This window comes from Alosa alosa, chromosome 6, assembly GCF_017589495.1.
Source record: "Alosa alosa isolate M-15738 ecotype Scorff River chromosome 6, AALO_Geno_1.1, whole genome shotgun sequence".
Classification (NCBI taxonomy): domain Eukaryota; kingdom Metazoa; phylum Chordata; class Actinopteri; order Clupeiformes; family Clupeidae; genus Alosa; species Alosa alosa.
Window position 1 is genome coordinate 11,292,730 of NC_063194.1, and position 70,470 is coordinate 11,363,199.

Genomic DNA, 70,470 nt, shown 5'->3' on the forward strand with positions numbered 1-70,470 from the left:
GACTTAAGGAGCTGTGGTTGGAGCTACCTGCCCAGGTAAACTATTAAAAAAAACATGCCACACCCCTTTCTTATCTATAACCTGTCTTTGTGTCTACATCTGTTCATCCATCTCTGTGCTTTGTAGTGCTGTAAACACTGTACAGTTCAACGTTCATTCACTGCCCTGTTAACAGGAAATGACAAGTGGGTCATGGCCTTTAATGGCCCCCAACCATAAAATAGCACAGATGAAGCTCACCACTTTGCATTGAAATTATTGCTTTTGCCAGTACCTGCTCACCTGTACGCATATGCACACACATAAGCATTATGCATTCACCAGGCCTACCCATCTACCTTCCTAGTTTGCACAATGACATCAAAAGTCAGGGCAACTTTGAGCTCCAACCACAGCTCCTTAAGTCCAGTGTTTCTAGTTACCAGAGAAGGCCAGTCCAGCAGTACTTGGCAATAAGGGGCAGTGTGGGAAATGAGCATGGGTATGTGGGGCAGGGGTGAAGATTGGGCTGGGGGTGAGGACGGTGTGTGTGTGTGTGTGGGGGGGGGGCACCCTATTCCCTTTGTGTGTGTGTGTGTGTGTGTGTGGGGGTCTATTCCCTATAGGCTCCTTCTCCTCACTCACGTAGTCCCTGTATTTCCCTGATTGGGCTTCCCTGATTGGGTTTCAAAGCCGTTTCTATCAGACTATCTCTGGTATCATAGCAGTACAGGAACACTGTTGTGCTGGGGATTGAGTCAGGGCCAGCATGGCCCTTTGAGGTTGGCTGCTAGCCATGATTCTCAATCGGGCAGAGTGGCTAGAGGTGAAAGACCACACTGGTGGATGGGTGCAGCTCAGAAAGCTGCCAATTGATCTCCAGATGCTGGGCCGATCGGTTACTGAGAAACAGGTCTCGGATTCAGGCCTCTTTGATTCCAGTCTGGGCCTCCTGGCCCCGAAATTGTCAGAGTTGTAAGGACAGGACCCAAGAGATTTCAAGCCTCTTTCAGGCAGAAGTGCAAGTGAAAGCAAACTCGCTTTATTGCGACCACAAACTCACAAACTCACTCTGACCTGACAAAAAACTGACAAAGGACAGAGGAACAGAGGGGTGTAGATATACACAGATGACTGGACGAGACCAAGAAGACAATAAATGGGGAACAGGTGAGAGCAGAAACAGAAGGAAATTAGCAAGGCAGGGAGTACAGAGACTTTCTAATGAGGAGACACAGCACTCAAAAAATCCTGCATAGAACTGCATGGGGTTAGTTTGTAACGCCAGTTGTCTACACATATCCCGCCCCTTCCATGGCAAAAATGTTGACATGTAAATACATTGTGCCAATCATGTGGTGTGTTGTGAATACATCATGCGCATTTCTGCCTAAAAAAATCCCCGATAAGTGCCCAAAAAGCATTACAATATGGCTTGACTAAAAGGACTTTGGTACAGACCAAATAAGGGGAGGGGCAGAGACAGTCACATGACAACAGACAGGTAAACAGAGAGCGCATGGGAAACGGCAACAAGCACATGAACACAGAACATTATACAAAATGGCCACCAGGATGGCACAAAGGCAGTCAGTCCAGGCAGGATCCTGACAGAAATGGACACAGAGTTCTGGACAACCCCTTGCTGTTGTTGTGGTGTTGTTATTTTCCAGCCTCCATTTTGACTGATTTAGAGTTTAGGCCCTACAAAAAAAAAGCTAATTACTAAACTACATTGTGCATATGTGGACCAACCTGAGAGAATCCTTTTCACAACAGCATAGGTTGATCCTTCATTGACTAAGCTGCAAACCAATTTAGAAAAATAAAGAATATTGATACAGGCAGTCAAATCATTCCCTAAATTCCAAAGGCACACTGCATAATCTGACTGCCTGCTCAGTCACTCACTATTCAGTGACTGTTAAGGACTGTTCAGTCTTTGTGTAGATGTTCCTAAGCAAGTACTCATACTGGTCATAATTGTCCAAAAAGTATTTGGGAGCATACATGTGTTCTTTGGGGTCTGTGGGTGGGTAGTGTCCCACTGACCCATCGAACCAGCCTCCAGTTCTTATCAACCTGCGGATGTAGCTGAGCTTGCGTTTATCCTCGAAGTCGCCCCACCGCGGGAAGTCACCATTTTGCGCTGAGACAAGCTTGTAGTAGATGCCCTCAGGCTTGAAGCACCAGGAGCAGTGCCAGCCAGCATAGTGAATCGGACTCCCGATCGACCAGGGTACCAAAATACGGCCTGTGTTGTTTTCGTAAGTGCGGAAACCGGGCATGGAGTAGTAATCACGCCGTCGTAAATAGATTCCGTTGCCTTTATAAACATCAAAGAGCATCCTGACAGTGCAGCCGGACAACACATCCAAGGTGCCCAGCTGCTTCCAAAAGAACCCGTAGATGGACTTACGCAGGTGCAGCCCGAACGGTTCCGTCCAGCCATCGAAGAGCTTAAGGAAGACAATGCCTTCCCACACTGGGATCTCGTCTGCGTCGTTGATGATGAAGACGTCGTCCGGCCGCGCGCCGCGCATGCGGGACAGGCCATTTTTCGAGAGAAACGTGCGCAGGTAATCATCGGCGATCCAGCCGTTTTGCTTGCCACCCTTGGGGAAATGGTCCAGGAAGATGTAGAGTATCTTGTGCCGCACGTAGTCAAAGGTTCCGTTCATCAGTTGCTCGAAGAACAGCAGCTTCCGGGGAGTGCCGTATGCAGTGAAGTTGGACTCACAGACCATGAAGAGGTCCACCACATCAACCAGCTCATGGAAGCGGGCGTGGAGCAGATCAGTCTCGTGGTTGATGTTGATGGCGTTGATGATTCGACGGGGCACTTCCCGCGGCACCAGTCTGCTCTTGGTGGGCAGGTTCGAATGCTGAACTACAGTTGGGATTCCACAGTGGTCGCCATGCCAACCTTGAAGACATCTGCACTTCACTAACCTCTTAACAGCAGATGAATTCTGTGCCGGGCCGGAGCTCATATTTTTTGATTCGACGCTGAGAAGTGCTCGCTGGTTTGTATTGATTTCCTTGGGTTGGTTCTCAACTAAACTTTCCTTGGTGGATAGTTTTGTTCCTCTCCGAAAGCACTTTCCCCCAGATCTGGTCCTCACAAAGTAACTTGTGGTGTCATCTTGGAGTTGGAAAATGTGAAGGTGAAGCTCACCCATGGGCCCTGGTGGTTTTGGAGGAAATGGTTTATACATCCCCACATCCTGTTAAAAGTAAGAGAGATAAGAGTTAATTCACATGTAACCATTTTCAGCTAAACACAGCAATATGTTTTGAAGCCTTGTACCATGTTTTTTTTACTTGATATGCAATTAACCATGATTAATAAAACATACACTGGACTTAGTATCAGAAATATTGTGATCCTTATATTTGTTTGCAACATGTTGTTCTTGCTTCAGGCCTGGAGTCTATGAGGGCATATATCCTGAAAAGGATTATACAGTATATTATGTATATGATGGTAAGACTGTGCAACTATGCAAGCTACAGTAGATGGGGCAAGACAACATCGGCTCCTTTCCCAGTTACCAATGTGGTTAGACAAGGTGAAATATTGTCATCTGTTCTTTTTCATTTGTACATGGACTTAAACTATCCACCTATTTAACTGTTCAGTTATTCCAACTATATTAAACCTCATCTACCTAGTTCAGTCATTCCAACTACATTAAACCTCATCTACCTAGCAAATAATTTAACCTTTTAAACCATCCACTTATTTAACTGTTCAGTCATTCCAACTTTATTAAACCTCATCTACCTAGTTCAGTCATTCCAACTATATTAAACCTCTTCACGTTGGTTGCCAATTAGCACATCATCTGTTTTAACAATATATTTCACACCATATGTTTTGCATTTTCATGCACTAGTAATTCCCTGGAATTGCGTTTTCTAGTTATAAACTATACACTAGGCTACTAAGTAACGTCAAGAGTATTTAATTTGCTGTTATGAATTAATTGTATACTGTTTGTTGTCTTTCTTAATGGGGTTTTGTAATGTCGGGACAATTTATCTTAGGATAGCTAATGTTTAAACCATAAATTATATACGTTGGAGAGAGATGCCGTTGGAGACGCGGCGCGCGCTGAGAACCCAATTTAAAAGTGAAAAATACTTAGCGAACAGCTTATTGCCTATCTACCAACATTATATGGGGGAACCGGAATTCATTGTTTTTCTTATTGTAGGGCTTGATCTGACTTTATCACGCACATTTGCAGTGGCAGTCAAGCGAGCAGGTGTGTCAACGACAACGGTAAGTTACCAGGGCTGTCTGCCAATGCATACCCCATTAAAGGCCAAAGTAAAACATTTTGATATTGAATTTTACTGACAGAGCTTTCAATTCGGCAGCTGTGGCCTACTGGTTAGCGTTTCGGACTTGTAACCGGAGGGTTGCCGATTCGAACCCCGACCCCTCGTTGCTACCCAAGCGCTGCTGTTGTTGCAGGCAGCTCACTGCGCCGGGATTAGTGTGTGCTTCACCTCACTGTGTGCTGAGTGTTTCACTAATTCACGGATTGGGATAAATGCAGAGATTAAAATATACTTATACTTACAATTAACCACATTATAATCAATAAGCCAAAATCATAATTGTGTATCTGTGCCGAATTTCGTAATTCAAGTCCAGTGTAGAACTGAATAAGAAAATCATAAGGCTGTATATCTTGAACTTCCAGTATGTGAGAAACTTGGCTTGCCTTAATATCTCCAACCTCAAGTATGCAGCTAATAAGGAAATATAATTGTTATTTAATTAAACAAGGTGAACTTCTCCCCACTGTGCAATGCAGAAAAGGATGCTACAAGGAAGGGAATTCAAACACACTCAACACCTTACCATCTAATTGATGTCATTGTGGTTCATTGAGATATCTGACATTTTTTCTGTTAATTGGCTTGGATACAAAAGGACATTGTCGCCTTTGTCGGTGTCCTTATGTGAACTTGCACAGGTAACCTTGCTCATCTTTACTTGCGCACGACTTCAGTGCTTCAGGGCAGCCGTGGCCTACTGGTTAGCGCTTCGGACTTGTGACTGGAGGGTTGCCGGTTCAAACCCCGATCAGTAGGCACGGCTGAAGTGAAGTGAAGTTCCCTTGAGCAAGGCACCTCACCCCTCACTGCTCCCTGAGCGCCGCTGTTGTTGCAGGCACCTCACCCCTCACTGCTCCCTGAGCGCCGCTGTTGTTGCAGGCAGCTCACTGCGCCGTGATTAGTGGGTACCTCACTGTGTGTTCACTGTGTGCTTCACTAATTCACAGATTGGGATAAATGCAGAGACCAAATTTCCCTCACGGGATCAAAAGAGTATTTATACTTATACTTCAGATCAGAGCTGATGCTTCAGCAAAGGCCGTCACTGAAAAGCTGTGAATGTCGTTGAACACAGCTGTTCTCACATTAGCCATCTCACATTAACCATTGTTGCCTAATTACCAATTATTCATCAAGTAGTATCTACTTTTTTTTTAGTGTTTTTCACATAGTATTTTGCAGTATTTTTAAAATACAAAAATACACACCAATAAAGTATTTTGATACAAAATACAGAGCCATTTCCTTAAACCCAATAAAATAAAAATTACAAAATACTATTTTGTATTTGAAATACATATTACATGTTTCAGAAATCTTGACATGTCTAAGTTTTGGGTTGCAATATACAGGTAGTGGGCTCTCTGTTAATTTTAATGAGTAGGCCTAAGCCTAAAGTTACAGCATTTCTATCACAATTGACCAGACTTTGACCTTTGGTCTGCTTTTAACAAAATTCTGGCTATGATTGTTCCTTGTATTGCATCATGAGCCATCACTGTGCCTATTGCATTCTACTGTTGTTAGCCTTAAGCCTAGCTCAGTCATTATGTTATACCACAACAACATAACAATCAAATTCTATGATTGCCACTGATGTGAATGATCTCACAAATCACACAAACCAAATCAAGTTTTAAAAAAATCGCAAAAGTATCGAAATTGAGATTCTTCAACTTCACTTAGTATTGGTATTGAAACACTAATGTTGGTATTGTGACAACAGGAGTTGGGGATGTGTCCCCACCAAAGCTTAGACCAAACCTACGCCCTTGTAAGAGTTGGCTTCACCCACAGATGTGTGGGCTTGTTACTTTGACATTTCATGTGTGTAACATGCTCCCGGCGTCGTGAATAAAGCTGCAGTCTCACACCAGTTGTCTTGGATTAATTTTGACCACAAAATCTTTTAGCAAACATCAATAAACGGCACAAACACGTTTGAACTGAGAGTTATCGGTGTGTCAACGAGGTTAAGGGTAACATTAAGTTCCCTCATTTTGCTAATTCCAGTTAAACGGCCAAAACTGTCTCGAGTGTACTCATTGTAGAACTGCTTTCAATAGCCGGATTGTGTAGCTCGGTTTAGCAAGCTAAGCCTTTTGCCGTAACACCACATACTCATAAGTTGCATCTTAATTTATTCTCACATGAATGCACATTCCCTACAATGTCTGTGGGAATAGTTTTAACAAGTAATGTGTACCAGTTGGTTATGTTACACTGACGATACAGTTAGCAACCTAATGATGCTACCTATGTTACACTGACGATTAGCCAGTTAGCAACCTAATGATGCTACCATTGTATATAGCTTCCAGAGAAATTTGTCGTCAACATTGGGCAATCAAGGGTGAATTAGGTTGTTAGCATACACTGGGCAGTTAAGTAAACACAATTCATTTAAATTATTGTGTTCAGAAACAAGCAGAACTCCACCTGAATGTAAAACGAATGTATAAAGTCTAAATGCTAGTGAGTTCGCCCATTGACTTCCATCGTGTGATGTTAGCATGCTTTCCCCCTCATGGGGGGCGGTAACCTTTCCGAACGTCTTAACCGACGGTATGTATCGGGAAAGAAGGAACATTGGAGAACGCCACATGAAAATACATCTTTGGTAAGTATTTATCATATGGGTATTGTTGGATTTACAACACGGTTACAATGTCTACTTAACTTTAATGCGTTGAAACTAAGACCAGCATTATTAACCTTTCCCGATTCTCACCGACACTAGTAAATGACGCTAAGCATTGTGGATTTCAGCAGCCAATGAGAATTGGACTTCAGCCCCTGAATTTTCTGATTGGTTGATGAATTGTGGAACAAGCGTAACGTTGTTGACAGTTTTGAGCGAGCACACAGACGAAGTTAAGCGAGCGCGACAGAGATCTCCTGAGGAGGAATAGTGTACTGTATGTGAGCACGTACAGTGAAACTGAAAGAAAGGGGGCTGATGTTGCACATACATACTGTATTGATATTAGCAAACAGGCAAAGACATTTGTGGAGCACAACATAGATTCCTGTTTGCTCAAGTACAAGTTTTTTTGTGCTCGAGTTTAATTTTTCCTCAAAATATAATTTGTGTGCTCGCTCAAAATATTTTTCTGCGCTCAAATTGTGCTATTGCTTGCTCATAAAAGTGGAACAAATGTAACTCCATAGGCAAGCACACTTTCGCAGTTCCCGCCGGAAATGCAGTCTAGTTATTGTTATATCTTGACTTGATATTTGCAGATACTGGTAAATTGAATACCTACAGTACTCCTACAATACAGACTTAAAAACACAAGCATAATGTGAACAGTTGTAGTTATGTTTTAATTGCAGTTGCTTAAGTAAACACACTTCTCTTATGTCCTAATGCCAATATAGTAGACACTAGCTGCTAGCTTGTTGACATAATTATTCAACAATATTGCCAATTTGGGCACATTCTGGCTTTGTGTTACATCAGCCTTCAATGCAGTAGCATAGTCTTTTACATACACATTAATGCACTGAAGCAGTTACTCTTGGTTTAGAATTCACCAAGGTCAGAAAATCCACAGCCTACAAAGGCCTTCTTTTTGATATGACTGGCTGTTTTGCTGAAATAACAACAACTTTTTACCAGAATCACATACCGTTCCTCAACACTGACTGAGACAGTTTTACCCATAGTGGCACATAAACATGTGTATCAAGGCTTCTAGCAAAAATCTGTGAGAACAAAACTCCAAGAACTCCAAAGAGAGTGTCTCAAATAAGAAATCTTAAATGATTGAAAAGGGCATGACCCCAAATCTTGGACAAGTCAGTCACACCTTTTTGGGTCTTAAAAAGAGGACATATCTGGGGGAAAAACAGGATATCTGGTCATCCTGACTTCAAGGTCACTGATGGGCTCTCTGTGTGTGTTAATGCCGGCCATTGAGTATGGCAGCAGATTGTATCAGTTGTGTCCACAACTGGACTGTATTTGGTTATCAATCTCAAAACGTTGTGTGCAAGCAGATTGCGGCATGGTACTTTTGGTATTGTTTTCACTGCCTTCTGTTTTGTGTTCTTATTCTTTAATGTTTGTTCATTAGCATAACAATACACCACACATTATAGAAACACTTTCTGGAACTAATGATGAACCATTCTCATCGACACCACTGGTTGGTACATTTATTCAATTAAATTACTGTCCCAAATTCAAGACATTCCCCACCTTTACTTGTTGCGTCCTACAAGCCAATTGTGATAGTTGAAGCACACCAACTCAGTGAGGGGTGTAGATATTTTGCACAGTTTTATCAAGTGGAGTGGAAGAAAGCACTGCATTTCAGTTAAGCAGCTATGTTTTCCAAACGAAAACAGCCTTAACACCACAAAAAATACTGTGAGATATTCAAGTTCTTATGAGGTATGGGTCACTTTGGACAAATCCCCACAAAACTCTTAAAATAAGGATGGCCTCACGTTAACAGTATTTTGATTTGAAATGGTGGTAAAACCAACTATTTATGGTATTCTTGGGATTTCAATATAATTTTTTAACGTATATGAATACTTTTTTGCATGCATATATTTTCTATGAACTACGGGCTGCTGCAGGAGATCAAATAGCATCAGTGCTTGAACTATTGGTTTCTGACTAGCATCAGCCTAGAAAATCGCCATGTTTCATTTTCTGTTAGTCTTATTACACTTTCTAACTTGAGAGGAGACAAGTTTTAAATAGGAAAATTACCGGAAATCACTTTTAAGCGTGATGCTAGCAGGCGATGATAATCCGATTCAATGATCTATGCTAGGCTGGAGCTAAAAGTGGTATCGTCTGACTCAGAGAACGGCTGGATGAACTGGAGAAAGGTAAAAATCAATTGTTCAGGGTATCTGCACATTTTCCAAGTGCAAATTTAAAGACTTTTAAGACCTTTTCAAGACATCTTAATGGAAAATTAAGACTATACCACGGCAAAAAGATACATACGACAACTTAAAATGGTTTTATGGAACAGTTTTTTTTTTCTACTAATTTTAACCCCCACCCAATTTTGGATGTCTACAGAAGTTACGAAATATATTTTGGCGAAAGAAAAATAATTGTGTGAATTACCTTCACAGCTATAAATGCCCAATTTTAGGGTCTGGGCTGCTTGCTTTTGAAGCTGGCTGTACATATCTGGTTGTGCTTACTGGCTGAGACTGAATGTGCTTCACCTGTATCTGTAATAGCCTATATTACTTGCCAAAGACATGTCCCATATACAGCACAGCAAATTAAAGTTAATCCACTACTTTACATTTTGCATACCAGTTGTATCTAAACAAACCAAAGCTTGACCGAAACATTGTAAAACCATTGTTTTGTTTTAAATTAATTAAGAGAGAGGTCCTCCTCCGGAGCACGTATTATGAACGCACGTTTTTTTTATGTAGCCAGTCGCCAACAATCAAAAAAAATATGCGGTTATATTTCACAACTTTTGCGAAGTAGGCCTACTGGGAAAGGCTGACAAGCAAGCTGCTGACAGATATTACAGGTATTATAACCAGAGACTTTCTAATGTGGAGACACAGCACTCAAAAAATACTCTATAGAAATGCATGGGGCTAGTTTGTCACGCCAATATGGCCGTTGTCTACACATATCCCACCCCTTCCTCGGCAAAACGTCGACATGTGAATACATTGAGCCAAAGGTGGAAAAAGTACGAAAATATTGTACTCAAGTAAAAGTACCAATACCTTGATGAAACATTACTCAAGTACAAGTTAAAATACCGATCTGAAAATGTACTTAAGTAAAAGTAAAAAGTAGTTCATTTAAAATGTACTTTAAGTAAAAGTTACTTAGTTACTTTTTTTTTTTTTTTTGGGGGGGGGGGTTAGGGTTAAAACCCAGTCTCTGGTAAAACAACCAGTTTCTAATGAGGAGATACAGCACTCAAAAAATCCTCCATAGTAATGCATGGGGTTAGTCAGTTGTCTACAAATATCACAACCCTTCCGCGGCAAAACATTGACATGTGAATACATTGAGCCAATCATGTGGTGTGCTGTGAAGACATCGTGCCAATCATCTGTTGTGATCTCGCTGCTGGAGCAAGATTGGTGTCGCGGAAGCCTTACGCTACACGCATTTCTGCGAAATAGATGCACGATAAGTGCCCAAAAAGCAATGCAATATGGCCGCCGAGTGGAGGTACTTGCCTGAAAAGGACTTTGGTCCTAGCTCGAGTTGCTGCAGCCAGCAGCTAAGGCAGCCATGTTCATGCTCCCAGTGTGTAGCGCTGTAGCTGCAGCAACTCGAGCTAGGTAAAACCGATTGTTTCAGTTTTGTTCATACCGACAGTACTCGGTGACGTTGAGAAATGGAGATCTATGTGAAAAATCACCGGAGTTCTCCTTTAAGTTTGAGCAGTAGTTGATTTTCAAAGTTAGTTGCACTCATCCTTGTGTCGCTTTGCAGTGAACAGTAATCCAACTGAAAAGCCCCTCACAGGCAGCTGAGGCAGGCAGGCCAATGTTGAGTTGTTTTTTATATTTGGAAACAAGCAGAAGGTTCAGCAGATTAAAGGGCGTCGAACTGGGGAGGGGAAGTATAGGGCCCCAATGAAGGAGAGGGCCCATGAAAAGTGGAATAATGGGGTACAACATTTTCACCAGGCATTAGTAATAACTCAGGTAATCCACACATAAAAAATCCAAACAACTCCATAAGTAGAGTCATGTGTAATGAAGTGGAATAACACAGGGAAAAAGTATTGAACAAGCTAAGAAAAAGCACTAAGGCAAGGAAAGGGAAGGAACGAGCTGGAATCTGTAAGTAGTTAGAGTAGTTATCCTTTCTATCTGTGCAAATTAATATAAGCTTGGTTAGTATATTGATGGGCTATAAAAAGGTTTTTCATTACCAAGGTGTCACACAAGAAACATTTCATGATGGATAAAAGCAAAAGCTCTCCCCAAGACCTTTGCAACCTTATTGTTGCAAAACATATCAATGAAACTGGTTACAGATGCATTTCAAAACTTCAGAATCTTCAGTAAGCAGCATGGGAGCCATTATCTGCAAGTGGAAGAAACATCACTGCCATGCAGGATCTCCTCGCAATATTTCTGACCAGAAGGATAGTCAATTCCAAAAGCCAAGGACCACTCGGAGTAAGCTCCAGAAAGACTTGAAGGCAGCCAATTCAATTAAATTCAATTAAACAGTTCTGGAAGTAACTAAAGATCAGGATTCACAAGAGGGACCCCTGGAATCTGTTTAGAACAATGGGCCAAAATCACACCTGATACTGTGACTAATACGTTTTGTCATACAGGAAATGTCTTGAAGCTGTCTTTACAAACAAAGGCAGTATTGAAGAAATTTCAGTAGGCACGTTCAATACTTTTTTCCTGTGTCATTCCACTTTAATACACATAACTCTTATGTTTGGATTTTTTTAATGTGTTAATATAATGTGTGGTGAAAATTTCAAATAGACTCACTGGAAATTTAAGCTAATTACTGAAAAAAAAATATATATATATGTCCACCATATATTTATTTTACCTGAATATTTTAACTTCCAAATTAAATGTCAAAATGAATGTCAGACGAAATTTAAAGTTTGACTGACTGGATTTTGTATACAAAACATAGTGAAAACTGCCTAAGGTCACTTTCCCTTGCTAAAGAGCTAAATGGTTTAGTCTGCCTGCACGATTCGTAAGGTAGTCTATCTTTTGTTTATTTAGTTGAGCATCGCTAGTAGTGGACCGCTAATTGTTGTGCTGCTGGTGCAATGTTTTCTCAAGAAAGCCAAGTCAGGTTACTAAAAAAGAGAGACATCAAAATGAGGGGAAACAACTGCTAATAAACTTCTTTCCAAAGAAAGGTGAGCACAAACGTCAAAACACGAAATCCCATGGTGTTTGCTTGAATATCTCAGCTATCATGCTAAAACGAACTGAGACAACCCATTGAAATAGCGGAAAATACACTTTCATAGGTTAGGCTACACATGTAATCTGATGCATCTCGTGATCCAGCTCCATCTCCATCCCTTTAAGAAAGACTGCATGGCGCCAGCTTGATTCATGTCCTGTTGTAGGCTACATGCTAATCATTATCACTAGGCTAGTGGTTTAGGGCGCGATTTCTTTTCTCTCCCTTTCTGTTTTCGTTAGTCTTAACTTTTTTTTAAGACGAAATCGGAGACGCAGACGTTTTCCTGAACGCACTTTTGTCTTCAACCTTCGAGTAGATATTATAATCAATGGTACGTGAAGGCGGCACAATTTGCTTTTCGCTATCCCAGAGCTAACTTGCGACTTGTTAGCAAGTTAGAGAAATCAAGTTAGACTCCAGAGGTCTAAGATGGTCGGACGAGATAAACTCGCGTGCGGAAGATTCCAGAAAATGCAGTCTAGATTTGGCGCCCAGTGAAACCAAGTGAAACGGTGTGTGGGTATGAAGGATTGTGCAGAACTTGCCACAACGAAAACTCAGAGAAGGTACATTAACATTTTGGTAATTTGCTAACGTTCTTGCATATTTTTAGACTCAATATATCATTGAACAACCTGACGAAGCAGCACATAAAGTTAGCAAGCTAGTTAATGTTAGCTACTTGTAAGTTACATCACTGGCTGTGCCGCTTGTATATAAAGCTAACGTTAGACAATTTAACGTTGCTAGTGCTAGCTTACTTTGCCTTATACAGCTTTAGTCTGTATGTTTTGAATGGTGTTAAGCCATGCTGTAGCCAAAATGCACGGAATTTTAAAATGTCTTTGGGATGTCAGTCAAGATGACGAAGCTAACGTTATTGCCACTGGTTTAAACTGGTTCCAGCTCAATTCCACTGAAAAGAGGCCGCAGCTTCTTAAAAATTGGAAGACTACGCTAGACCATCAGATCAAATTGCTGAACAAACAGCGTACCAAAATGGTAAGTATATTTTGCCCCACAATATGTTCTCACTTTTGTTTAACCTGCTATAAATTACAGCATATTGTAACAGGAGTGAAAGGGCATTCTTGTAACCCAGGTAAACTAGGAAGTAGCGTTGCTGCGGTCGAGGGATCGAGAAATAGGCAAGTCAGCATCTGCAGTCATGAATAACTTGCCAGTCAACATTTCTTTTGCAATTAATAGAATCTGTAGCATGCAAATCAAACCAGCTATCAGCTAACTGAAATAAAACCATGATATATCTAGGTATGGTAAAGGGTATGTGATGGGATATCTATCTATCTTTTAATTACAAAGGCCAAGGGAACTTTATCAGGATGCATAGTATCCTGAGTCCATTCAATAACTGGCCTTTAAAAATAAAAATCTGCCTGCCTCTATGGGATTTTAACATAGGGGGTTCCTTACTTATGCCCCTTGTATTTTAAGAAATAACATTTATTAATTTACAATACCTGGTTCATTCACAAAGAATATTGGTGTGTTTAAAGGTTGGATTTTTTCCTCATTTTTTAATTGAGACATTAAGATCAATTTCCAACAGATGATTTATTGTATTCCTCTGGTTGTCTTAACTTATGCACAGTTGATGGTTTTATAAAGACACCCATACACCAATAAATAGTTCATGTAGACCAGGGGTCTCCAACCTTTTTGGGAATGAGGGCTACCTGAAGACCCAAAATCATATGGAGGGCTACTCATTTAACAAACATACCCTCACCCCTTTTTTGCGAGGGTAGTCCTCCTAAATAATAGGCCTATGTGATTTTTACTTTTAAATTATCAATATTGTGCAGGCCTATACGTCTTTATATTAAGCAACTGTATTTTCAAATTTAATATCAATAACCTATGCAACACTACCAACATTTTTGTTCAGTTTGTTCATTTCAAAGTTTGCATGGGGAATCTAATCTATTTTTCTGTCGCGCCGCATTTCTCCCGCTGCTCGCGTTGAGGAGTTAAAAAAAACTCCTCAACGCGAGCAGCGGGAGAAATGCGGTGCGACAGACCCACAATTCAGTTTGGCAACGGATCACGTGAGCCCATTTAAAGTGAATGGGATGCGTCTCCAGCAACGCGATGCACGCAGCTGTGTGTGGGAGCCGTCAGGAACCATCATTTCGCTTGCTGCTACTCAGCCAGTGAAATCTGTGAATTCTGATAAAGTCGAGTCAGTGAGTAAAGTGAGGAGCGAGTAAACGAGCGAGGAGAGGAGACGGGACGAGAAACAATCAGATGGATATCTAAGTTAACGATAAGTAAGTTATTTTCAAATCATCGATTGCTCAAAGAGGAGGAAGCTAGACAGCGAGAACAGAGCTTTATATAACGATACGGGGGCAATACCACGCAAAACTGTCACGTTTGTAACGCCAACTAGGCTAAATATGGATGTGACAGTTTTGCGCAGAATTGCCCTGGACCTCTTCTATTCTGAGACAGGCGATTTTTAAAAGCGCCAATTTAAAGCACCTCTACTAGACAAAGCATATTGAGCAAGCATAGAGTAGGCTAGGCCCATTCAACAGTGAACTGAGACCACAGAATATTTTACGATTTAAGAAGGCAATATGATTGATCCACCACAATCTAGTTAAGCCGACATGCATTCACTGCCCAACAACGTGATGTTCCTGGGTTTCCAGGATTTCGGGTCAACATAAAAAAAACTAAAAAAATAAATTAAACTTGCTGATTAATGGGTTCAAGGAACCAGCCTTGTCTCAGCTCAAATTTTATTTTAAGTTCACGTTAAGATCTTTAAAATAGCCAAGGCTACTCAGTTTTTCTCCCCAATCACTCTTATCTTGCCTTATTTCTCCTCATTTCGAATGTTGCCTTTTAGGCTACTTATTTTATTTCACATTAAACATTAGGCCTAGGCCTACAATCTTCTTGAATTTCCCCTTGGGGATCAATAAAGTATCTATCTATCTATCTATCTACAACTAGGCTCCATCCAGCCATCCTAATATTATATATACACAGTGGCGATTCTAGACATTTTTAACAAGGGTGGCACTAGTGAGGCACTGATTCAAGGGTGGCATGAGGCAAAACATCCAGATAAACAGAAACAGGCTCAAGATGTGAAATTAGCACAAATACATTAGGGAAACCAGATGCAAACACCATACTCATAAATTGAAGGACAAAAAAACACAAATATCTTACTCTCACATAAAATGTCTTTGTATTTGTATAATGTAATTTCATCTTCCTGAATCTCAATATTATGATCACAACAAGTCTGGGCAAATTATTAATTAAATGTTCACGTGGGGTAACTTGTTGCAGGGCAACCATAACCGGTTCCATGTCTTCCGATTAGATGATTAATCATCAGTTTCTTGAGAACTTTAAAGTTCTCAAGAAACTTGAGGTTGGTATGAAGGAGTGTATTGTGGATGTGTGCAAACATTGTGCACGTTGCACATGGTGCAACTTCTTGCAGGTCTTTGTATTTGAATAAAATTTAATACAAACATATTAAAGTTAATTATCTAAGTTGTGTGTCATTGGGCTATGCTAACTTTAAAGTTCTCAAGAAACTTGAGGTTGGTATGAAGGAGTGTATTGTGGATGTGTGCAAACATTGTGCACGTTGCACATGGTGCAACTTCTTGCAGGGCAACCACATAACCGGTTCCATGTGTTTGAATTGGATGACTAAAGTTCAAGAAACTTATCTCCCTGAATCTCAATATTCTGATCACAACAACTCTGGGCAAATTACAAGTCAGCACCAGTGCTGCATTCATTGTTTTGCACTTTTATAATCACATCACCAAAAGTAGGTTATTGGTTTTACCAAAATAATTTGGCACTATTTTTAAACTACAAACCTATAAAGTATTTTGAAACAAAATATGATGCCATTTTTTTCCAACTAAATAAAATAAAAATGACAACATACTATTTTGTATTTTACATACATGTATCAGACATACTGCCTATCCCTGGCTGTTGGCTGCAGCAACCCAAGCTAGGTAGTACTGATTGTTTTGTGTTTGTTAGTTTTGATCCAATTTGACAGCTTTGCTATGTTGCCCACCCAAAATTTCTACCAGCCCACCCAAATATAGTAGCCTAGCCTAGGTTAGAACCAGCCCTGCCCTGCATGGAGACATATTTTACGATAATAATGGAGAAAATGTTGGCAAAACTTTAGGTTTTTGTTAACGGAATCTCCCGACCCTCATTCATCTATTTGCGCAACAGCCCACATTCTGCCTTCAATCCAGCGAGACAAGTGAAATAAATGTTTTTTTTTTTTAAAGCTGTCATCGTCATAGGCACGATATTTAGGCTACCTCTGTTAAGCCTACACAAAGTTAGCATGATAAGGAGTATTTCCTGATCGGGAAACCTTTCGTTCCGAAGTTCAATTGTGCCGCAGGCCAATAAAGGCAAGTGTGTTTGCCACTTACATTTCTGACGTCTGACACGTCACACTGCTGCAAGTGCATCAAGAAAGGTCCCGCCTTACACCATGTTAATGGCCAATCGTAGACTAGGATTTGGGGTGGCACCTGGGGTGGCCAATCGAATCTCAAGGGTGGCCTGTGCCACCCGAGCCACCCTCTGGCTCCGCCCTGTATATACATTATACATACATACATATACATAGGCTAAACATTATGATGCTCGGACCTTTGCTTGAGGAAATTTTCCGTCCGCGAATCACCTGAAGATTAATTGAATACCCCTGGTGTATACTGTATTTTCTGTATTTTTTTTTATTCTTGACAATTGTCAGTGTCTCTTGAGTGATCAGAGCTAAATGTTTTGGGCTAATTTAGATGTAATATTGAGTCATTGTCTTTGATTTACCGGATTGACCCTAAAGCACTCCTTGTTTACAAATCACTTAAAGGACAAATCCGGTATGAATTGATCCATAGCTCTTGTTGGAAATCACTGTGTGCTGTTCATAGGAAAAAGAAAATGTGGCACAGCCAATTCTGAGTTATGGACAGGGAAGTATAGCCCAGAGCCGTATAGAAGTACTTTTGGTATTCCTGACATAATGCAGGGTAGCCGAGGGGTCTTAAAAGTCTTTAAACGGTCTTAAATGTCATGTTCCTTAATTAAGGTCTGAAAAAGTCTTAAATTCCGTTGCCAAAGTCTTAATTTTTTAAACGAAGGTCTTCAATTTTAATTATACTAGCCTGCAAGCAAGGTGAAATGGGGGAAAAAACTAGCCTGGCGGGCCATCCTATATCATTGAAATATATAGTCTGGAATCGAGCCATTCACCTCGCTTAATCCAAGGGGCGGGCGGAGAATTGTCTTTCAAACTGCCTAGGCATGCAATAGGCCAGTATCCGGTCGGCAAAACGGCAAATACATTCTTCTTCGAAAGGAATGACTTAAGTGCATTGTGTTGCTCAACTTTCAAAGAAAAGCACAAGTCCAACTCCTCCAAAGTTGACGCCAACGCCGATTCAAACAACCGCTCTTCGTTTGCCATAGCCACCTTCCTTGTTGTTCACTGTCGCAGGACTGTCGCCATCCTGTTAAGCCCGCTTTAAGACTCTCTAACAAAATAGAGCGCTGTGATTGGATGACGTCCACGGCGTCAGCCAATAGAAATCCCTATGGTTTGATACTAGACGTACAGGCTGAGAAAATTTATTTGCCGCCGCTAGGGTGCGTCGAGATTTCTAGGCTAGGAAAAAACAACAACAATGTGAAAATTCAACAGGGGGTTGATTAACGTCAGAGATCGTCTAATTTAGTGTTGCACGGTGCACCGATACTACAAAAGTGTCGCAATAGCTATTAGCAGTTGTCACAATACCTCATTTTATTAGTATCAATACTTTTAAGAATGACCGTGTTCTTGTTTGTGTGCACAAGGCATGCTTCTAGTGCCTCCTCCCCAAGCCTGTGGCTGTGCGTCTTTTCTCCTCACACACATATGCGTAGCTGTCGTGCCATAAACAGCGAGACATGGCTGCTAGTTTAGCTTAAGTGATTCTGTGGTAACACATAATAATAGGCTAATTCAAGTTGATTTGCTCACTTGCACCTCTCAACTTTGTGTTGCTAACCTACCTAGGCTATGAGATGTACGTAGGTCTACTATTGGGTTTAATGTCATTTAGAAATAGGCAGCGCAACCTTTGCAAACTTTTACATCTGGAGAGAGCTCCTTGCTAACTAATTCTGCTAGCTCAGGTCATGTATGTCATTCGTAATTAGTGCTAAAATCCTTATTGAACATGATCCCTTCTATGAACTTGATAGTTTTTTATTTACATTTATTTTATCTAATGACAGACAACAATGAATTGCATCCACATATCCTTATGCATTATGTGCAACTATTATTCACTAGCCTAAAACCCATTGAGACTGAAGGCTACAGTAATTACTCAATGATTTCTTAAAGTGACACTCAATTACACCTAGGCCTACACACCACATTAAAATTTGCCTAGGTGTAATAGTTTAAAAATAAATATTAAGTATTCAAATGACTAAATATGTTTAGCAATTAAGCAGATTAATAGTAATTATGCAGATTAAAAAAATACTATACATTAACTGTACACTTTATATGAATTGAAGGTATATGAAATAGAAACATATGAAATAAGCCATAATTTTCCGTGTGTGTGGAAAGAGTCAAGCAGAATCTAGGATGCCCACTGGTGTGAATGATAACACTATATTCAATATCACTGATGATGTCAAGGTGGTCTGGGCCCCCAAATCAAATACATTTTTTAAGAATTATCGAAGAAGTATCGAAATCGCAATTCTTGATGTGGTATCGGTATTGAAACAATAATTTTGGTATCGTGGCAACTACACTAGTCTAATTTCTTAGGATATGCGCAAACAATACTTTGGGTTTTCGCACCGGCAGCAATGAATCAACATAATCAGTTGAAAGGAGAGGACAGCACATCATGGGGAAGTGTTGTTTTAATTGTCATTATGGATTTGATCTGGTGTTTTACAACCACATAATGGGTGTGATGTAGGTCTTAAATTTTATGTAAGTGGTCTTAAAAAAAGTCTTATTTGGGGTGGTCAAACCTGGGGAAACCCTGTAATGGAAAGAAGATACCGAAGGCTTTTTTGCCATATTGAGTCAGCTTTACTTTCTTGTCCATAACTTGTCTAGGTTATGACACATTTTATTGTTCTTTGTCCTTTGGACAGTGCCTGGTGAGCTCAAACAACAAGGCTTTGAATCAGTTTACACCAGATTTGCCCTTCAATGAGACTGTGTGACATATTCCAGCAATACTCATCACTTAAACCTCACTGATCACAGGAGAAATGTTCCTGTTGAAACCCACTATCAGAACTAAACAAGGCAACGCTGCATTTAGTTGTTATGCGTTCTGACTATGGAGCCAGCTCCCAGATGACAAAAAAAATTGCCCAAATTACTTTTTTGACATCAGGACTCTGAACTAAACTATTTTCAGATGCCCATTTTTTTTTTTACACTGAATAGGCTTAGTCCAACCAAAAGAAGGTTTTGCCTAGTGGTAAGCTGGATAGGGGTTAATCCTAGCCTGACAATACAGTTTACTCACTAGATGAGGTGAGGGAATTCAACAAACTTGTTTAAGCTTGACAAATATATCAATACAATCTGTTTTTCAATTGGGCAACATATAGCAAATGTGAGTGGTAGCTATCACATCCCCCATTCTGTGTTTAAGTGATTAATAAGGTGTGTCTGATCTTTGTGCTGTATCAAAATTCCCACAGTTAAGAAAGCAGACGGTCAAACAAATGTCTTACTTTGTATTTTTGAGTGACTCACAAACTAACAATGTTCTATTTTCTGCTCTTCTCTCCCTCCTCCCTTTGGTTGGTTCCACCACCAGGATAAAAGACGCAGATTGACCAGCCCACGCTTTCATCCACCATTGTACACAGTATGGCACGCTTTGGCACAAGTTCAGTGTGTTTATGTTATTGTTTATTAGTTCATTTCTCCATGTTGTATGATTTATAGATTAAAAGAATAGATTTATAGATTATATATTAAATTGTCATTGCAGTTGGTCCGTACAATGCAATTTGCTTGTGCAGCTTTTAAAAATAATACTCATATACACACTCACACACACAAAAAAATAAGAAATAAGAATACACATTATAAAAAGTACATATCAAGGCATTAACATGCTTCCATTGCTTGAAGTCCATTTTTAAAGTACAACTGTTTTGCTTTGTTTTATAAAATAAAAGTTTGAAATGCTATGGAGTGCCCTATTTTTGACCCTCAAACTGATATCTCAATTGTAACTCCTACTTCTCAACAGTTTCTCATTGCAATGTCTCCTCATTTGCTCTATTATTTCTCCTAAGGAGAAACAATTTGTAAATGAGACTACACTCAAACATATAAGAGATCTCCCGTATTTCTCCTGCTTCTCAAACTAATATATCTTATGTGACTCTATCTGCTCTATTATTTCTCCTAAGGAGAAACAAGTTGTAAGTGAGACTACACTCAAACATATAAGAGATCTCCTGTATTTCTCCTGCTTCTCAAACTAATATCTCTTATGTGACTCCTACAGTACTTGTCTTATTGCTATGTGTCTCATCTTTTGCTTGTTTTATAGGCTAAAGGCAAAATTAGGAGAAATAATTGTGACAAAAGTAATACTTAAATGATCCTTAAAAGAGAATCACCATTTTGCCTCCTTAGCAACAGAAGGGATACAAATGAGAAGCAAAAGTTTCCTCTGGGAGGGCTTTTAAAATCCATATGTCCGGCCTAAATTCGAACGTATGGCCACCCTATCGCTAACTGGCTTATCAACTTTCTCCCGCTCACGTAGGCTACCTGCGTATCTCTCAGGCCTCGGCTACACCACGAAAACGTCAGGCATATTTGTACATATTATTACCGTTTTCACACCTTTAACCACACCCGTGAAAATCATCTTCACTCTGCAACCACTACACTCCCTTGCGTAGCCTTATATAGTCACTTATACAATTGCGTTCGGATTGATGGAGACATTTCACTCGCTCTCTTGCGCTCGCTCACTCGCTGGCGGTCCCATACGCAAATTTAATACCTCCCTTTCGAAAATTCAAGATATCCCCGATAATTTAAGACTTTTTTTAGGCCTTAAAAACCGAAAGTTCTATTTAAGACTTTTTAAGGATCCGCGGGAACCCTGTTGTTCAACTCAAGGGGAGGTGGAAAATGAGTGTAATTCCCCAAATGGAGGAATATTCCTTTAAGTGGGCCAGGTCTAACAGATACTTAAAATAATTTGTCCCATCAGCTGTTGGCTCTCTTAACAAGTTATAAGTCAACTTGCATTTGCTTATCATTGATATGTTTACATTCAGACTCTTCCACAAGGGTATGTGATTTTACAGTTTGTATGTGTATTATGTCGTTATTTAATTATTATCTTATGTTTTATGTTGATTGAGTGTACTTGTGCTGATTACTGGCTGTGAACCAAATTGCCCCTAAGGGACATTAAAGACTATCCAATTCAATCCAATCCAGTGTTTCTCACCTCCTTTTCTGTGTCATTCTTCACAGCATTCGGCCTCCACACCATAAAGCCCTGACCTTGACCCCAAAATTTAGAGATACTCGATCTTCCAGCTACCTTGTCCTCCCAAATGAAGTTGCCCAGAGCAGCCAAGTGCTTCAAGCCCGCCTGGGAATCGGACAGTTCTTTGAACAGAGGGATGTGGTTAAGGGTCTTGTAGAAATGGAAGAAGGAAACCACGCACAGCCCGGCAGAGAGGAGCAGCAGAACCTTGATGTGTCGTATTTTCATCCTGCACACATCAAAGAAAATAGCCCAACAAAGTTGTGATGACCATAATGGTTTTGACTCACACACACTTCTTCACCATTGAGTTGACTTCTAAACTTACTATTTAGAGGGAAAAAACAAGATGAACATATAACAAGTGGTTATTCACGGCAACATAGTACCATCATAAAATTGCATCTAAAATTGCATTACTGTGATGTTTCCTGCTAGGCATCCCTTGTTGTGGTAACAAAACTCGTCTCCTCTAAAACATTTTGTTTTTTTCTGTCCTGCAACTGGGATTTCTAAGTGAACAAAACACAGAACTTTGGTGCCAAATTAGTTAGATAAAAAGTACAGATGTGCAAAATGTTTAAACCAACATGTATGAATTTGTTTCATGTTAAAATTGGTGCTACCACACTGGAGTAGCTGCAGGTAATGGCCAATGCTCCCAGTGAGCTACAATGCGATCTGGGGGCATCAGCTAAACGTGCATTTTTGCCTCTCAACAGACTCAAAATGTCATTTAAAGTTCTGTGCAACATAAACAGGGTCCTTACAAAACAAAACAATGCGTTTTCAACCATTCAAGTTTGTACTGTCACATACCTCTTTTTCCATAGTCACTTCCAAGAAAGCCCAAAAGAGTGTTGTCGAGCTTATGCCGGCTTCGCAACGAAAATTTAAGTTTATTTCCCCTCAAAAATTGGTAATTGAGCACTGTAGTGGTCATGACCATATTAATGTAACTACATGGAAACAGTCCAAATGATGCTTGAGCTTGCACAGCAATAACGTTACTGAAAGCTAGCACACACGCTGAAGTATTGTGCATATTCAGTTGTTGCAGGAAAAGATAAAAAGAGCAGTGTGCAGATGTGACAGTTTGAATTTAAATTTTTATTGTTGAATTTAAACAGTAACGACTAAATATGAGTACTTTTTGTAAAAGTCACAACAATAAAAATAAAATCCTCAGACCAGACAGCCTGTCTGAGGAAGGGCTTCCCCGAAATGTCACGTCAAATAAATATTTGCTTGGGAGCTATGTCTGGTGTACGGACTTCATTATTATTTCTGTGACCTAAAGCCAGTTCTATCGAGAATCCTCTATGAAAACTTGAGAACTGTGCGGACCAATCAAATTGTCTGGGTGGGCGTTATACCATGATGGACATATGAGCAACCATAGATATGTGAGCAACGGTGCTTATGTCACCTGAGCGTGCTTCGGTTGATTTTGTTTACAACAAAACAGCTGTCGCTGGAGAAGCTACACATTTAGAAGTCGCTATCGCATCTGTTGTACAACATATTGACAGCGCAATAACTTTAAAACAATAAATAGAAAATGGCGATTAAGTCATTTGTCGAGAAGAAGGATGTTTTGGTTTAGAGTGGCAAAGCAACACTCACACAAAGTGAATAGAGTCTGGTCACTCATGATTGAGATTCGTTTACAAGCTAGCATGATTGCAGGTGTAGGATATCGTTAACTTTGAAATCATTGGTCCTGCCTTACCAATTAAATTGATCAGAGATTCCTAATGTTACTTCCTACTTCGCCTAAACTTTACAAACTGACAATAAACAGCATCGGCAGTTAGGAAACAATGTATGTGGGCCTACCTGTAAATAAATTTCTGCATTTTAACAACTGTATTGTTTTATGTTTACAGGTGTTGCTCCTATCTCTCTTTTGGTTTCGAATCTATAGTGTCATCCCCTCTCGTTATTGAATGGCCAGGTAGTCTGCCGATTGATGGAAATACTAACTATCGTGTTCCAGACTAGTACCTGAAAGGAGTTTTGGCTGTTCTTCCTACATGATTCACAGTAGGTTTTGCAGTTGAAACATTGCCCCATAATCATATCCCAATGGGGAAGTATCAGACTCAAATTCTGAATAGAACTGAGTATGGCTACGTCAGGCTAGGATGTGCGTACCTTTTGTACACTTTTCATTGTTAGCAAAAGGACAGTTAATGAGGCAGGACATCTTGTTTGTTTTCCACACATCTTTGTTAAGGGGATAAGACTGGTGCACTTTCATTATCCAGGTGTTAACCAGAGCACCACCTACATAATACAGTTTGGGCATAATCACAGGTCCCTAGTGTACACACAGAGTCATACAGTGTAAATAGCCCAGTGTCAACATTCCATTGCGAGGTGTATAACAAGTTTGAGAATAATTAGAGTGCATGAAAATGCAATCTACTGTTATCCGATTTCTTCTTCTTATTATTCTTCTTCTAACGCTTTTTCTGCATTTAATGCGGCTTCAACCGTTTAATGTAGAAACTTCATTCAAACTGCGTTACGTAGGTCTTACTTAGGACAGGTGTGGAATGTATTTTTCATATTTGTAACTTTTATACTTTTTGAACTATTAATTAAAAACTATTAAAATTTTCCCCATAGACTTAACATGGGCGATTATGGCATCACAATAGAGCACTTAGAATCCTATGCCAAGTGTTCCGGCCAGAGCCATATGGTTCCGGCCACCTCCAGCAACTGTCTGTCTCAGGCTTTAAAGGTGCGATTTGTAGGATTGTTACCTAACGTTCTGTTGGCCAAAATCAAAACACTGGTGAACGTTCTCAAGACTACCAGGCCTTGAACCTCTTCTGGGGTTGCCAGATGTAATGAAGACTTAGCTAACGTTAGTTGACCTGCAGCTGCTTTAACGTTTCTCCAACCATGACCCAGCTACACATTACGGAAACAGTGAAAACAAAAAATACCTCTCTAACCAACGTAACATATGTAGCTGAAGTTAGCGATGCAGATTTGCAAGTTTAGCATAGGCTACCTGTTGTGGAGAAATATGGCCAGCTCTGCGTCAGACTTGATATTCTTCGTTTGACGAAGACGTCACTATTTCAGGAAGCTCCTCCGATGTCCACTTAATTTGTTTCTTGTTTTAATTTTGGAAATTTGCCTGCCTCTTGTAGGCGTTCATGACTACAACTGACAGCTGTTGACAGTTGGCCTTTGCTAATTTGGCAACCCAAAAAGGAGGACGCGCTAGCCCATTATTAATACGCTATTCTAGAATTAATCGTTCAAAACATAAACGAAAATGCCAAGAGATTCCGCCCCGTAACCCATTTCATGGGTTTTACAGGGTTTCACGGGTTAGAGTAATGTTGTCAAATAAGCCATTACTTCAATTCATCGTGTGTTTCCTCACTCTCTGACAACATATGGTGATCATTTTTGGAATGGTTACAGTTTATTTTCCATTTCCTACATACTGGACCTTTAAGCACACAATCTGGCTCTCTTAAGACTACAGATCCTGTTCAACTGTTTCCTCTGCCCACAACTGTTTCAAAATAAAAGTCTCCACTACAATAATTCCCTATTAAATAATTTAACCATTTAAACTATCCAACTATTTAACTGTTCAACTATTCCAACTGCCAGTTATCATTAACTATGCCTCTAGCCTACTATATTAAACCACCACCTACCTAGCAACCATTGAAATTAAGCATCTATGTCAGTTTCCATAGCAACCAAGATGATTATACTAGCAAACCACTGTAGTAACTCTTTTATTTCTGATAGTAGCCACCATGGACACCCTAGCAACAACCTAGAAATGACTTCAAGTACCCTAGCAACAGCCTAGCAACCACATTCACAGTTAAAACCTAGCAACAGTCAGTCGTCATCAACTTTGACTCCCGTCAACTGTTTCCTCTCCCCACAACTGTTTCAAAATAAAAGTCTTCACTGCTATAATCCCCTATTAAATTATTTAACCATTTAAACTATCCAACATTTTAACTGTTCAACTATTCCAACTGTCAGTTGTCATCAACTATGACTCCTGTCAACTGTTTCCTCTGCCCAAAGCTGTTTTAAAATAAAAGTCCTCACTACAATAATTCCCTATGAAATATTTGAACCAATCCAACTGTCAGTTGTCATCAGATATGACTCCCGCCAATTGTGTCCTCTGTTCACAACTGTTTGGCAGCCTGGGCTTTTCAGTCATTTTGTGCATGTAAAGAGGGGACTTCACCGCCTCATATGTCACAACGTTTACATGGACATTAATATTCCAAGTATTGACCTTATTCAGAAAAAGACAATATTGTGAATATGGTGTTAATAAAGTTAATAAAATATTCTGTTCATATTCCATTTACATGTCACGCAGCATATTCTGATTAATAGAGTTTATCAAAGTTCTAAACGTCTCTTCCATGAATGTTTCCATAGTAGTCTAACCTTATCACTAAGCTATATACTACCACTTATGTTCAATATTGTCCTATGCCGTCTTACATGTGTTTCGTTCTTCCTCGCCCCAAAAGTGTAGCCTACCTTCTTCTTCATTCCTGACATCTTTTCTGAAGCTGCACATAACTCCGCTCATAAATTACTTTGAAACTTTTCCGCCAGTGGGTCGCGACAGAAAAAATATGGGCCGTCAAACAGTTTGATGTTATTTGCCATGCTGTCCAATTGTTGCGAAATATTGTAAATATTCCAATAGGACTTTAAATTAAGGCAATCTACATGGATGTTTGATCAACTGCAGAGATAGGAAGAAAGACCTTCCCTCATCTTACAATTAAATTAAAAAGTGACAGGTGGGTGGGACTTCCGGTTGATTAAGATGGGACTTCCGGCAAAGGTATTTGATTTCTGGTGAAGGCGGGACATCCGGGTTTTGAACTTGTCATCAATTGAGTCTGACAGGTTGTTTGAATGTGGCGGGGTGCTTTTGTATGAGTCATGTGTCTGGGAGAAGGGGGCTGTGTGTGTCTGCGTGGAGATACTGAATTTGACAGTTTTGTAGGTTTCAGTGTCATTTTTGTACATTTTATGATCATTTTGTATGTTTTTTTAGTCATTTCTTGTTTTTTTGGCCTGGGGCGGGGCGTGCGTGTGTGTGTGTGTATGGGTGTGTGTGTGTCCACGTGTACATGGGTGGGGTGTGTGTACGTGGGTGTGGGGGTGTGGGGGTGTACACGGATATGTTGGTCATGGGTTGTGTTCTGGTGGGGGATGTCATGGGAGTGTCATGCGCGAGCAATTATGAGCGGTGCAACACGCTCTGGAAATTCACAATTTTGTCGCCGTTTAAAAAAAAAAAAAAAAAAAACATAGTCCAGTCCATACAACTTCATTTCAATTTCGAAAGAAATACTGGACTATGTTTTTAAAAAAAAAAAAAAAAAAACGCGACGAAATTGTGAATTTCCAGAGAGTTTCCAGAGAGTTACTCCACACTCGGCAATCGACTCCTACGGACTTTCCCCTAAAGACGCCAGCTGCAGCAGCAACATTTCCGGAAAGGTACTGGCTTGATGAAATTCATTCTGGACTCTCTATCCGACCACATAAAGACCTCGGGATACTTCGGTTTGGCTTTAGGGACCCTCTACTCACTACCACGTAAGTGTAATGTTGTTTGGAACTGTAGAAGAGGTATAAAAATAGTGTTTTGTAGCGGCGAAATGACTTGCCCTGGTCACTTCCAGGCTAACGAGTTTTGACTAAAAACGGTAAAATCGAACTTTCTCAAAACACATCCGAATTACATGATTTTGATGTCAACTCAACGTATGTACTCCCCATCATCCGTAAATTGATCTAAAGTGCATTTTACTCCGGATAATTCCTTTAAGGCGCCACGGTCGAGTTTACCCGACAAGATGCGGTACTGAATAAAGCGGCCGATTTAGTCAAATAGGGTTTCATATTTCGTTCGACCTCCACTAGATGGCAGACATGTCATACGTCATCCCCGAGTCCAAAAAAGGTCATGCTTTAAACAAAACTTTCGCGCTACAGCTGCATTGAATCAGTGTGTGCAATACTGGAGCTAGTGTGCGTGTGAGCTACTTTATCAGAGCGATATTGTCAACGTCAGCGAGTATTTGCATTAGATTATCATCTAATGGCATCAAAAACGTTTACCCCAAATGAAGTGTTGGGTCTTCTATTCGCGGGCCCTGATTCTGAAGGGGAATATCTGCCTTCAGAAAATGACGGTGATTCGTTTAGTGAGGCTTCAGATGCGTCCCTGCCTTGCAATGATGCAGCTGGACAAAGTGAAAGTTTAGCTTACACCAAGCACAAACATTGAATCGTTTGCCCAATGTCAGTAGTGGGAATAATGTTTCACGGGTTCGGAGTGTTCATCGGGAAGTTAGCAGGGTGTTAGTGGTGTGGCGAACGAGGCTGGAGGTAATGTCCATGTAGCGCTAGCTTCTGTCTTCTGACCGTGTACCTCTCCGTCAATCGCGGCGACAGTAGCGATGGTGGAGCCTTTGTCTAATGCCACTGGGTATGTTAGACGAGGTCGAAGTGCTCATAGGACAGTTAGGGGGGGGGAACATAGAGGCAGTGTGGGGAGTCGCAGTGAGAATGACAGTAGGCCTAGTCCGAGCTGCGCAAATTCTCTCCACTCGGCGCGCGTGGGAGGCAGATCTGGCCATGCTGCTCGCAGCAGGAGCAGAGGTGGTGACAGGGGCAGAAACCATTAGGCCATGCATAGTCTATCACAAGATGATGGGAATGCCGGCCCTGTATGGATAGGGAGTCATTATCTCTACAGCCTGCTACATAAAAAAAAATGTCAGCCATTTAGCCTATTAGTAATGATTTACACTGTTGATTTGCTATCTATTTCCCTGACCATTTAGGACATACACTATGTGTTCTTTTTTGTGTGTTTATGTCCTTGTGATGTGTGTGTCTTTGTCAGCTAAGAAAAAAAAAAAAAATTGTCTCAAACATTGTCTCTTGTCTCGTCATCTCACTCCTGATCTGTGCCTTGCCGTGGCAAGTGAGCTTTTGAACTAAACAGGTCTTGTCTACTTGTGTTTGTGTGTCATCTGAATAATATATATGTGCCCCATACATGGAATCAGAGTGCCTACTGTATGTAGAAAATTGAAAATCTCTACAGCAAAAGGCCAGCCTACCGCTACATGCATTTGGTTTGTTTTTGCCATTTATTAGTAATGATTTACACAGTTTGTTTACTACTTACTATTTACCTGAGCATTCAGTATTGTCCAATATAGCATACAGAAGGTGAGGGACATTTTGGGGTGGAAAAATGGTGCATTTTATCATTCAAACATGCAACTTTTCATGAAAATTCTATAATCCAAGATGGCCGCCACCATATGACATCATAATATGCAAATTATATATAAACATTTAATCTCTACATAAACTTTGGGTCATCCTTAATATTTCTCTAATTTATAGAAAGTCTCTATCTCTGATCACTTTTAAGATATAGTCTTTTGAAATGAAGATGTCAAAATTGAACGTTTCGAAAAAAAAAACTCTGGCGCCTAAAGGGTTAAGGCAGGCATGTCTAATGCCATGGCTCCAGGGCCTTGAGGGAGTAGGTTGTGTGTGTGTGCTTGCATTCTTGAGAGTGAGAAAGAGAGAGGTTGAAATGTTTAGTCATGTTTATGTTTTTTAGGATTATTAAACTGAGTGTGTATGAAACCGTGTGTGTGCGTGTGCGTGTGTGTGTGTGTGTGGAGAGGGGGAGAGAAAAGAGATAGAGGGTCTATGTATAGGTACTTTATGCTGAAGGATGGGTGTCTGTGTGTGTGTTTATGAATGAAGATTGGGGAGGAGAGACTTGCTGTACTGTAGGAACGTGGTGGAGCTATTGATCAATCTAATTATCCATCCAATGATCTGTAGACCTGTCACAGGAATTCATTTAACACTCATATTGTAACTTCATATGGGCTTTGCACTCAGAGACCACCTCATTTTTAAGTTTGTGAGGTTAATTAATATTTCTTTACTGTTTTATTATTAATAAATAAAGAGAGGGTGGGGTATACCAAATGAGAAAGTCCATTATATCAACAAAAGAGGTACCAAAGGCAAGTAAGTTGAGGGTTTGCCTGTACTGGGTCAGATTATATTATTGTTATATGCAGATTTTTTCATAGTCAGATGGTGTCTCTAATAGGATATCATGAGATTAACTAAAAGTAACATTTTATAATCAATAATAACATTTAGGAGTTTGGAGTGAGTGAAATAATTACAATTTTATAAATACAGTTTCATCCGCACACTTCCTTCTGCTTCACACCCAATATATCCTTTTCAATATAGCCTTTTCCTTTTTCATGGCATGGAGGGTTTTTTTTCCCCACAGTAGGTATATCTAGCTATATCTATTAATTGAACACTTGCATCAAACATATTCCACAGTTAGCGAAACCTTAAACCCAAGGAGCAAAACATCAGCACATATTTGCACAACTGTACCCACATTGTTAGATTCGCTAAAACATAGGATTTACTTCATTTTAAACCCCATGAAAATTAAGTTTATAGTATATAGGCATACTGAGGATAGACATTCAGGCAAACAAGGTTTTAATATTGAATATTGTGCACTTAGCATCAGTGTTGTAATGGAGTACAAATACTTTGTTACTGTAGGCTACTTAAGTAGAAATTTCGAATTCTCATACCACATGACCAACATTTTCTCCCTACAAGCAGGTCATTTTTTTAAAAAGAAATAAGTTATTTATTTTTCATTTTTACCTGAAGTTCATAAAAAAGTGACATTTCTGTTTCAGTTTTTTTTTCTTTGAGGTTTGTTCTTTGAACTTAAGAGAATTGTGCCTGAAAAGTCCTAGAAAAGAATGTGATTTTGATTTGATGAGTGAGATTAAGAAGATATGGGAACCCTGAATATGCTTTATGCTTTACTATAAGAAAGCCAAAATAAAGTTCACAATAAAAGTTCAAAATAAAACCGCTTGCTTTTTACTTTTTACTTTTACTTCAAATACTTAAGTAGGCTACATTAAATATCAGAAAATTACTTTTGAAGTACAGTATATATCAGATACTTTAAGACTTTTACTTAAGTAATATTCTAAAAGGTAACTTTCACTTCTACCAAAGTCTTTTTCTAGTGCGATACTTGTACTTTTACTCAAGTATTGCTTTCTATTACTTTATACAACACTGCTTAGCATAGAGGGCGGCGTCTCTCAGGCAGAAAACCAGTCTTGCTATATGGCTGAAAAGTTTTGAAAAGCCTTGAAAAGTATTTACTACGGCAAGGTAAAATATACGTTTTTCCGGGACAAAATAGACAGACAGAACTGTCTTAGCCTTGACAAACCACAATAAATAGGTCCGCCTCAGCATTCATTTATTCACTTCCATTATACTGTATGTCGCGGGACAAAACTTCTCAACAAACTTCTTCTCAAAGCATAACATAAGACACAATCCTGCATCAAATTCTACTGTTCTCTTAGCATAACTGTCTTTACAAAAACCCATGTATTCTGGCAAAAGGCTCATGGGAACACCATGAAACGGCGACACCAAAACTTGCCATATGATCATTTGCTTGCCTGGTTCAGTACTTAGCTGCACTTACACATGATGCTGTCAGATAAATTCATTGAGGAGGTAAAATATATCAGCTCAACGTAATACCATGGATCACTAACTGCGACAAACCCCGTTTTCCTTTTTTCACAGTAGTAAAAAACAATTACTGTAGGTAAATGGAATGCTCAATTAGAATGACTAGCTTAGACATGTCAAAGTCAAGGCCCGCGGATGAATTATCTACGGCCCCCGGGATGATATTTGATTAGTATTAGAACCGGCCCGCAGGCCACAGCCGCTGGCTGCTGTTTTGCACATCAATACTAGCCTACATTCCCCACAATGCAACGGTAGCCCACGAACTCACTGCGGCGCCGCAAGTGGGCCTCGGCTTCATTATTCATCAGTATTCAGTCAGGGCAGATGTCAACTTTCAGCTACCCCCCTCCCCAGTGTTGTGCCTGAACACGTTCATTAAACGAAAGTCACTCGTTCATTTGTATTTTGAGCGTTAATGTATTTAAAAAAACACTACCCCTCAGATCTTACAAAACCATATCACATTGTCCATGGGCGTAGATTTAGGGTGGGACGCTAAGGACTAGTCCTAATCAAAATTTTAAGATGACAAAATTGTCCCCACCAATATTTTAGCGAACTTATTTGTACTGCTGATCATTCCGACAGCCAGCCGCGACAATACAAGAAACGTCAGGGTTATCTGACCGCAGGCTACACGCATGGAGAATGCCAATGCACAGGCTACTTTGCAGTGGCAGTCAAGCGAGCAGGTGTGTCAACGACAATGGTAAGTTACCAGGGCTGTCTGCCAATGCATACCCCATAAAAGGCCAAAGTAAAAAAATTTGATATTGAATTTTACTGACAGAGCTTTCAATTCGGCAGCCGTGGCCTACTGGTTAGCGCTTCGGACTTGTGACTGGAGGGTTGCCGGTTCAAACCCCGATCAGTAGGCACGGCTAAAGTGAAGTGAAGTGAAGTTCCCTTGAGCAAGGCACCTCACTCCTCACTGCTCCCTGAGCGCCGCTGTTGTTGCAGGCAGCTCACTGCGCCATGATTAGTGGGTAGTTCACTGTGTGCTGAGTGTGTTTCACTAATTCACAGATTGGGATAAATGCAGAGACCAAATTTCCCTCACGGGATCAAAAGAGTATTTATACTTATACTTCAGACCAGAGCTGATGCTTCAGCAAAGGCCGTCACTGAAAAACTGCGAATGTCGTTGAACACAGCTGTTCTCACATTAGCCATCTCACATTAACCATTGTTGCCTAATTACCAATTATTCATCAAGTAGTATCTACTTTTTTTTTTTAGTGTTTTTCACATAGTATTTTGCAGTATTTTTAAAATACAAAAATACACACCAATAAAGTATTTTGATACAAAATACAGAGCCATTTCCTTCAACCCAATAAAATAAAAATTACAAAATACTATTTTGTATTTGAAATACATATTACATGTTTCAGAAATCTTGACATGTCTAAGTTTTGGGTTGCAATATACAGGTGGTGGGCTCTCTGTTAATTTTAATGAGTAGGCCTAAGCCTAAAGTTACAGCATTTCTATCACAATTGACCAGACTTTGACCTTTGGTCTGCTTTTAACAAAATTCTGGCAATGATTGTTCCTTGTATTGCATCATGAGCCATCACTGTGCCTATTGCATTCTACTGTTGTTAGCCTTAAGCCTAGCTCAGTCATTATGTTATACCACAACAACATAACAATCAAATTCTATGATTGCCACTGATGTGAATGATCTCACAAATCACACAAACCAAATCAAGTTTTAAAAAAATCGCAAAAGTATCGAAATTGAGATTCTTCACTTAGTATTGGTATTGAAACACTAATGTTGGTATTGTGACAACAGGAGTTGGGGATGTGTCCCCACCAAAGCTGAGACCAAACCTACGCCCTTGACATTGTCATAACACATCCATCCATCCAGCCGTCATATGATCTGATAATGTTTGAACCAGTTACACACTAATGTAGGCTACTCAATGTCCTACACATATGTAAAAATGTTTTGCCCTAGGATATAGTGTATGAGTCACAGTATGTTTCCTGTTCCTTGTCATGCCGTGTTGGTCATGTGTACTAGGCCCCGCTGTCCACGCCATGTTGTGTCCTGTTACTGCACCTCATGGCTTTCTGTTGATTGAGTCCTGTATCCCTGTTCTAAGTTACTCAATCACCCTGACTATCTCTGTCACACACTGTCTTGTTTCTGGGTCTTTTCTGACTTATTTTCTAAATGTTTCAGCCCTGTCGTTCCACGTCACATCTCTTTTCAAAAACTCTGAATTTTTGGATTCTTATTGATTATTATTTTTGTCTTGCCTCTGCTTCCTCTGTATTGAACCTGACTACCGCTATTTACCTACCATTTTGTGCTGCTGACTAACCTTAACATTCTAAACTTATATCCATTTCCCATCTCGGTGTCTGCATTTGCGTCCTCCATTTTACACCCCTGCAGTATGCCTAATAGTAACCTAATAGTAATCTAACCGGTATGCTATAGTAACCTAATATTTTTGCGTTTGCAGTTATCTCTTAGTTCTATATTGCAGTTTGCAGTTTCTGAGTCTGTCAGGATCCATTACACCATTCTTTGAGCGGTTTGCCCTCTGTTACCTCACTTCCGCTTGCGGAAGTTATTTTCTCACAATTCTATCACAATATGTTGTTTCTGATGATACAACAAGAATATTTTGAGCAATGTTGCTGGGTAATGTTTGTCATGCTTGTGGGTAATTAATCATCAATGGAAAATTGTTATATTATAATTATCCAATAAGAATAAATGGAACTGGTTATGTGGTTGCCCAGCAACATTGCTCAAAATGTTTCCCCATGTATCATCACCTTTACATTCCTTTAAAAGCTAGGCATGTCATCTTACATTCCCTATAAAAAACCAGGCAAGTCTCATGTCTCACCAACACACCCATAAGTGCACAGGTGGGCTTGTGTGTATTGTGTTTAACCATAGGTGCTGGTAACCTGACTCTCGCCAGATGAATTCCCCTCCTGCTGGAGGGGAAAACACATACTGTATGTCTGTTTCAAACAGCACCTTATGGGTAAAATAGCAAACCCAGTTATGGAAGGGGTCCTTGTTAACTTTCAATCTTTTATCAGACCCTGACATTATATCATTATATTACATTTCAATTCATTAGTATTACTATCATTGCTTATGACATGGTTATGTGCATGGTTACATTTTGGTGTTGTCTTCTTCTTTAGCGTTGAATTTCGAAATGCTGGCAACTTCTTCCTTGACTTCAAATGATACTCTACAATGTTAAAGGCATCTTAGTTATATGAAAAAATAGTAAAAGAAACAACTATATACACAAAAACTAAAAGTTGTGTAGATTACAGAAAAAAGAAGTTGCTGACTAATGTCATCAGATGTGCTCATCACTCCCAGATGTCTTTGTGAAGGCACTACAATGTCCAGTGTCTCTTCTGATTGCTTTTTAATACTTCTGCACACTGCCCACTAAAGAGTTTTACATGTACCATGCATCTTGTATCCAACAGTTGCACAGTACAAGTTACATATCTAGAAGCTAACCATATTAAGTAAGGAAAACAACAGTACAGAGAGATACGAAGGCTAAAAGCCTGTTTCAGACCGGCTTCAGATGTAACCTGTATGGCCTGAGCTCAACCCGTTGGCTGCCTGCCAGACCAATGACCCAAAGGACAATACATATACAGTTCTCTCTGACGCACACAACACAAAGAAAATAATAATTCAAAGACATTCTAACAGGTCACTTTGGCAACTAACCACCTGGGAACTTTGCTTGAAACAAACCACTATTGATTTATTAAATTTAAGTGATCCATTTACTGAGAAGGGGTGTGTCGATATGCCCCAGTGAATTGTAACACAGATCATACCCACATTGGTAAAGCATTCAAATCCTTCACATTGAACATAGCATGGTGTCATTGAATCAATGAATTGATTTATCAATCATTACCTCACGTCACACAATAATCTCACAAGAATGAAAATCATTCTGATTAGGCTACAAGCCAAACAACCCCACTCCTTCCACAAACAACCACACACACACACACACACACAGAGAGAGAAAGGAGAGAGAAAGAGAGAGAGAGAGAAAGAAAGAAAGAAAGAGAGACCAAGATGGACATTCATATCCTCAATATTCCAACATGGCAGAGAATAGAGGTAGCTGGTAATTGTGTTAAAGAATTGTGCCTAGACAGCAATTCAGTACGCTGACAATGACAACAGGGAGAGGCAGGAGATATACCGAAGGTAACAGAAACAGATTAGCCACAGATGTTTGAGTGTGAAGTGGTGTGTGAGGCTGTGTTTTCTGCACGAGGATCAGTCGACCAAAAACACAACGCTGTCTCGTCATCCAGCACTGCCTGTTGCTAAGCCGAAGGGGGCATGAGCTGCAGCTGGGGTTATCAGTGTGGAAAATCAGCACACATCTGCAGCCCTCCATGGCCTCTGCCCCCTCTCTTCCTCTTCCTCTTTCTCTCTCTCTCTCTCTCCTTTTCTATCCCCTCTCTGTCACATTATCTCCACCCCCAACCACAATATGCTTTAATAGGCATGAGACTCAAATTGGGTTGTCAAGTTAGAACACACAAATGTGTCTATAACACATATACAGACACACAAATACATGCACTTAAAAACACATATAATATGCACAAGTAGGTTGTAAGGTTTCCTGAATTTATCACCCTAACCCACTAAAACCGAGAACTACATCAGTTGAACCTTAACGCCTGTTTCCTGCAGTTATTATGACCGCCAAGCGCAAATGGTCAGGTTTTTTTTTTCGCATGTCCAAATTTCCGTCAAGGATCCCTGGGACACTGAAAGACCGGGGTACACGAAACTTGGTGGGCATGTAACCCCACATGGATAGCATGGAATCATCGTTTTTCGTTTTGATCTGTAGCCCCCAGCTGGACTGGACCCCCGAAGGAGGGTAGGGCAGACACAGTTTTCTGTGAATATCTCGAGAACCGTAGGGTTTAGGAGGACCATTTTTTTGTATGTTGATCTCAAGGGGCCATGTCAACCCATTCCATAACCACTCATTTCATGTATAGCGCCACCTAGTTAAACACAAAAAAGTAAAAATGAGGTGTTGTAATCGCAGGTATCTGTTACCTAACATATTCAAAACTGCACGAAATTGGAAGTGTAGGATCATTATGACACCCTCTGAATGCACACCAAGTTTTGTGGAATTCCATTCATGGGGGGCCACACAATAAATTAATTTATGTTACTATACACCAACTGGCCTGTAGGTGGCCGGAGACAGTTTTCTGTGAATATCTCGAGAACCGTAGGGCCTAGGAGGTCCACCTTTTTTTTGTATGTTGGTCTTAAGGGGCCATGTCAACCCATCCCATTACCACTTATTTCATGTATAGCGCCACCTAGTTAAAAATTAAAAAGCAAAAAATTAGGTGTTTTCATCAAAATATCTCTGGCTGACATGGTCAAAACTGCACGAAATTGAAAGTGTAGGATCATTATGACACCTTCCGAATGCATGCCAAGTTTTGTGAACTTTCGTTCATGGGGGGCCTTACAATAAAATTATTTATGTGTACATTTAGTGACCGTACACCAACAAGGATTCCTGGGACACTGAAAGAACGGGGTACACGAACCTTGGTGGGCATGTAACCCCACATGGATAGCATGGAACCATCGTTTTTCGTTTTGATCTGTAGCCCCCCGCTGGACTGGACCCCCCGAAAGGAGGGTAGGGCAGACACAGTTTTCTGTGAATATCTTGAGAACCATAGAGCCTAGGATGACCAATTTTTTCTGTATGTTTGCCTCCAGGGGTCATGTTAACCCATTCCATGTGCACACATGTGCATAAACAGATACACACGCACACACATACATTCACAGTAATCATACGTATGACACATACTCACACAGTAGACATATGTACGCATGCATGCACATGCACAAACACACATACGCAGACAAACACACACGCACGCACACACACACCCACACACATAAACATAAACGTGTGCACGCACACATGCACACAATTCAAGAATTTCTCAGAATTATGAACAGGCAAGATGGGGGTGGGGTTGTATAAAATTAATTTTACATGTGAAATCTATGAACTAATCATGTTTTTAGCAGATACCAGTGAGCAGATACCAATTGAGTGTGGATAATGCAATTTAGTGAGACAGTTAGAATCATATAGGCCTTTCAGCATGATTTATTTTTGTGGAAAAAATGTGCTGGACTGGGCAGGAACATTTTGTTTACCAAGCTCAATTTTGAGTTTTAAGCTTGCTAATTAGCATAATTCACATACTTTTTGGTTTTGCCATAGGAATTGCAAACAATAAGGCATTAATATACTCAGATATGTTGTAGGACAGGACAGGAATTACCCCAATGACCCTCAAGTAGCAAGTGAAAATGAGCTAAAATTAAAATATAAATTGAAATAATAGATAAAAGTCATTATGACGTTTAGAAACAAAATAGATTCCTTGATAATAAATTGAAAGAATAGTACTGTAGGTGACTGCTCATTTTTCTGTAGAAAGTCATTTGTCACTAACTATTATGAACAGTTGTCAGTCTTTACAGAGGATTTACACTGTATTTTTTTTAACTGTAAAGGCGACTGTGCTTGCCTAGTTAAAACATCTCACTGCCGAAAAATGGAAGAATGTGCATGTTTGAGGAGTGCTGAAGAGTGCTATGGAGATTGCATTATTTGCAAAGAATTTTTAAAGACATTCTTTATAGTGCAACAAAAAGAAACATTCTCCAGTGCATAATTACTGCATATGATGCTGAAAGGAAAGTGGACCTAGGACAAATCCTCAGCTATGAACTGATTAATGTACTGTAGTTATTGCAGATAGTGATGGTTATTTGTGAAGTGGAAATAGGTCTATCCTCACAGGTGCTGTCTAGCAATGTGGAATGTCCAGTAGTGATCACTGCAAAAACTGCTCATTCAACACTGGTAATAGATGCTCAAGATCTAGTTACAGTATGTCTTTAGAACACCCATCTGACTACAGCACATTTAAGGGTATGCAGGAAAGTTTGTGAGAAACTTTCATATTGTTATTTGGTATTTGTTATGTGGTAGCAAATGATAGCAAAACAGATAATGGTGTATAGGCCTATCTGATTAAGACCTGAGTGGTTGAAACATACTTATGCTAGACTATCTTCACTTTTTTCCCCTTTGCAACTGTCAAAGAAATCCCATAAACACGGGAAGGCCTAGGGTAGCCTACATCAGATGGCCTAAAGATTAGCAGCATTAAGTGATTTGCATGCAGTAATTTGAACACTGACCTTGATCTAGCCTACTTTGGCTATTTAAAGTGTTAGATTTTAGTGGTTTTCTGTATGTCATTCTTTTCGTTCTTTGTTTAAAATACTGCAGAAACTGTGGGGACAGGACATTTATCGTAAGCAGACAGAATGTTGTCACTTTACAATAGCAAATGGTGTACCTAACTAATTTTTACCCCACAGGAGACATCTTAATTGTATAAGGCTATATCACTACCCCCCCCCCAATTTGACCCCAGACGTGAATGTATATTCTGATATTATAATTAGCCAGGAGTTTCCTAGTTCTTTACTTCAGTTCATTACCTTGGCTTCACCTTGCAAGACTGTGCTGTGCTGTGCATACTGTACAACAGGGTTACCAGAACTCTGTTGTTACATCCAGAATAAAGAACTATTCTTTCGCAAGCCAGCCTCAAGTTTTTACCTGCTCTTAACTACACTGGAATCTACTCCACCACACAATATAAATGAGCTATAACAAACAATAAAGGACTTAATCACACACAAACTACTATTTTGCTGACAACAAAAATAATAATTATGTAGAAAGTTTATAACCCAGAATTGACCAAAAGTGCACCAAATTCAACACAAATGACTCAATACACTTGGAGGAGGCCTGCGTCCTTTCTTTTCCAGATATTTTAGGATTTGGATATCGTTTCAGTATTGAGTATCAAGATATTTATGGCAGGCATTGTATCGAAGTCATACTTTTTGGTATCGTGACAACACTATGCCAGAGCCACTCTGTTTTCTAGATGTTGAGGATCGGAGGCTCTACCACCAACAAGTGATGTTGCTCAATGGCTCTAGTATGGAGGCAAGCACACATGGAGGCAGCCGTGGCCTACTGGTTAGCGCTTCGGACTTGTAACCGGAGGGTTGCCGGTTCGAACCCCGACCAGTAGGCACGGCTGAAGTGCCCTTGAGCAAGACACCTTACCCCTCACTGCCCCCGAAAGTGCAGCTGTTGTTGCAGGCAGCTCACTCACTGCCCGGGATTAGTGTGTGCTTCACCTCACTGTGTGCTGAGTGTGTTTCACTAATTCACGGATTGGGATAAATGCAGAGACCAAATTTCCCTCACAGGATCAAAAGAGTATATATATACTTATATATATATACCAAATCCAGTTTTACTGGAAGTAAAATGTTTTTTACTTGTCGGTTGTTGCTGACGGTAGATGCAGTTCTGCATTAGGCTTATTCCAGCTATTTAAGTTCATGTACTGTAGGCTATATTCTGAGTTGAAGGTTATCTGTGCAACTTGTTATTGTGATGAAATGCATTAAACACCACATGAGTGACTCACTATGTTAGCAATAAAAATTATGGTTGTGTTTTAATTAGAATTTCCGAGTTTATTACATGTTAACTGTTATCATGTTACCATTAAATATGTTAATAAACTATAGTATGGCTTCTTTAATGCTCAAACATGTATTTAGAGAACACTTTTATTTGGTTTTAGTTATTACTTTTGAAATCAACCCAATTTAGGGAAAAATAAGCAAAAAAAACTATTTTATGTTAAAATGCTGATTATGCAGCTTAGATCTCAGAATTGAGCTTGGTAAACAAAATATTCAGAATCAGCACCCTCAAATTAGGTAAGAAGGGTGGTTTACCAACTTTTCCTCAAATTTGCCGTCAGAAGTTCTCTTCTGTGAAGCTGCTCTCCCTCTAAGGAGTAAGTTTCCCTCTTGAGGTTTCCCCCCAAAGTAGTTCTCCACTGATCTGAGCTAATGAGCTGATTACCTTGTAGCTATACATGGATTTCTATGCAACGTCACGAAAAAATCTGTGCGCAACCAAGAGGCAGTAAGGGCCATAGAACAGCATAGAGCAATTCAAAAGAGCAGAAGAATAAAATTAGTTTTTGTGCTGAAAACTGCACCAATTCGAAATCAGGATGGTTAGAGAATGCGGAACGGAATGCATGTCTTCGCCAAAAATGACAAAAGGGAGACCGGGGCTGGTTGGAACAGGGGCAGGTTGAAACACTGTTAATATCCAGGCTACTAGAGGGAGCTGCAACAAAATTCCAACACTAAATTGACGGCCTTATTGAGTAGAGTAAACTCACGTATGTAACTGGTCTCCAGGTCATTAACCCTTTAGGTGAGAACAACTTTTTAATTTTGTAGTGTCAAAACTTAGAATATGCACCTCCCACTGAATACATCCTAGAAGGGTAATAGTTAGGGATATAAAAAAAAGATTGATTATAATTGATTGCTAGGGGACTCATCTATAATTTAAAATGAAGTTTGAAAACCTGAGGTGACTGATATTAGCAGGCTAACAGCATTTGTGCAAAAAGTTTGACCTTTACGGGCAGGTTGGCACACTGATTTTGGGGTTGGTTGGCACATACATTCCCTATGGCTATTTTGTGACAAATCTATAAACTTTGTATTGTATGCATAAACACATCATCAATCTTTATTTTAACATTGTTATTGTAATTACTGAACATAGTTTTACATTTGGAAGCATTTCAGACATTTTCAGACAAATTTAAACATTTGAAGTTAAAAAACGGTATCGGTAGGGAGCAAATTGATCTTGACGGTGGGCCCTACTGAAGAAAAACACACAGGAAAGACATCAGCAAAGCCCTACAGGCAGTGATATAGATGAGCACTTTAAACAAAACCAAAAGGAGTATTGCAAAGGACTATAACATAGGTGTTCCAACCAACCCCGACTACATGTGCCAACCAACCCCGTGCATGGGGCAGGTTGGCACACATGCACAACACCACTTTAATCATAAATAACTCAAAACAAGGGATCATTTGTTGACATTGAATGTATACATTTTGTAGCTGAGATCCCAAGCTTTCAGTTAATCACAATTTGACCATTTCAACGCATTGTAAGACGGAGAAATATAACCGAGAGTGAAAAGTGTTCTAACCAGCCCCGGTCTCCCCTACGATGTTATATTAATAATGCAAATGAACGGCAAACTTTGAAATATTGTCTGAAATGAGATGTTATTATCATTGAGACAACAGGTGTATACAAAAAAATCCAATTGTAGCTTACAGCAGCCGACTATTTAGGTTAAGTTTATAACGTTGTGGACGGCCACCAAGCGTCTTCTGCCCCATGGCTGCACGCGCATCTAGTTTTGTTGGTAAGCTGGAAACCCGTGTATAATTTGTCTCAAATCTCAAAATTTGAAACTTGTATGTTAATAAAATAACATGATATAATTAAGTAGGCTAACAATAGACTAATAATGCATGAACAAAACGGTGTTTTGACCGCAAGTGGTAACATTATGGGATTCAATCCCCCAGATTTTGCTCATAGCCTAGCCATAGACAGTAAAAGAAAGAGCCTAGCCTAAAAATGAACAAAATCTCCGTGGACTGCCCTTACTGTGTGTCCAGCTGCCGGTGACCTGGAACTATGCCATTTTTTTTTTTCTAAACTTGATCATCAGACTCTGCCCCGCCTATTTGTCAATCCAGGAGCCGCTACTGTACTTCATTCAAGTGGCATTGATGAGTTAGTCACGTTTTTTCCTACACGGTATATGTAAACATTAGGCTAGCCTTTGAGTATTTTAATAGTCAGTTGTAAACAAAGAAATCTTCTTATGTCACCCTTTTGTAAATGGACTGAAGTTCGCTCTAAATATGAACTTTTATTGATTATGCTAACCGTTAGCATCTCTATGGGATTTTTCATATACATTAGCCATAAACTAATGCATTAGTTTCTATTCTGTAGGCCTAAGGTCTGCTTAGTTTTACAGTGAAACTTAAGTAAAGGTTTGAAAGGAACTTCAGCTTCAGACTTTCTCCTGGGAAACTGTTAGGTCTATCTATCCACTGTAATGTAGCTGGCTAGACTTTGCCACACACAAGTGGGGGCAGAATTGGAAATGTGTCATAGAGTCATATATTGGTTTGGTTAAAAAGTCACAGGTTAGGTTATTAATGTAATGATGCTATTCATAAATAATGAGCTGTAAAGTAACTCAGACTTTTAAAAACAGTTTTTTTAAAGGATATAGGCGAATTATCGTTATCGTCAAAATCACAAAATATATCGAGCTATTATTTTTTGTCCATATTGCCCACCCCTATATTGAAGCACAATTTCTGTTATTTAAGCTATTTTAAGCTATTAACACTTGTAGTAGCCAATCTATTCACCAAGTTTGCCAAACTGAAAATGCATTCTCTGCTTTACACTCTGAGTTTGTGATTTAATAACACATGTTTAGCAAAACATGTACACATTGGTGTCTACTTTTTACATTGTTTTGCCAATTGTTTCCCTACATGACACATGGTAAAACAATTTTAGATAATACATTTACTCAGCAATCAGAGCTTGAGCAGTATAAATAAGCCACAGGTAACTAAGCATTAAGTTATGGGTACAATGTAGGACAGTGTTGGACAGTTTGGAGTTAAGGAATTATTGGAGTTAAAGGAGGGTAAGGGACGAGGAGGTGAAGGAGTAGAGAAGGAGAAGGAAGAGAACCAGGAGGTGTAGAAGTGGAAGCAGAGAAGGAGAAGGCATTTGAGGCACAATGAGGCCTGTGATCCTCTAGGCTATTGACTATTATTTTAAGATGACAATCTTTTTGTATTAGTAAAAGCAGTCTAAAGCAGGGGTTCCCAAACTTTTCCACGACAAGGCCCCCCAAATACCACTAGGTTCTGGCCAAGGACCCCGTTGATGTGTTATTAAACCCATCGACAATACTACGGCAAATGTAAAAATACATTAAGCTAATCCTAATAATTATTTTAGCCACAAGCACTTCGCGATGGAGCATACAGTGTGTAAAAATTGTATTTGGGCCTTTCTGCTATATGAGAGCTATCACTCTACTATTATTCCCAGTCATTATCATGGGAAATATAATGTTCAGATATGCCTCACATTATTATAATGGCATTGTATAACAACCCTCATAGTAATAGGTATATTTTACATTTTTCAAATGTATTTATTTTTTGCTTTTATTTTCCCTTCCAACTTGCTGAGGCCCCCCTGGCATCCCCTCACAGCCCCCCAGGGGGCCCCGGCCCCCACTTTGAATACCACTGGTCTAAATGTAACGGTGCGGTAGCCCGTTACCAGTGTTACACCACATCAGACTACAAGCTCTCGCTACAAACACACCGACACCGTTTCTCACACAGGCCTTTATTTTGTTTGTACCGCACGAACGTGAGCATGCAGCTGGCAATCACGGAAGCAACAGCATCTGCAACACAAACACAAAAGCACCTTCGTCAATAAACTACTTAAACTTCAGGAGTGGCCAACTGAAGGTTTAGTACTATGAACAATAAACGAACTAGCATAAAACAAAGAGCAGGGCTTACCGCTTACGTGGGTCGGTTTACTTCCTGGTTTGCGTTCATCAGAAGACCCGACGGTAGCTCTCAAGAGACAATTATAGTTTTGCGGAGTGAACGTCATAGGCGTGAATGGGGCTTTGTTGTGTGGGAAGAGGGGTGTTTGTGTAATTAACCCTTAGAACCCTAAGCTGTTTTTAGGGCATTTTCACTACCTTTATTCATAAGGATTTATTCTGGTCATTGTAAGTGCCACACACACATATTATATATTGTTTTTTTCAGCAGAGTCTAGGCTATACAGATCTGCCATCATTTCATGTATTAGTACTAGCATTGATTTTATTCCATTACATAAAAAGCTTATTATAAAAATTCTTATATTTCGACATGTATCTCACCACAGCAAGCTCATAGCTCTACATGCATTTCATGTGTGTGTAGGGCAGACTGTCCTGAAACGGGCAATATAATTGCCATGTTGGAGGGATACTCTGGGGCTGAGCAATTTACAGAAATATGTGGTGTGTGATTTACAGAAATAAATGCCATTTTTTTATTTAGTGATTTAAATTACCTTTCTGCTCTCCATATCTGTGACACGAACTGATCTGACCTGATTTGACCTGAGGTTGCGTGTTAGCCAGCGTGTCTATGGTGTATGCACTCATAATGATTCTCAACTTTTTACTGGATTGCCATGAACAAAGTAAAGGCAAAAAAGCTGTTTCTTTGTTGAACAAATTGGGATGCAATGTGAGCCTTGAATTGGATGCCATGCAGGAATTTGCTAGGATCTCAAAACCGGATTATGAACATGCTTTGCTATAGAGAAACACACGATAGCGTTGGATTATGCTTTGCCACAACAGACAAAAACGTGGGGTAAGTCCAGCAATATGAAGTTATTATTTTGCTGTCACTTCGTTTGTTTTATAACCCAGATGTACTTGGTACCAATGGCCCGTGTCTCCTCTTTCATCTGATCCGCGAGTAATTCAAACGAGAGTAATGGGTGCGCAGGTGAACGCAGAGAAGTATAGACTGTAAATACATTGCAATTTGATTTAATTTCATGATTTTTTTTTATTTTTATACTTGATCGTACAGACAAGTGTGTAGTCTCTTTGGAAAGCCCCACTTCTGCTCTGTCATGCAATAAAGATTTCATCTCGCTGCGATGAACAGATCCGGAGCAATTTAACAGAGAAGCAAGGGTGTGTTTTTTGACGCACTTTGCGTCAATTGGGTTCTAAGGGTTAACAGGATATGTATGTTTATTGTGTTTGTAAAGGTGGTGGTGTTAATGTCTGGTAACCGGATAATGTATTATATTTCATTAGAGTATTTATATATATTTTTGTATTGGTTCTAGGCTGTTAGACAATGATTGATTTTGGGACAATGATTTGGTTCTGGCCAGGGGCTAGAAGACCTGTGGCAGACCAGACAGCAGGTAGAGTGGGTTAAGGTGAGAAAAGAGCACCTGTGTATGACCAGAGAAAAGAGATTTTCCACATTTAGCTATATGTAAAGTGCTATATTATTGAAGCTATTTTGCTTGGAAAAAGTTTAGTTTCAAGTATAGTTAAAAGTATAAATTAGTTTGATTGATTATTTTGTTTTGGAGTTTTTTTTTTCTTTTTTTCTCTTTTTCCTCTGAGATGACCATATCCCTGTTTGGGAAATAAAACAGCTTTTGGAACATCAGCATCGCCTCGCTGCTCTGCTTTTCTAGGCCGTAAGGCAACACTAAAGTAGAGCATCACACTTGAAACGTTAATAATTATAAATAAATAATTAATGGGAGCTGTATCTGATGAGTCGTTTTTATATTTCTCTCTCCGATTTTGTAAAATTATTACCTAAGCAATCAGGAAAAAAAACTGTTATGTTTAAAAAAGGCCAGTGATGCTTGTTATTGTACAAACAGCACTGTTAGTTTTTATTTGGGCTAGTGGTTTGTTAGAGATTAGGTGCTGAGTTGTTTGGCTTGGCTGTATGCCCCTGGGATTGGATGAAAAGTATTAACTGTGTCACATTTTCAAAAGACAAAACACACTGATACTGTCAACCCTCACCATACACACATAACATTCTCTCTTTCCTCTCTCTGCCACACACACACACACACACACACACACACACACACACATTCAGCCCAGGCCTAAGGCACAACAGGGCCCTTTTCTCTAATTCTCTCCCACTCCCAATTCTCAAATGTCAACTTTTATTCTGATTCCCTGACCATACAATAGGCCTCTTCTGTGAAATAGAGGACACATACTCTTTCTCTTCAACACACACACACACATACACACACACTCAAGATATGGCTGTCACCACACACAACCAACAACAGGAACTTTCTCTCTCTCTCTCTATCTCTCTCTCTCTCTCTCTCTCTCTCTCTCTCTCTCTCTCTGTCTCTCTCTCTCTCTCACACACACACACACACACACACACAGTTGTTTTACCCTGTCCTCTGATTCCACTATATAGTACTTCACAGAAAAAGAGACCTGTTCCACAGTGACCACAAATTCTGTACAGCTGTAATAAAGTACAATAAGAAAGCACCTGCTATGGATAACCATCTAAGGAAGAAACACCAGCTGCCAACAGCTAGCACTAACAAGTCAATTAGTCGACAACTATGAAAAACTTGAAAAACTAGTAAAGGTTTTTCTTGGTCAGTGGCGTAATGACTTTTAGAGGGTGTAAGATAGGGATTTTTGGATCATGCACCAGAACACACTTTCTGCCACACCCATGGGCACAAGGCTTAAAAAAAGTGAAGTGCATGGCGAAACATTCGAGCAAAATAGGAATAAGCTTTGCGTCGGGATGAGAATAAGCCATGCGCTGTGGTTTTTATAGAGCCCTAACAGTTGCCTGGTAGTGCCAGTGTAACCTGTGTTGTGTTGAACCTGCGTGATTCAGCCCTGCACACGCCCGGACTCGAACCCGCGAAACAGCAGCACCTCGGATCGGGAGGTGAGCGCGCTAACAATTGAGCCAATAGCCCAGGCTACTGGCTCGCATGCCAGCAGCACTCTTGAGGCGTCGGGGAGTGAGGTTTACCAACGTTCCACAAGCACAGCTAAGCTAGCTGGCATCCGTTACACTAGCAAGCATGCTCTGCACACAGATTGTCTGTTCTTGTGAACAAGTTTCATCCATAGATTTTCTTTCAGGGGGAGATAGGATTCAGTCTGTCAGAACTTTCACAATATTTTTCAGTTCTAGACGCAAAAGATGCTCTGCGATCATATGCAATTTCAAGACCATAACAATTTCATCATCTCCTCACCACCACTAGCTGCCCATGTCTCTGTAGGCAGCCCAGGCTCCGAAAACTGGAAAAAGCAAAGTTGCGGGCAGCCTGTCCCTCAAACAAAAACAAAACCATGCATGAAGCTTCTCTGGGAATACAGAACAGAGGGATGAGCTTAAAATATGGTTAATAAAGAAATGTAAATATAAACATATAGACAAACGCGACTTCCTGCACAATCGCTGGCTGTAGCCTACCTCAAACTGCTAGGCTGTAAGCTGTGGTAAAATATCGTAATGGCAGTTACAAAAGGAGGAGACTAAGACAAGTTTGTTGGGTGTAGGTGTAGCCTATTTATTTTAACCACTTAACCCCCATATGATCCCATTAAAAAAAATAGTTTCCCATGCTAATGTGCCGGTGTTCCAGTTTAGATGGTGAGCAGGTTAACTTGTGATATTTGCATAAAATCTGTGAATATTCAACAAGACCCTGCCTACTTGTTAACAACACTTTGCTCTGCCTCCGCCTTTTCAGTGCTGGAGATTCACATTTTCACAAGCCTACAGTGGCGACAGAATATGAAGCAAGATCTTGCCGAAAACATGCGGAAATCACCAGTTCATGTACAATCCATGTCTGCTTAAGCATCCACACAAAATGTTGTGCAAACAGGAAATGTGTCAAAGTAAATCAGCGAAGGTTTTGTTGGGTTTCAAACATGAGTCTCACTGAGGCAAAATGTTCCAAGCACTATCACCAATACGCCATAGAGAGCAACGCTTGTCATTAGTCCAGTAGACTAGTCTATTAGCTAACTAGCTATCCTGATGTCCATGTTAACTGGTGATAGCCTATGACATGAGCAAACACAGCGAATGCATGCCTTGAATAATGCAGATGAATTTTGCCCCAGTAATTTTGCATCACAAACAGTAACAAACTGGCATGACCCCATCAGAAGTTGTTCGTTTTTTGTGCAGAAACACACATTGTGCGCAAAAATTATGAAGATCACTTGTGGGCCTCGAACTGCTCACTAAAATAGCAACCCTGTTAACCAATTGCACCACTGGTCATTTTGTATCTCTACAATATAACATGGTGTTCCAATTAAATGAATGTGTAGGCCTATGTTGTCTTGTGACAGCTTATTTGTCAATCGATCAAGATATTCATTATAGCAAACATCTAGGCTACGTAAACAGGTTGCTGAGCAGTAATACGCTGCAGTAATAGTCTAAAATATTTACTAATTTAGGCTACGTGGGAATCTGAAACAGCAACATCTGTCATCAAACTCTCTAGCTACATCGAAGTTGTCTAATTCATAAATATGCTACCATGATAACCATTTTGTGTCGTCAAATTAAGACCAACAAATTATAAGTCTAACTCGGAGAAAATAAGTTTCATATGTTTCACTTCAAATCACTAGACAGCTCACTGCATAACTTCACCGAGACTAAGATAACACTAAGTTATGATAATTTTTGCACATGACTGACGTGTTTCATATTATTAACCCCCAAAACGGAATAAAGTGTTAGTGGGGACATGCCAGTTTGTTGTAGCCTACATCAATTAGGTTTTGGTATGTGAGGCAAAGATGAACCTACTTTGTTGTTTTGAGGCTTGCATATGCCCTTGTTAAATTGTGATAGCACCAGTTAACATGGGCGTATATTTCTCACATATGGTGAGAACTTTGACTAAAAGTTATATATACACATATACAATATATGCATAGAAATCTGGCATCGATTTCAGCGGCTCGTAGTGTAGTGGTATAGACGATGTAGAAGCTTATCTGATCAACTTTCTTGTCCATGCATGGTTCGAATCCCATGCAGCTAGATCGCTAGTTTCATTTTTTTCCATTCATTCAATATGTCATATTTGTGTGGATAATGCTTAAACAGACATGTATTAGGCATACACTGGTGATCTTTTCAGCGATATTAGTGGGGCTGTTAAGCTCTTAAAATAAGGACGATCTTGCTTTTTATGAAAGAAGCATGAAACTTTCAGGGTTTGTTCTTGATGACCTAAGCTTTAATTTAAGATCTGGAGGCATTCTCAGTTTGACCTCTGAGGTCAGATAGAGGTCACTGACCCAGGCCCGGATCTAGGCTGCTCAGATCGGGGGGGCAAATAGAAATTTGGGGTGGGCACAATGAATCCCCCCCCCCGACACACACACACACACAACATTTACACTACGCAACAAAACCAGCTCAGTTTCACCTACAAATGCTTTACTTTTCACCTCAAAACCCTTATTTAATAGCAAACATGACATATTACATGAACTGTTAATCATAGAACTGATTTTAATATTTACAGATATCTAGGCTATATTTAACATTTATTTTCTATGTGGCCTGTTATGAAACCATGTATTGAACAATTTAAGCACATTTCAGCTTTAAGAAACTCAAATAGTCTACATGCATGCTTAGCATTTTGTGATCATTAAGGCTACTTGACAAACTCTTAGTCAGCTGATTTTATTAATTTACAGATATCTAGGCGATATTTGTAACATTTATTTTGTATTTGGCCTGTTATGAAATCATGTATTGAACAATTTAAACACACTGTGAAACCTGAAGCCCAAAGTTGGAGACATGCATTTAGACATTGCTGCAAATGTAAAACCGGATTACTCTGGAATGGCTACCTGTACAGAAGAATGCTTTACACCTTCGGTAAGGTCTGCTGTTTCTTCTGATATATGGTTTGTCATGTGTTCGGGAAAAATTTGTGAAGTATTCCACCAAGATGAATGGGCAGGGAGATAAGCGCAGAATGTAACATGAATAAATTAAAGTTACTTTTCTCGCAAACCATTTACCACAACAACTTGCGGCAAAGAATGGGTGAATTTGGATGCACTTTCTTTCTTGCCGTGCGCTGTCACATTCTCCACGAAATTCAGACGGGACAAATTAGAAAAGTGTGATTGGCAGATTCAATAGCTGTCAATTAAAATTGACCAATTAGGTGGGGCAGAAGAAATATTTGGGGGGGCATTGCCCCTCCCAGCCCTATTCTAGATCCGGCCATGCACTGACCTCTGTAATATGTTGTGACACTACAGGTGAATGGGGTAAAAAAAATTAAATAATATATATCACCATGAAACTTTCTCAGTTGATTACTCATGTTAAGCTAAGAAAAAAATGTAATGAAAGTTTTTTTTATATTTTAATGTTTAAATATGCATATAAATATTTAAAAAGGGTATGAATAATTTTGGACATGCCATTTATCATAAAAATGTTAAAAAAGATAAAAACTTTTTTTATATAAAAAAAATGTTGATTCCATGTTTTTACCACATTGTCTTACAACCTTTTGGCATATGGCAGTGTCCTTTTCAGTCAAAACAAACATATTGGTCAAGAGAAAATCAACATTACATCAATATTTGCCAGGGGTATGAATAATTTTGTTGTTAACTGTATAGGCTATAGCAGGGTATTCGTTTGTGAAAATATTTTTGTTTACAGCAATGATAAAAACAGCAGGGGAAGGGTGACATGAACACTTCGAGCAAACAGATGGCCAATCAGAGATTCGAAAACAAAGGAGAAACCAACATGTCACAATGCAAAAACGCCAGTTTCCCTATACATTCCAAATCGTTTTTGTGGTTTTCGTGTAAATGAGAGGCCAAACCAAGTTGAAAGTCTGCGTTTTCCCTTCGTGTAAACGGGATCTGTATTACTTACAAGCTGCTTTGAGGCAACACATCAAAAGAGCAATGCACCAGGCTAACATATGGAACCTTGCCTTGGTTCCTAGCCCACAGTTACCAAGTCCTTCAGACTGGGGATGGATTGATACAGATGCAGCCACGTTGGACAATACTCCCTGAGGCATCACAGGCATGCTATGAGCTTGTGCACTGTGGTTGTAAAAAGGGTTGTACCGGGCACTGTAAATGCAAAAAGGCAGCATTAATGTGCACAGCACTCTGCACATGTGCTGGTGACTGCAGTAACTAAAGCTAATTAGGCCTTTTTCTTACCCCCAAAAGCTAAGGCCTCTACAACAACTTGCATTGTACTATTTTAGAATTCTGATATGTTACCTGTTCAATGTTACATTGGGGATTTGTGATAGGAGTTCAAGTTGTGAGTTTCTGATAGCTCAAGTTCAAGTAGGGCAACATTTTTGTCATGTCCATATTTATATGGAATTGTTTGGTGAAATTATACATTTTGTACTTGGTTTTGCCCAATCATTGGATCTTTTGACAGTGATCTTCACTGCACTTAATGATGTTGACCTCTTAGAGTGCTATCAATGCTATAGATGAGTTCCTCATGCCCAGAAACATGGAAAAACATATTTAGTTTACATTTCTATCACATTTAGATCCTAAGATACACCCATTTCTAATTTCGGGCCTAGACATTTCATTTCACAGTGGTACAGGTGTACAGTTACAGGATAATAGAAGTAGATGTCCATAAACCCCTCAGTAATTCTTTTCCCATCTCATATGACAACAAAATGAAAAAGATATTTTGAGCCTGGCTTTATCATACAATCTGATTTTGTTTTTCAAAATGTATGCAAATCAGCGCATTTTTAATGAGATAAGGCCTAATTTGCATATTTAAACATTAAAATATAAAAAAACTTTCAATACATGAGTAATCAACTGAGAAAGTTTTATGGTGATATATATTATTTATTTTTTTACCCCATTCACCTGTAACGTCACAACATATTACAGAGGTCAGTGACCTCTATCTGACCTCAGAGGTCAAACTGAGAATGCATCCAGATCTTAAATTAAAGCTTAGGTAATCAAGAACAAACCCTGAAAGTTTCATGCTTCTTTCATAAAAAGCAAGATCATTGAGCTTAACAGCCCCACTATATCCGTTATATTGTCTCACTTGCAAACACTTTGTGAAAATGTGAACCTGCACTAGGCGGAAGCAGAGCAGAACGCTCTGAAGAAGTAGGCAGGGTCTTGTTGAATATTCACTGATTTTATGCAAATATCACCAGTTAATCTGCTCACCATCTAAACTGGAACACCGGACCCAACTGGCCTTGCGCTTTTTCAGCGGATCTAAATTTCTGGAATCTGCCTTTTCAGATGATCTCTGGTATCAGCGCACATGCACTCGGCCATCTACTGTAGGTTGCCAGCGGACTGTCAGTGCAAAGTCTTTACAGGTGCATAGCTAAGGGCAGCCACTTTCCAGTCACCTGACTGAACGGGTAGCGTAGTTTTAATAGTATAGTATAGTATTTTTGTAATGTTTTGCACTGCACATTAGCCTGTGTGACCCCAGATGTACCTGTTCGTCTGAGTTCACCAGGCTAAATGCACATTCCTTTATTATACGTGAGGTTAAGTGACAAAACGTATAGGCCTACCCATGCGGCCGGCAAAGCCCTAATATTCAGTTGATCACTTTATCTTCATTCAACTGTCAATAACAAACGCGAAAATATCAAATGGCTATTTTTGACTGGTAGCCTAGCCTATAGTCTTTTTAAATTATTATTTATTTATTTATTTATTTATTTATTTATTTATTTATTTATTATCAATTTGAGATCGATTTAAGGCTATGAGTGTTTTGCCTAAGTAGTCTAGATCTTGCTCCGATTACAACTAAACATTTTCGAAGCAAAGAGAGTGGAACTAATATATGTACATTTTTGGCATAAATTCACTGTAAAAGAGGAAGAGAGAAAAGTAGGCTACCTACTGTACACGCGTGTGTGTAGGCTACTGCGCGCGCGCCAGTGTGAAAGGGAGAGAGATATATTCTAGATGTTTTGTTGTCAGATCCCAGGAGCTTAAAACTGCAATGTCCAGTGTAATGTTTTATAGGCTACTACACTAACTACATTGAATTTTCCCACGAATTAAAAGGGCCGCTTGTTTGAGCTATTTGTTAGGCTAGCCTACATGAGCGTCTGTTCTTGAAAAATTATGCAGCCTATGGATGCAAGTTACTTGTAGTTAAAATGGCAGATTTGTGGGTCAAGTCGGGTTTGGATCAATGTTTAACGAATAAAACTAGTGAAAAGCGCAGAGAAAAGGTGACCTACCTGCCACACAAGTGTAGCCTCACCATGATAACACTAAAGACACATGCCAGAGTGATAACTCCCAGCACTCCTCCGTCAGTACTTCAGTTCGGTTCAGTTAAATCCCATTCTTCACACTCTACCATAAGGCATAGTAGCAGTGACAAAGTAGTGGTCCGTTCCTTAAACAGTTGCCTATGGTCGTTTCTTGGTGTTAGGGGGAGAAACAGTATTTTCAATGAACACCCTCCTCCAAGTCCATCATAAGGCGCAATGACAGGTAGTAACAGCGCCCCCCACACACACACACACACACGCACACGGAAGCATTTGAAGAAAAGCCCACGTAATGATTTTTCTCTGACCATAAACTGAAAGAAATAGTCTTAAACACACCAGTCGTAGTCGTTCGGTTATTCGTTGATAATAGAAAAGAGAATGAAGGAAAGAGCAGAAACGTGATATTTGATGGTACCTAGTGGAATGTGTAGGACCTTATCTTATCTATGTCGACATAGGCCTATAGAATTCCGACTTGGTATCTCATTCTGTCTTATTTGAGTATTTTGTCGTAGAATTTCATAATAGGGTCAGTGGATCTTCTGGCCAATCGATTTCCGTTTCGGAAATGAAAATTAACAAAACATAAAACGAAGGATTATTTGATTTCCGAAAAACGAGAATCAAGTCGTTTTCCGTTTTCCTAATCGGTTTCAAAACATCAAAATACAAATACCGAAATTAGTCTTAAATTTCGATGATCATTATTCAATGAAGCCTATTCGCTAGAGGAGGTCCTAGAAGCTCGCATCATAGTCTTAAAGCTAACTTGGTAAAAAATACCTGTTAGATATGGCGGACTTGGGAAGTGTTGCGAGGGATATAGAAGAGATGGTTAAAAAGGACATGTCTTATGCAGAAAACACTTTAAATAACTTTTGTTCACAAAGAGGTTAGTCTGAGAGGAGCATCCGATGATTTTGCACCCAGCATAATTAGGCATCGACTAACTCGGGACCACCTGGGAACTACTGGAAGGTGGCAAAAGCAGTTTGCGAGGTAGCCTAGGCCTTAGGGGATGCCAGGCCTGCGGTCATGTAGCCTACCATGCCTACTGTATGCAATCACTCATTTTACTTTGATGTATTTATTAGGTTGGTCCAACATACAGTACCTCAGAATTATTGACACCTCTGCTAAAGTTGACTAAAAAGAGGAATGTAAATCTTTTGGAAATTGATCTTAATGCCTTAAGTAAAAACAAATAGGAAATATTTAACCTATAAGGACACCAATTTTCTTTGTGAATGATTAATGTATCATAAATAACTAAATTTTCTTCATTAAAATAGGGTCATAAGTATTGGCACCCCTATGTTACATTCCCATAGAGACAGGTAGATTTTTATTTTTAAAGGCCAGTTATTTCATGGATCCAGTATACTATGCATCCTGATAAAGTTCCCCTGGCCTTTGGAATTAAAATAGCTCCACATCATCACATACCCTTCACCATACAGATTGGCATGGTTTTATTTCAGTTAGCCTATTATAGCTGGTTTGATTTGCATTGAGCTCAATGAGCATCAATCATCCATAGTGTCTATTTGTTTACTGCTACTGCTCTACTATTACTATTCTACTGCTCTTCATCCGGCACTTATTCTTTATAGGCCTACTATTATAATGTTACTGTTTCTGCACTACGATGGTACTGTTACCACACTGCACATAGCTGTACATACTGTACATATCTGTTTATATGGTTCATACTAAATATCCATATTTATTCAGTTTTTCTGTAATATATTCTGTTAATACACTGCATATATCTATATTGTTCTTACTACTATAATGTATACTGCCACTACATTGCACATATCTGTACATGATGTTCATACATTGTTCATATTACAGCCATATTTATTCTGCTCATATAAGGTTACTGCTAATACACTGCACATACTTATATTTAATTTATACTACTCTAAACCACCTTCTGAAAATAACTGTATACTACTGTCTACACTGCACTATATCTTTTCTTCTGGTTAGACACAAACTGCATTTCATTGTCTCTGTTGTACTCTGCACAGTGACAATAAAGTTTAATCTAATCTAATATAATCTAATCTGAGAGAAAGTGGAATAGAACATTATGTCCAATATTCCAATATATGGTTTAATGTTCTGCATTATGTCCAATATTCCAATATGTGGTTTAATGTTCTACATTTCTCATTAGTGAGTCACTTTGATACTAAAAGTATGATTCTATGTAATGACTGTATGATATCTGTACTGTCCCTGTGTATATCTGTGTGTGACTGTGTTTAGAGATAAGCAGGAATATTATGACTTTGCAGTGTTTCACTGTTCTGTATGGCTGCGTCTATCTGCTCCGGATTGCCAGTCTGCCACTAATCAGGGTCTGATTCAGTGTAGTCCACGTGAGATGGGATGACCAACACCATCTCCCGTCAGCCTGGAAGGATACTTAAACCCTAACTATTTCCTTGTCTAGTTAGAGCAGCTGATGGATTTTTAGGTGAAGTCATGCTGTCTCTCCCTTGATGTGCATCATTGTAAATAAACTCTGTTCCTGATTTTTCATACTATTGGTCTGACTGGGTCTCTATTAAATCTATGGTATCAAAATTACCATCAAATCAAGCATCTGAGCATCAAATCTGAGCATCAAACCAGGAGTCCTTATCTATAAGTTGGATATTTCCTAATTTTTCTACTGGCATCAACTTTAGCAGAGGTGCCAATAATTCTGAGGTACTGTATGTTGGACCAACCTAATAAATACATCAAAGTAAAATGAGTAAAATGATTGCATACAGTATAGGCTACGTGGACCAAGCAGTAGGCCTGGCATCCCCTAGGGCCTAGGGCAACCTCAAGAAACTGCGCCACCTCAGTTTCCAGGTGGTCCCGAAAGTTAGTGGATGCCTAATTATGCTGGGTGCAAAATCGTAGGGATGCCTCCTCAGAGTTCCTCTTTGTGAACCAAAGTTATTTGTTGTTTGGGATTTCTGCATAAGACATGTCCTTTTTAACCATCTCTTCTATATCCCTCGCAACACTTTCCAAGGCCGCCATATCTAACAGGTAGCCTATTTTTACCAAGTTAGCCTAAGACTATGATGCGAGCTTCTGGGTAGCCTAGGCTACTCAGATTAGCCTAAGACCAGGCTTCATTGAATAATGACGACTAATTTCGATATTTGTATTTTGATGTTTTGAAACCGATTAGGAAAACGGAGAACGACTTAATTCTCGTTTTTCGATTTTGTATTTTAAAACGGAAATCAAATAATCCCTCGTTTTTTGTTTTGTTAATTTTCATTCCCGAAACGGAAATCGATTGGCCAGAAGATCCACTGACCCCCCATAGGAAACATCTGCATAATGACAATACTAGACTTCTTGTTTGTATTAATGTAGAGTCCATGTGACTGACTAAAAAATAAAAAAAATAGTAGCCTATGTACTCCACTGTAGCCACACACACATTTCAATGAAATTATAAAGGATTCTGTATAAAAGCATCCATGAATTAGCCTGAGTGCCAGCCGTACTTAGTCCCACCCACAACATTTGAGGTCGGGAAGTTCGGTCTGGCATTGCTCCGTTGTGGAGCAACTATGCTCGCCCCAAATCTGGCGGACCAATCAAATCGGGCTTTACAATGATGGTCAGGTGAGCAACAGCGCCTCGTTTATCACGTCATCTGAGCATGCTTAGGTTGATTATGTTTGCAATAAAAACACTGTGGCTAGGAGACAGATGGCTTCTAAGTATGGAGCTAAATTTTTCTCAGTAATATTTGTATATGCGCAGAGGGGGATCCACAAATATTTCTTGATTTGCATGTGTGTTTTGATATCTACAAATAAAAAAATCATACTTGTAACTCGTATATTGATTTTTACAAATATAGATGTGCATTTGTAAATAAAATGCCATTTGTAAAACCGAAAATTTCATTTGTGAAATGTGATTCTGGATTTGTGGATCACCAGCACACGCATTCTTCGCATGAAGACGTTCTTCACATGAAAGTTACACAAATCCATAGGCCTACTTTAATTCACCGGCACACAGAAATCGCAATCCAGTAGATGGCGACATCCACAAATATTTCTTGACTTGCATTTGTGTTTTGACATCCACAAATAAAAAAATCATATTTGTAACTTGTAAATTGGTTTTCACAATTGTAGATGTGTATTTGTAAATGAAATAGCATTTGTAAAACTGAAAATTGCCTTTGTGAAATCTAATTTTGCATTTGTGGATCACCAGCACACACAGTTTTCGTTTTCGCATTTGTGGATTAGCATTTGTGGATCACGTATTTTTGAGACAAACTTTGCGGCAGAGAAGCCACCCAGATCCACAAGTAGCCTGCTGACACTTTCTAATCCAGTAGATGTTCCAGTGTTGTTCTATGGGACTCATAACCAAAGATTCTTTGCTCATAACACACAGAGCTAGCGAACCTAGTTCTTAAATCTAACAAGTTATGCCTTTTACAACAAGCTTTTTGATGGAAAAGTGGTGTTTAATTTCCATAATCTTTGTTTAGTAAACGCATAAAACTGTCAGTTTGCAAGCGAAATCAAGAATTACGATCTTTAATATATAATAATAATAATGAGCCCCCTGAATAATGAGGCCCCTGACTTCTTAACTTCAAACAAAGACGCAAACGTTAAATAGACCTACTTGTTCTTTTTAAGTTTGTCCATGAACGAGACACCCAGATGGCAACAGCCTCTACAACAAGCCTCTACAACAACAAATGTATCTAATTGACTTTGACCTTTCTGTGGTGCTGTCAACAGCTCACTTTCAATATCCTGCGTGGCCAATTCTTTGTTTGCAATGTTTTGCAGGGTCTGGGACAGGTTGGCAGAGAAAAGGCCAAACCTCTGCAGGACTGCAAGCAAAGCATCTTCATCTGCATTGTCCCGTTTCATTCTGCCTTTTGTTGTTTCACTATGGATGTAGTTATAATCTGGTCCCTGGCCAAAAGCAACTTAAGTGTCATGGGCAAGACTGGATCGGAGGTTGAAAGACAGAGCCCACCTACTGAGTGCTGAGGATGTCTTTGTGATTCCAACAATGCCTCCGCCTTTCTTTCCAATACACCCTAGCCACTCCTGACTATGATCAGGGTCCACTTGGTTGACAAAAACGTCTTTAAAGTAAACTCTTTGCAATGAACAATGTTATCAATGCTTGAGTTCATATGTAGGAAGCCTGATAATAGTACAAGCACTTCAAGTCAAGTCAAGCAAGTCAAGTTGTGTCAAGCCGCCTTAGTATTTTAAAACTATAGCCATTTTGATGCGATCATAGTAGTACCCCTAGCCTAAGTTTGGAAATGTGTGCATATTAGCGCATATTTCAGTAGATTAAGCCTCATTTGCATATTTAAACATTACATTTCAAAAAACTTGTAATACAAAAAATACTTGTGTAAGACATGTAAGACACCAACTGGGAAAGTTTTGTGGTGATACATAGAAGTGAAATCCCCCTATCTACCAGTATTTTCTCGCCTGAGGGCAAGGCATCCATTTTTAAATGAAAATTCTGAGAAACTGGGGACCTAAAAAAAATGTTATACAGTGGATTTGTATTTAGGACCCGTTGAACTGTCTAATAATGCTGTATAACAAATGTTCCTCAAAAATGCAATTGATGCTTCATCCAATGTGTACGTGTCAAGTTTGGAAATTTGCATTAGCGCATATTTCAAGTCAAGTCAAGTCAAGTCATATTTATTTATATAGCACACTTAAACGCAATGTTATTGACCCAAGGTGCTCAGAAATAAAATAAACAGTAATAAAAACAAAAAATAAAGACATAAATGACAAAAAATAAAAATAAATAAATGAAAATACAAAATAATAATAATAATAATAATAATAATAATAATAATAATAATAATAATAATAATAAACAGATTATTATTGTAGATAAAAAATAAACATATGGTTACTGAAACTACTACTACTATAGGCCTAGAGAAAGATGTACAGTAAAGTTAGATGCCAGTTAATATAATGCAGAAAAGAAATAGAAATAAGATTAAATAAATAAAAAATAAAATAAAACCAAAAAACAACAACCAAACAAGGGGAGAAATTAATGGACATTATAGGCCAAAGAAAATAGATTTTTAAATTTGATTTAAACTACTTGGTGGGAGAGGACTTAATTTCAAAAAGATTTCAGTAGATTAAGCCTCATTTGCATATTTAAACATACATTTCAGAAAACTTGTAATACAAAAAAATACTTGTCTTAATGACACCAAACTGGGAAAGTTTTGTGGTGATCCATAAAGGTTTACATTTTACCAGTATTTTCTCGCCTGAGGGCAAGGCATCCATTTTTTGAATGAAAATTCTGAGAAACTTGGGACCTAAAAAAAATGTTATATGGTGGATTTGTATTTAGGACCCGTTGAACTATCTAAAAATGCTGTATAACAAATGTTCCTCAAAATGCAATTGATGCTTCATCCAATGTGTAATACGTGTCAAGTTTGGAAATTTGCATTAGGCATATTTCAAGTCAAGTCAAGTCAAGTCATATTTATTTATATAGCACACTTAAACGCAATGTTATTGACCCAAGGTGCTCAGAAATAAAATAAACAGTAATAAAAAAAAAAAAATAAAAGACATAAATGACAAAAAATAAAAATAAATAAATGAAAATACAAAATAATAATAATAATAATAATAATAATAATAATAATAATAATAATAATAATAATAAACAGATTATTATTGTAGATAAAAAATAAACATATGGTTACTGAAACTACTACTACTATAGGCCTAGAGAAAGATGTACAGTAAAGTTAGATGCCAGTTAATATAATGCAGAAAAGAAATAGAAATAAGATTAAATAAATAAAAAATAAAATAAAACCAAAAAACAACAACCAAACAAGGGGAGAAATTAATGGACATTATAGGCCAAAGAAAATAGATGGGTCTTTAAATTTGATTTAAAACTACTGATGGTGGGAGAGGACTTAATTTCTATAGGGAGATTTCAGTAGATTAAGCCTCATTTGCATATTTAAACATACATTTCAGAAAACTTGTAATACAAAAAAATACTTGTCTTAATGTACGTGACAAACTGGGAAAGTTTTGTGGTGATCCATAAAGGTTTACATTTTTACCAGTATTTTCTCGCCTGAGAGCAAGGCATCCATTTTTGAAGGAAAATTCTGAGAAACTTGGGACCTAAAACAAATGTTATATGGTGGATTTGTATTAAGGACCCGTTGAACTATCTAAAAATGCTGTATAAGAACTTTTCCTCAAAAATGCCTACTGCCTCTTTTCTGAGGCCTTTTTTCAATGTTTGGTCCAGACTATGGGAGGTCTGGCCCCGGTGGGCCCAGCACAGAAGCACAATCGAGTCCGTCTCCGAAGGAGAATGCAACAGGAGCTACCCAGGTCAGGCTTCAGCTACAAAATAGCACCGACAAATAGCCAGCGGAAAGTCTGACCAGCACTTGACCGGTAACTTACAGTAGAAGAGAAAATCTGAGAAGTAAACAAGTACGATGCGCCGATGTTACGGAGTAAGTGGGCCTATGAACTTGTCCAATGGTCTCCACAAACTACAGACAGCAAAGTATATCCTCTTTCTCTCCAGTGCAAACTCGGACTGATGAGCCTTCTCTTCTCTGAGGAGATGGAACCTTCACATTACCCGCGATTTTGCGGGCATAAACAAATAACAAATAATCATTGGCTGAGTATAAAATTCAAATAAAAGCAAACAAACAAAGACATTTGATTGGTTGACAGGTACAGTATTCCATCACAACATAACCATGACAAACCCAAAGCATTGTGGTCATTGTAGTGACAAAAATTAAACAGTGCAGTAATAAACACTATCAACAGATTTTACAGATGCTTACACCTGTATATGCAATGATTAAGGCCTATAATATCATTGCCCATGGATATTAATCTTAAATTTAACTCATCTAATTTATCTTGTGAACTTGGATTGTTGATATTATGTTTATCTTGTAATGAAGGCTATGTAAAGCGTGTCATGCTCTTGTACCTGGAAATGCACTAGCCTACTGTATATTAAAAAAAAATAACGCTAACTTCACTTGAACTTGAGCGTTGAGTTTCGAGGCACACTGATGCGCACAAAGCCTGTAGCTGATTGTCATCAGAAGTAGCAGGTTATGAGTAGCCTATAGCCTACTGTCATCCGCCTTCACTGACTTTGGTTTCTTTGCACTAATTGGAGTCGTTTTGAACTACGTAGCTCTCTCTTTTTTGTTTTGAACAAAAATAGATGTACAATCACACTTCACATTTCCGTATTGCACATGGCATTGCATTGGTGTCAGGACAGAAAGAAAATAAATAAAAAATAATCATAAAAAAATGGCATCAAGCTACGATAAAACGTTTATTGTAAGAATATTTCTTAATGTTTTTCATGTGTTGCCTAATTGTAGGCAATGCAAGCCCAAGCAATGCACTGATAGGCTCTGAACAACGGGGGTTCCCTGCACGTCAGAACCGGTTTACAACCTCGACCGTGCATTCATTTCTTATAATCGAATGCTGTCGTCCTTTATCCCTTACACTTACGTGACTGTGAGGTGGTCTTTATGACATCACCTTTCCAGTTTTGTGACGTAGATTAGGCCTAACGTGATGAGGTGTTCTCTCAATACACAAAGTGTTCACAACAAAACGTCTTCTGCAGTGTTACTCAAGTGCATGCATTTTAGTGTAGCTCTTTGTTAATAAGTGATGGCGAATGCTTCAGGAAGTTTTAACGGGGGACCTCCAGACCTTGGGGTATGTCACCATTATGAGAATGGAAACTTGAAAAATGTGAAATTGTCTCTATTCCTACTGATCCTAAACGTCTAGATTCCTAGGATAAAAATATTGGATAGGTTCTGACACCTGCCCTGATGGTGTGCAGGGAGATGGAGAATAAAGCCATCCAGAGAGAGTCTGCTGCTCTCTGCCTCCCTGTAGTGCTGGTGCAGGCTGCAGGAACCAATGTCAGGCGCAGGCTTATCGTCAACAATGTGGAGATCCCCATGCCTGGAGCCCCATGCCTGATGTTGACAATCTTGCTGACCTGAGCAGATTTTTCTCCCAATTGCTCAGACAGTCATGGACATACTGCCCTGGTGGACAGAGGAGTCACTGGAGTCAGTGGACGCCTCTAGCATCAGTGACAGCACCTGCAGCATCAGCACCATTAGCAGCAGAACCAGCAGCTGCAGCAGTATAAGCAGTGATACAAGCTCCAATGAGGTAAATTCTTAGGTCATTCACCTTTGAGAAATAAAAGTAAACATGGTGGTGTAGGTCTGGCTGTTTCTTAGTTAGCTATGTGTGCCAGTGAGTCAGTCTTGACAATTGTAGATTATTGCTTGATACATTTCTCCTTACAAAAGGCTCTGGACATGTGTGTTCAGTAGTGCTCATTCTATTTACAGTAGTTGGGTAGACATACGGCATAGAAAACACTTTTGCCTGGCACAATAAATAGGAAGGTCTTTTTGTCTTGAATTAAACTTGTGTCATGTGTTTCGATAACTGTATAGTAATACAGAATTGTGTCCCCGTTGTTCATCTTTCAGGACTCTGCAGATGTGAAGACCACAAAAGGTGGGACTAAGCAGAGGAGAAAAAAGGAGTTTTACGATCCACTGGAGAGTAGGGCTGGGACAACGCGTCATTCAAAAATACGTCGACGCAAAATATGAGCGTCGATTCGTCAAGCATAACATGTGCTGCTAAATATTTTTAATTTTACACCTTCAGTATTTTCCATACGTTGACTAATCTGTGGCTGGGCACCACAAAATCAAAACCGGCCACCACACATTGATGTTCTATGTTGTAGGCCTACTATTTAAACTAGAAAATGTAATTTCGAGGAAATTACCAGTGCATGAAAATATAAACATACTGTATATTAACATAAAATGCAAAACAAACTTTTATTTGATAACAGTTGGCAGAAGTCATAGTTGATAACAACTGACAGTTGAAATGGCTGAACAGTTAAATAGTTGAGTAGTTTAAATAGTTAAATTATTTATTAGTGAATTATTGTAGTGAGGACATTTATTTTGAAACAGTTGTGGGCAGAGGAAATAGTTGAACAGGATCTGTAGAGCCAGATTGTATGTTTAAAGCCTGAGAGTATATAGCTTAAAAGTTAAATGTAGATAGTGTAATGGATGTTGATAGACAGAAAGTTGAATGGATGTTGATAGGCAGATTGTTTAATGGATGTTGATGGGATAGTTTAATGGGTAGATGAGTGAATGGTTTGAAGAGGATGAATGGATAGAAAGTTGTGTGTGCCTTATATCCTTGTAGAATGGAGATACACAGAGAGAGTTGGCCTAATTGAGCAGAAAGCAGTTGATACAGGTGCAATCAGTTTAACTAGCTTTTTGATGGGACCTAGTTGAGCAGCTGGAAGTTGATACAGGTGCAAATCAAGTTAATTAGCCCATTATGATGTCATAGTCCCCATACAAAGTCTTTGGGGAAAAATAAGCTTGTTTTTTATTAATATCTTTGCACTTGTATAGTCTTTTATTTTGAAATCTTAAGAGCAATAAACATATATTGCAATGTTAAAGAATTCATGTTTTTTCATTCAGATATGTAAATAAACATGTATAAGTTGCTATTAGTGAATTAATTGGGAGATAATCGATAATCGAATCGAAATCGAATCGGACTGAAAAAATTAATCGTTAGATTAATCGATGCATCGAAAAAATAATCGCTAGATTAATCATTTTAAAAATAATCGTTTATCTCAGCCCTACTGGAGAGTTAAAGTAAGTACACATGTCACATTGTTTGTTTAAATTGACATACTGCATTATTGAGGGGTCTGTGCAGCTGCATGTTCATGATAAAACCATATTGTTTCCATCTCTTCCATCTATAGGGATCAGTAGCTCCCGCACCAGGTAAGAATAGTACAATATTATTCAGTATGATTGTTGATTAAGATTTAAACTTGTGTATTTCATATGATGTGCTCTGTATTAGAGTGATGGAGGAACCTTCTGTTGCCACAGAGAAGACCAGAAGACCTGCTGCAAAGGTCAAGAGTGACCTCTTGTGGCAGGAGTAGGAGTTGTGCAAGAGTGATCTCTTGTGGCAGGAGTAGGAGTTGTGCATCATGATGACAAATGGCATGCAGCTGGGAGGAGCAGTGGGGCTTTTTTTGCAGGGAAACCTGAAATACAGGGATGGTGAGACTGCATCCCTGCCTCTCATCTTAAAATTAAAAATGAAGCTCTGCTAATTACAGTGCATGAAAATGCACTGTACTGTTCTTCCTAGGCTTCTTCTTCTTATTACAGTGCATGAAAATGCACTGTACTGTTCTTCTTAGGCTTCTTCTTTTCTTCTTCTTCTTCTTCTTCTAACGCAGTTAATGCAGCTTAAACCGTTTAACGTAGAAACTTCATTCAAACTATGTTGCGTAGGTCTTACTTAGGACATGGGGGCTTTGTATTTTTCATCTTTGTAACTTTTATACTTTTTAAACTATTAATTATTAACTTTTATAAAATCCCCATAGACTTAACATTAGGCTGATGACATCACAATGGACTAATAAACTTGATTTGCACCTGTATCAACTTCCAGCTGCTCATCTAGGCCCCATCAAAGAATCAGTTCAACTGATTGCACCTGTATCAACTGCTTTCTGTTGAACTAGGCCAACTCTCTCTGTGTCTCTCCATTCTACAAGGATATAAGGCACATTTCATCCAACTTTCTATCCATTCATCCTCTTCAAACCATTCACTCATCCACCCATTAAACTATCCATCAACATCCATTAAACAATCTGCCTATCAACATCCATTCAACTTTCTGTCTATCAACATCCATTACACTACCTACATTTTTTTAAACTATATACTCTGTCTCAGGCTTTAAGCATACAATATGGCTCTATTAAGACTGCCGTTAAGCAATTAGAATCCTAGGCCAGGTGGCCAGGCTATATTAAACCTCATCTACCTAGTTCAGTCATTCCAACTATATTAAACCTCATCTACCTAGTTCAGTCATTTGAACTATATTAAACCTCATCATGTTGGTTGCCAATAAGCACATCATCTGTTTTAACAATATATTTCACACCATATGTTTTGCATTTTCATGCACTGGTAATTCCCTGGAATTGCGTTTTCTAGTTATTTTTCTTCTTCTAACGCAGTTACAGTTTTTCTCAGTCGCTTTGGTGCTATTCTCACATCACTATTAATATTTGCACAGCAGTTAGTGTATTTCTCTAAACAATTAGTGCAAACGGCAAAACCTAGTGGATGACCTGCAAAAGCACGTCACTTGCTCAAAATGGATAGTCCATTCCTCAAAAGCACGTATTCATGTCAATGAAACTGTCAGTGTCATCAAAATGAGAAGTCTTGACACCATCGTTTATGAACAAGATAGTCAAATGGCTTTGTCATATTTTCATTATGACATTTCTCTCAGTGTTTTCCAATGCAAAAAAAGGTCAGAACTCAGTTACACTACCTGAACATGCTCAAGACAGCACTATACAGTACTTGTACAGCCATTTGAAAACTACAAAGTTACACATTGCTGTAGTTAGGGGAGTAAGTGAGTACAAGACACTGAATACGTACATTTTTACTGTATATGCTCTTTGCAATTCTACAGCATTGTGACAGAATTTGATAACTAGTTCAACAATTTTGTATGTAATGACTCAAGCAATGAAATGAAGACTATTAGTTTTATAGGGAACGACTATTCAGTATCTATAAGTATAGTTCATTTTGACTGACATGACATAAGCAAATGATAATGTTAAAAAACAGCAGAGAATTGTATGAAAGCAACTGATACATGTCCAAAAGTATTTGCAATTTGTTCAGAGGAAGGAGAATTTGCTACTATGATGTGCACAAATGACTAAATGTTGTGGAGGTTGAACTAATAGTTATGAGAATTTTCATTCTGATCTGCAAAAAGCACCAAAGCGACTGAGAAAAACTGTAATGCAGCTTCAACCGTTTAACGTAGAAACTTCATTCAAACTATGTTGCGTGGGTCTTACTTAGGACATGGGGCTTTGTATTTGTCATCTTTGTAACTTTTATACTTTTTAAACTATTAATTATTAACTTTTATAAAATCCCCATAGACTTAACATTAGGCTGATGACATCACAATGGACTGCTGGACTTCCAGCTGCTCATCTAGGCCCCATCAAAGAATCAGTTCAACTGATTGCACCTGTATCAACTGCTTTCTGCTGAACTAGGCCAACTCTCTCTGTGTCTCTCCATTCTACAAGGATATAAGGCACATTTCATCCAACTTTCTATCCATTCATCCTCTTCAAACATTCACTCATCCACCTCTTTCATTAAACTATCCATCAACATCCATTAAACAATCTTTATCCAATCCGTTCAATTTCAGTAATTGTAATTGCGTTACTTGATTTACAAAAATACTTCGTTACATGCTCGTTACCACTAAAAGTAGTGGAATTACAGTAAAGGCTCTGGCATGGTCCTGCGTCACATTTGCGCGTGTCCAAGACAGTATCTTCACGAAGTTTAGCGTTTGCAGCCATCTTGAATTTAGTCACGATAAGTCGAGCGATGAGTAAGAATGAACAGGTATGATAAGGGATCAGATTCCAAAAATAATTCAGTGGAAATGCATGGATTCTGGTTTCTTCCAGTAGCAGCAACTAGAATCCATGCATTTCCACTTTTTTGGAATCTGATCCCTTATCATACAGTACCTGTTCATTCTTACCGTTGTTCGAATTTATCGTGACTAAATTCAAGATGGCTGCAAACGCTAAACTTCATGAAGATACTGTCTGTATAAATCGTCTTGTAAGTAAACTACCAGTGCTTTTTCAAAGTTCTCAATGTCTCGTTTTAAATGTCAGGGCCCTCGGAAGTCTACCAATGAAGTGTGGAGATACATTGAGCCTCGTAAATGGGTGTAAAACAGTGATTTATTTGCATGGCTAGCCCGATGCCGAAGCACCACTATTGAAAAAGCTGTTGGTAGCATCGGCTAACTAGCGCCAGATTTTGGAGTGCAGGGGACAAGCCGAGATGGGCTATGAGACATACGTTCACACTCGGTATCATGTTTCAATACACTTTAGGTCAATATCACACCAGAATTCTCCTTTAAGGTTAGCGCCTGCGCACTACGGATTAACTGTGATACTCTGCCCCACCAACTGGGGGCGGTACGTCGAGCCTGAAAGTAGGACACAACCACCAAAGAAGCCTGAAACGCCTGAAGAAAAGAAGAACTTGGGATGTGCGAGCACTGAACGAAGGAAGAGCTGATGAAGGAAAAAGCACCACGAAAGCACGTTAAGCCTGTCTGCTGGGAAGTTTGATAAGCTGGCCCATCGCATCGCTCCATTTATCATCCACCAGAACACACACAGCACACCTGTTGGTATAGCTGAGAGACTAGCTTAGCCTACTTGCTTATTAGGCTACTTAGCCTGTAGCTAAGTGACTCGGTGCTGCGAGGGCAGCAATATTGGTGCGATACAAAGTAAAGACATTTTTCTGAACACATGCAGCAGTGTCATGGTAAGAAAGAGTTGTGCGTACAGATGTCCTCAATTAAATTTGTATTGAGTCTTCACACCTGCCTCATACCAAAAAGTATGAACCAAAAACCTGTAAATATGACGTGTCAATAAAAGTTTTGAAGTAACTATTTGTGTTCATAATGTATAATGTCTCACTGTGATAATGGGTGTATTTAGAGCGAGAGGTAGCCTAGGTTATTCCTTCAATTATTATTATGATAACGCATTATCCGGTGTTGACAGGCGAGTTTCGAGATTGAGTTCAGCATTGTTCAGGAGTAGGCTAGGTGATAATGATTGCACCTGGGAGAGGTAGGCTACATTCCCTTTATTATTATAATCACTATTGATAACGCATTATATACGGAACAGGCGAGAATGCATCTCGATCAGCAAGTGTTACTGGGTTTCGCCTGAGCGTTGTAGATAGATACCTTTATATGGCTCTGGGTTTCGTGATTTGATTTCAGCATACGCTCATTTTTAAAAGATGCATTTAATCCGAAGTCATGTCAGCTCTCTATTCAGGGAGTAGGGCTGTCACTTTTTATTCGAACATGACGTGACGTGAAATATCCGTAGTCGAACTATAATTAAACTATTCGGTTTTTAGTGCTGTGTAGCACATTTCTACAGTCTATGATTAGTTTTATTTTTATTGTTTGCCATCTCATTCAGTGCTATATGATCCAGGGCTCATGACCAAATCAAGCCAATATAATAGCCAGTAGACACAATGAGCCCATGCAGCCACAGAACGGCCAGCAGACAGATAATTCTTTGGAGTGGGTAAGACTGTCTTTAGTGGCAGGCTAGCACATACCGTTGACTTGCGCTAGCCTAGCACCTGCGAACTCTGCAATTAGAAGGACTGGATGAAACGTGCTGAAAACGGTCTCCACTGATAAATATCACACTTGCTTACTTGGAAATAAGGTCTTATGTCCAAAATCCTGAACCACCCCTTTAAGTGTTGTTCTTCTATGTGGTCCACCTACTGGAGGGGAGTGTTTACAGCAGTTCCATTTCACACATACGCTCACGTCACTTTCACTTTGACGCCGCGGTCTTAAATTTCGGTCGACTCAAAGACGCGACGCATGCTGTAAAAATGACGCATTTTCGCCACGCCACCACCAGTGACGCAGGTCGCTGGACGACAGACGCGGGACCGTACCATAGGCTTTAGAAGTGGTTGTCCGATATCTGGAAGCTGGATTTGCTCATAATTTGGTACCCTCTCACTTTGAAAATATCCCCTATTGCAGTATATGTCATAATTAATTTTGGCGATTACCGCGGCTGTAATTTTGACAGCCCTAATCTCTATCTATGTGACAAAAAAATGCTAGCCTATGCCTGCCTAGTGGTGTGTTATAATAGGCCTAATTAATAGCTAGTAGGCTTATAAGGCTGTGTCATAATAATTAATAACATATTTATTATATTCATAATTAGCCTACATCAATACTACCTCGTTAGCCTACGTGATTTTTATTTCATTGAATTTATATTACAGTTTCATATTTTTAACATGATTTTTTTGTTTGTTTTGGATTTGGTTGTGTTGCGCCAGGTTGAGTTACACAGAAATGAGTTTCGCCTCTTATTTGCTCGCTCTGCAGCTGTAGGAGCACTGGATCTTGCTGGAAGACATTGAATGACTTTATTTCCCGCTGCATCGCCGTTATGTATTGCGCCAGTGCTAGTTCCAGCTCAGCATCCGCAGCATTCAGACCGGCCATTACGATGATAACGGAAACAGTTATCTGTTCTGCGCACGTTGCACACGACGCACTGGCACAGGCACAACTTCTCTTTAGGCTACTGTATTTGTTAATTTAGGAGACGCTTTATCTCTATCAATAAAACTATTAAATGATGTTTAACTGTGAGTAGTTTTGTTTATGCTTCAGAAAATCATACCCTAACTGAAGATTGGTAACGTTTATGAAGGGGCAGAGAAAACTATCCTAACCTAAAGAAATGTTTTCTGCAGATTCTATAGTAGTAGCCTAACCAAAAGACCGTAAAGGGACATCCCTGTAGGCCTATTGTATACAGTATGTCTGTATGCAATGATGTATAATATCATTGCCCGTGGATGTTAATCTTAAAATTTAACTCATCTAATTTATCTTGTCAACTTGGATTGTTGATATTATGTTTATATTGTAATGAAGGCTATGTAAAGCGTGTCGTTGCTCTTGTACATGGAAATGCACTAGCCTAT

At 39.2% G+C, this 70,470-nt stretch overlaps 1 protein-coding gene across 3 annotated transcripts; it reads right to left on the minus strand.

Moving 5' to 3' along the window:
- Positions 1-1,283: 1,283 nt before the first annotated feature.
- Positions 1,284-53,746, minus strand: mgat3a (beta-1,4-mannosyl-glycoprotein 4-beta-N-acetylglucosaminyltransferase a). 3 transcript variants are annotated; one of them, XM_048246881.1, is made up of 3 exons: positions 53,556-53,746; positions 21,808-22,078; positions 1,284-3,206 (listed from the first exon to the last, which is right to left on the minus strand). In XM_048246881.1, the coding sequence occupies exons 1-3, from the start codon at positions 53,579-53,581 to the stop codon at positions 1,890-1,892; spliced, it is 1,614 nt and encodes a 537-aa protein (XP_048102838.1). In that variant the 5' UTR covers positions 53,582-53,746; the 3' UTR covers positions 1,284-1,889. The 3 variants fall into 3 exon arrangements, with proteins under 3 accessions (XP_048102838.1, XP_048102840.1, XP_048102839.1); XM_048246883.1 differs by lacking the exon at positions 21,808-22,078; XM_048246882.1 differs by lacking the exon at positions 53,556-53,746 and having other exon boundaries at positions 1,284-3,430; positions 21,808-21,861.
- Positions 53,747-70,470: the final 16,724 nt, after the last annotated feature.

Coding starts and splice junctions, on each gene's coding strand:
- mgat3a (XM_048246881.1), bottom strand. CDS start 53,581: ATGGTGAGGCTACACTTGTGTGGCAG. Junction 22,079..53,555: donor AGGCTACACTTGTGTGGCAG/GTAGGTCACCTT, acceptor TGATGTGTGCAG/GATGAAAATACGACACATCA. Junction 3,207..21,807: donor AGAATGACACAGAAAAGGAG/GTGAGAAACACT, acceptor TACTTTTAACAG/GATGTGGGGATGTATAAACC.